At 37.1% G+C, this 72089-nt stretch overlaps 4 protein-coding genes across 4 annotated transcripts in view; 2 read left to right on the top strand and 2 right to left on the bottom strand.

The window, feature by feature from the left end:
- Window positions 1-9489, bottom strand: part of Smp_102430 (hypothetical protein) — a gene marked incomplete at both ends in the record, with an annotated part of 17344 nt that extends 7855 nt beyond the window's left edge. The window contains one exon of the mRNA XM_018795097.1: window positions 9470-9489. Coding sequence (XP_018649444.1) covers window positions 9470-9489 — 20 coding nt within the window. The remainder of the gene's footprint in view (window positions 1-9469) is intronic.
- A 14565-nt stretch (window positions 9490-24054) lies between these two features.
- Smp_179090 (hypothetical protein) lies at window positions 24055-26465 on the bottom strand (the record flags this gene model as incomplete). Its single annotated transcript, XM_018795096.1, has 2 exons — window positions 24055-24065; window positions 26168-26465. 2 exons carry the CDS (start codon window positions 26463-26465, stop codon window positions 24055-24057), a joined length of 309 nt encoding a protein of 102 aa, XP_018649443.1.
- A 21239-nt stretch (window positions 26466-47704) lies between these two features.
- Smp_144250 (hypothetical protein) lies at window positions 47705-53992 on the top strand (the record flags this gene model as incomplete). The annotated part of the gene is made up of 4 exons (XM_018795095.1): window positions 47705-47713; window positions 50733-50842; window positions 52897-53117; window positions 53853-53992. The coding sequence occupies 4 exons, from the start codon at window positions 47705-47707 to the stop codon at window positions 53990-53992; spliced, it is 480 nt and encodes a 159-aa protein (XP_018649442.1).
- A 15976-nt stretch (window positions 53993-69968) lies between these two features.
- The window catches only part of Smp_040510 (putative alpha-mannoside beta-1,6-n-acetylglucosaminyltransferase), a 43271-nt gene continuing 41150 nt past the window's right edge, over window positions 69969-72089 (top strand). The window contains exons 1-2 of the mRNA XM_018795094.1: window positions 69969-70111; window positions 72047-72089. The exon at window positions 72047-72089 is cut by the window's right edge and continues 57 nt beyond it. Coding sequence (XP_018649441.1) covers window positions 69998-70111; window positions 72047-72089 — 157 coding nt within the window. The 5' untranslated portion in view covers window positions 69969-69997. The remainder of the gene's footprint in view (window positions 70112-72046) is intronic.

Genomic DNA, 72089 nt, shown 5'->3' with positions numbered 1-72089 from the left:
ATCAAATACAGTTCAGTGAAGAAATTTATTTGTTTCTATGATGTCATTAGTTTAAACTGTAAAATCGTACTTTCTGTTGGTTTAACATATATAGTAGTTTACTGAAGAGTAGAAAAATGATTATGTATTGAAGTTTTCGTAAATTTCAACTGATAAAAAACGTTAAGTAAGTGTTTGAGAAGTTAAAGAATAATATTACAATGAAAATAAATTTTTAAATAGCAATTGTTCAGAATAGGAATTTGTGGAGATTGTAGTAATTTGTTAGTGGAATTCATGAGTCGATTTAAGCTAGATCACCATTACAAACCTGGAAGCACTGAAAACATGGTGGAATGTTGTGCAGTATCGTGGATTGGTCGAAGTTAGACATTAACAACGTTGGATACCGGCTCAGCCGTCTAGAGAAAAGGCGTTCGAATACAAGACTGAAATTCTCGAGTTCGATCCCCGTGTGCGGAATCACGGTTGTGTACTGTCAAGGAGTCCCATAATGGGAAGAAACGGGCGTCCATTGCTTTCAGATTTTTAATAGTAGTTTAGCCTAAATCGACTTATGAATTCGACGACTGTTCATTTAACGAATATGAAAAGCTGGATATATATATATATATATATATATATATATATATATGTAACATTGAAAATACAAACAAATTATAAACAAAAAGGGTATTCAATAAAACAATTCGAAATGATTATAATAAAGCAGTTGATAGCCAAGTAAAATATTGGGCAATATGATCAATATTTTAAACGTAATAAGAGATTTATTTCTAAAAAATGGACAATAATTCATTTAGTATTGTTTGTTTGAATCTACCCATCGATGTGTTAGGGCTGCAACTGGTCAGTCTTTAATTGGCATATGTGCATACTTTGCGTATCGCCTCGATATAGCCTTAATTCACAAGCATGGTAAGCAAAGATGGATAGTGGTTAGCATTGGAATCCAGGATGCGCGTTTCGTCCTATTTGGGACTCGTCAGCTGGATGTACCTGCATCTCAGAGTTGATGTTCACTCTGGGACTTGAACCCAGTGGCTATTAGGATTCAGTGGCCGAGTAGATAACGCAATGGCGTTTGAAGTGAAAGGTACTGGGTTCGATTCCCAGAGTGAATGTCAACTCTGGGATGCAGATACATCCAGCTGATGAGTCCCAAATAGGACGAAACGCGCGTCCTGGATTCCACTGCTAACCACTATCCATCTTTGCTTACAATGAACAATAATGTTTGATTATTTATCACTAATTGAATTATTTCAATATCAATTCAATTTTCGCCTAAATAATTTACACATTTAGTGTATAATTAATTCTCAATGAATTTTTATTTCAATTTGATAAAATGATCATAGGAATTGTACAATCCATTGATAAAAATTGATTTATTAATATAGCACTCACTTCACTAAGATAACGAAAAATTGAACATTCTGATCCATCTACTCCTAACTCAGCATAACATGAATGAGTTTGCCAACTTCTCCGTAACCACTAGGAAAACCGAATATTAGATAACATTCATTCAGTTATTAATTTTTATTATAAATGTTATATAAGATTATTGAAAACGATTAGTAGAAAGTAGAAAATTACATTTCTGACGTTTTGTGACTTCATGTAAGGTACCACTTATGAGAATAAATATTCTCATTCATTTACTACTCATTAAGATATTTAAAATATGCCATTATCTTTATTATTAATAATATGGTCAATACTCAAATAATCAGAATCATCAAAATCTTGGTAACTATACCTAAAAAATCTCACTAATAAGTTGAAAGCTCAGAGTCTAGGTTTTATTTATTTATTTAAACACATAAATATTGGGACAAAGTGCCACCAGATATGTATGCGCCTCACAACTCTCATTTGATATGTGTGAGGGCTGTGATACTGCCCAGGTGCCCAAACTGAAGCAGGTGGTTTCCTCAAGGGGTCACATTCAGAGCCTTTGAGGCAGTGGAGCATCGTGAGGAGATGCAGTCCCATAGTAGCCAGTGACTAACGATTGATTCATACGCCATTTGTTCCCTCAGGATACTGGAGCCCATGTGAACCAATGATTTGGAATCAGGGTTTTCCAACTCCCCTTGGTGAACTTTCCGTGTCCATCAACCCGCTTTTTGTCCTCTCAATTTCGTAAACAACACCCCCGCCATGGAAAGGCAGTGAGTAGGACTTCCCTGGCAGAGGCTATATACGCGTGGCCATGTGAGAGCATTTGGAGAGGGAGGGCGGACTCTCCCCACTCTCGGCCGTACCAAGTCATTTGGGGGCCTAGGTTTAACAATGGTTGGTTCAGATTAATAAGTAAATTATGATTTTGAACTGTTCAGTCAATTAGTCCAATTACAACTTCAAAAACATAGTTTGATGATATTGATAACAAATCATTGATCAATCAGTGTATTCAACTGAGTCTACGAGTTATTCTGAATTTCCTGGAGAGCTTCACCATAAAGAAACATAACTATAAAGCAATTAAAATGAATACAAAGTGAGCTATTTACATACTGTCGTTCTACATAGGCTAAATATGGTCGATAGCTGAGTGCGAATCATAGTATTTTTATCATGCACATAGAAGGAGGATAGGAGAACCGGGTTTGTGGTCATATTAAACTAATACTCAGTGCAGTAAAAAACTTGGTGACCTCGTAAATGTTCATGCATGAAGACTAGTTTGTACTGTGAAAGATAACTGGTTTTTCTAACTTTGATAAGTAACCTACTGATCGTTAGTATAAAGGTAAACAGATAAACTAAAGCTTCCACTGAATTATGGCGTAAACTTTAGAAAATGCTTTTTATCTAATAGGGCTATCGAGATCCACTGAAATAAAATAAAAATTCATGTAAAAAGCGTCTAGATAGAAGGGCAAGACGCTTATTACACCTTGAGTGTAGTAATGAAATACCATCATCACAAGGGGGGTTCTGTGGAGATTTTAGTAATTTTATAGTTAGGATCATGAGTCAACTGAAGCCTAGACCACCGTGGAAAACCTGGGAGCACTGGACGGCCGTTTCGTCCTATTGTGGGACTCCTCAGCAGTGCTCACTAGTGACTGGCTCCATGAGGTAATTCCTAGAGTTCTAGTGAGAAGTCGTGGCCAGTGGAGCTAATCCATGTCAGGTAGAGACAGGTATCTACCTCAGTACATTGGAAGTTGGTCGCGCGTTTTCGTGGATTGGTTGAGGTTAGACATTAACACCGTTGGATGCCAGCTCAGTGGTCTATCGGTTAAGGGCTCTGGCTCGAGACTGGTAGGTCCTGAGTTCGAATCTCGCGAGTGCGGGGTCGTGGATGCGCACTACTGGGGAGTCCCATAATAGGACGAAACGGCCGTCCAGTGCTCCCAGGTTTTCCACGGTGGTCTAGCTTCAATTGACTCATGATCTTAACTATAGAAATACCATCACTTGATACGTAGTTAACTAAATGATACATAGTGGAATGTAAAAAAAAACGTAGTTTCAGCAAAGATAAAAGGGAGGCTGTTATAACTTGTGGCTTTGTGCCCCTATTAATATACAACGCAATGACACTGGTTATTATGAATAAGATGATCTTCCAATAAAAAAAGTTACGTGTACTGCTTAAGATTACTAAGTAATAAATCATTTGAGGTTATCAACGACTTTCGTAAAGTTTCAACGAGCAACAAAAGAATGAAAAGTTAGTGGATCCATAAATTTTTCAACGAAATTAACAGAAGAATTGTCCTTGCCTTAGCGCTTTTCTTGAGGCAATAAACACCAAAAAAATCACATCAATTCTGTGTTCAGAAAAAGAGAGGTATCAGTTGTCGGTGTCATAGCAAATTGTAAGTTTTTTAATCGAAATATTCTAGATTTATCATTGCTATTATTATTATTAATACTGCACAATGAAGAGAAGCAGACCACTTATTACATTGCGTCGGGAATCGGAGACAGGCATGAGAAGAATGAATAGCACTTGGAAGTAACTGGAGAAGAGAGCGGAGGACAGAGTTGGTTGGGGAATTATGGTGGGTAGCCTTCGTTCCACTAGGGATAACAGGCGCATGTATTTGAGTAAATTCCGTATAATTTACTAGGACGTTAAAAACTAAGGTAAACTAATTACTTTGACTAATAATAATGTATTTCCGAGATAAGGATAGGCTACGAATAAATTGATAGAGTAATCAGAAAACAAACATGAGTAAAAATTTACTTCAATCTTGGACAAACATTCCGGATATCCCGTTAAATCTTTACGTTGAATGTCACACTGAGTCTGTCCATCATATCGATCTATAAAAATGAACAGGTAAAATAAAATAACAGTATGCTTTAATACATGATTTGCTTTTTTTCGTTAATTCCCAGATAATTAACCTTTCTAATAAAACCTGGATTCTACCTGTCATTTCCTCACAGAACTGTTAACCTCTAATAGGATTATCTATCGAAGACCTACTTGAACTTCTGGATGAGTCGGAACTAAATGAAAATGTACTTGTTATGACCCCTCATGTGTTCATAATAGTTCATAGTCCTACCTACTCTGATTTTTATCTGATAGACCTATCACTGATAAGAATATAAGGTTGAAAATCACACCAAATAGAAGCCGACTTCATCTAAGTAGTTGATTTTGTTTTAATACGATTTCTTACTGTAAAATAAGAGGTAAACTATTATTGGGAATCAGGAAAAACTACCCAACTTTCCAACAAATTGTTTATATATTAAACTCCTAAAACATCGAAATGTAAGCCGATAAACGAATTCTGTATGCTGAATGAATTGCCTATTCTAATTAGTCAGTCAAATTTTAATCGCTTACACGATAAATCTACATATTATCATGGGGTGATAATAAGTTACTGATAAACATTATGTCAAATAAAAAACAAACCGAAGTTTTAAACTGATAAAATTTAATTAATTGGTTACACTTTAGAACACATACCGTGTTTATTTAACTCTATACTATACGAGTCATCAAGACTCATGTTTTGAATATAATCTAAAGCCCTGGTGTGCTTCTGCAAAGGGTTATCATTATCGATCTGTAAAACATGAAAGTAAACATAAATAATATTTTTTACAACACAGCAAATCAAAGTTATCAGTATACATCTTTATATTGTCATTCTCTATTGACAGGTAAGTATCTGAAGTAGCAAACTGTAAGAATGGAAGGACACTATAGGAAACGAGTTTAGCAACTCTTCTAATATGAATGAAGATTGAAGATATGATAGCACTCATTAGCTGAAAATGTATTTTCCATAATGATATTAATTGTTGTAGGTGAGCTACTCGACGAGTAACCAGAATGTTAGGGAGGGTTTTAATATGACAGGATAAAAAGACAAAACTGCGTTTTTAACTCTTTGTGATTTTTGCTCAGTATCTCTTCCGTTTTTGATCCAGTATGATGATCACTTAGGGTCTTATTTATTTTATTTTCAGTATAGTATCTTGATCATTATAACAGCGATTTGCTTTAATGTGATATTTATTTAAAATAATATTCTTTGTATTAATTCAACGCAAAATTCGTTCAAAATGATAGGTAGCTTGGAGCTTTTTAGTAACTATACGGAATTCTCCTGTAAGTGATGATTGTTAAACAATCATTAAGTGTGAGTGGAATAAACATACTAAATACTTGTATTCATGTACAATTTCGATATATATATATATTGGAGGTCAAGTAGTTTTTTTCAGTGCCAAGTACCAATCACCTAAGATTCTGTGAACATTACAGAGAGAAAAACGAAAGATTAACAAATTGATTGTGTTTAAGTTTATGGGTCTTGACGGTCCATGTTTTTGCAACAAAATAGATATTTATTACAACTTCCCATATCAATAAAGGTTCATTAACTTTTGGACAGATTTGTGCGAATAATTTCTAATTCTATCGTTACACTGTCAAGTATTGACCTTAAAACGGAATTTGTTTCTGGTAGAAGTCAGCAGTACAAACTACATACATTTCCTAATCGGACTTTGGTAATTAGGTGATGAAATCAGGTGATTTATCCCCAGATATATTTTATAACTGATGTTTATTTTCCAGGTACAAACAGTCGTTGATTTTAAGTTTTCGAGTTTCATAATTACTTTTGTCACCTAATGACTAGAATATCTTGAAGTTGATATAAACTTTTGTTTGGATGCCTCAGTAACTAAATATATGTTCTTTATAAAATTATTAGGTTCAGAAACGTCAATAATTAACTAACACATCACAAATGAAACGTACCTTATATTTCACAAGATATTTATGATCATTACTTATCACCCAAAATGCTGTAAGTATAACAAAGCAGATAACAACGATGAACAAAACTCTATATTTTTTACGATTTTTTCCCACCGATTGGCCGTAGAAAAAGTGATTTGCCAGCACAAAATGAGACTTTTTCAGTAACTTAAAGATATAAAAGCACCCATAAATAAAAGTAGTAATTTGAAGTAAAATGTAAACTGCTTTTTTACCAGTAACAAATGAATAATTTGCAAAACTATTGAGCCATTTAACAGTAGTTAGTCAGTTTGAATGACCATATATTTTTAGCGCCTAAACAAACCCTCAAAACGGACAATTCTGCCGGTAGACGACATTGACGCTGACTTCATTAGTTTTACTGGACGCATCCTAGTTCGGTCAAGCATCTGCATCAGATCACCGTTGAGTACGCTGTGTTGACAATCCCTTGAAAAAACTAATCAGTTTGGCTTACATACTTCTCGACACATTGACTATCTTCTAAGCATGTCACCCAACTCTTTCACTCCTGACTTCCAGTCTAATCGGACTTGTGAACCTCGATTACAAAGCTGTTACAGACAATAGCGTTGTCAAGACCCGAATATCCGTGACGTTTTTACATCTTTCAAATAAATAAATGATTTCTAAAGTTTGAGCTGAAAATGCAAGAATTAATATATCTAAACATCAGGCAAGTTATACGCAGTGCTTTGCATTTAAAGAGACCTCTTACAACGTACGCTCAAATGATTAATCAGTGTATTTTAAGGAGCATGCCATTCGAAATAGTAAGATGCCGTTTCAAGCGAGAAACCGCTTTTTACGAATATTCTTGGCGTGGTAACTTATATCTATGTAATCTCCACTTACTCAGCAGTAAAATCTGGGATTAAAAAGACTAGTTACAAAATGACGTATGAAGAACTTTAAAATATTACTTTTAAAAAATAAGACTGCATATGCTAAAACTTTAATAATGGTATCGTCTTGAACAGCAACAATAGGCTATTTCCTAGATTACGGAGAAAAATAATTACCAGCGGGTAGAATGAGATTTATAAGATATATAAGGAAAACGAATTATTTATAACCCTAATGTGACTATCAAATATGTTTGAGCGACAGTTTACCACGATTAAAAATACATAAAACCTGTAAACATGGAAGCATAAGACGTTAATAAGTGTATAAATACTCTCCTTTTTAAAGATTAATAATTATTTTAACCGTCAGGTCACTAGATTACATACTGAAACTACTCTTATAAATACTTAGATACACAAATGTTTTGGTTATTTCTGAAAACCAGCCTATCATACTCAATGGGGAAACAGTCATGCAGAAGTCCAACAAAATATTTTTTCCAAAGAATCACTGTAAACCATAAATCATACTCTCGCCACTGGTTAATGCCAAGTGAATAATCTGAATTTAAGTGAATTGTCAGCTGTCCTGAAATAAAATTAAATCCTTTGCATAATCAGATTCGAGGATGTATTGTGTGTCAAACGTAGTGTGTTCACCTATAAATCAAGACACATATAACTGTGGTAAATAACTAACACATACATTGTACAATTAAATATCTTATGTTGTTTGTCGTTCAGTTATAGAAACGAAATACAACTTTGTACTGTGTACTTTGAATTCAGGCTCTTACGTGTGTTTTACCTAAGTTACAAACCAGCTGGGATTAGCAGTATTATAATGAACAAGATCACAGGCTGAGGACTGCTGGCCGTATTTATATATAAAATTAGAGAATCTCTTGGTAAAATATGAGAGCCATACACTGAATATTTCATTTGCGAATTTCCATCATTTGCTTGCACATTCCGTATTATTCTTCCGGTTCACGATTCCTTCTTACCTTCATCTCCATTCCCCTCAACTCGGGCTTTTCAGCATTCTGCTGCTAGGATTTCCACTTCCGATTGGTGGTAGATACTGCTAATGTCGACAGACACAAGTAGCATATACCACAGTATTTCGTCAGACTATTTTGAATCCACGGTGAAACAGGTTAGATAAATACGGGGAAAACAATTGCACTACCGCACATGAATAAGAAAGTCAAAAGCACTAGTAAAACTTAAAATAAAAGGTAGGGAGTTACATAATACCCAAGGCTTAAAATGGACAAGAAATCATTTGTGTAATTGACACCAATTTTATAACGAACTACCTTATATCTCTGAATGCTTATCAGGGGCACTTAGAGGATCACAGTAAGATATGTAAACCCACTCAGGCGAATAAAACTAATAGTCATTTACAGTCTGATCAATAACTTGTTGCTTTTATCCTTCGTGATGTTTCAAACTAAGTTAGAGAACGAAATATACTCAAGTAATCGGCGGCATTCACGACATATGCATGAAACATTTAGGTTATTGATGTATGATATCTACTCTGAACATCACAACTATCATCACTGTTGTTTATTCACTCGTTCCACTACACCATGGCACCTAGGTGAATCTCCACGTGTTGACTCATTGAAAAGTAAAGTGGTTAAATCTATCGACCTCAACCACCGAGATTAATGCATAACATTTAGGTCTCTTCCCCTCTAAATGAAAACCATAGTATACATCAGTGATGTGACACTATGATCAAGTATAAAAGTTATGAGCAATGATGTTCTCAGAGACTCCTAATTTTTATTTTACTACAGAAAACTGAAGCGTAATATTAACTCGTAATACCTAATGATTTCAGCGCCGAGAACTTATATCCTGCCGAACAGTGGAAAATAAGGGGTCGACGACAAAGATTAGTACAACAGTATATATTATGCGTAATGGGGCAAATAGTCAGACCAAAGCGAAAACAAAAATTTCATGCAAGGAAATAAGACTATAAATAATCAACTTGCACAAAAAACAAATTAAGTCCTGTAACGATTTGCCTGAATGTTTCTGAAATCTTGAAACAGGGTAATTACTACTCAAATATGTTTTTGTTGAAATTCATAATAAAATTCCGTTGAAATGGGCTTATTATTTGAAAACAAATTAACAAAGTAATTCCTTAAACTTGACGGACAGATTTAAAGTTACAGATAATGTACTATAAGAGGTGATGAAGCAATGTGAATAACAAACTCGCGAAAACATGCAAACTGTTCAAAATGAGCGCCTAAATGTAGCTATAAGAAGACATGTATGTGTGCTAAAGTAAAAGTAAAATGTAAAAGACTTTAAACAGGCAACAAACATACAGTGATGTAACATTAGAGTAGCCTTAAGTAATCAAGAGCGTAGCAACAACTATGAAAGTGAATAAACATTTTGACTTTAGTCCCAGACGGGAATGACCCAGGAGTCGGTCGCAGCGTATTTCCAATTTAGGTATGTTCTTTTAACTTGTTGATGGATCATCTCCTTTTTCATCATTTGTATGTACTTTTGTAACTGCATGACAATACTATCTTTGAGTTTACTCAAACAATAATTTATACACCTATTTGACTGTCACCTCAGTCTTCAGTAATAAGAGTAGGAAGTCAATCGACCCATATTAATCTCTTTCCAAATATATCAACGAAAGGTTCTGATATTACGTGTTCTGGAAGATAATTCCAGTAATTCACTACTCTGTGAGAGAAATGAAACTTCGGACGTAAACAGTTTGATCTCGGATTTTGAACTTTCTCAGAATGTGCTCTCAAATAATCAGTCTTAGATGGAAGGAAGAGATGGAACATATTACTACTAAGGTCGTCGTTCAGTATACGACAAGTCATTATTAGATCACTCCGTAATCTATGGTAAGATAACGGAAATAGGTTGAGGTGTCTCAGTCTGTCTTCCCAAGAAAGGTCGGAGAGATCTTTCTCGATTTCAGTCCCTCGTCATTGTATGCGTTCCTCCATATCCTCCTCATAATTGAAACAAGGACTCGCTGCTTGAATCCCATATTCCAGATGCGGTTGCACGAAAGTAGGGCATAATAATCTTAATGTTTCTTCATTCAAATACTGAAAAGACCTACGAATAGCCTACATTACCCTAAAGACTTTAGCAGCTGCAGCCTTACAGTTACTACTAGTTTTGAGATCGCTGCTTATTACGACTCCAAAATCTTTATAGTTTGTTAATTTAGGTAACGCAACTCCACGCATTGTGTAGTGATACGAATCATCATAGTTATTTAATTGCAGCACCACACTCTTGCTATGAATTACTTCTAATGAACATCCGTCTATCCATGCCACCAACTAATTGAGATCATGCTATATTATTATTCTGTCTGACATACTGTGAATGGGTCGCCAAATTGTTTTCATCGGCGAAGAGTAGAATGATTGAATTTGCTACAGTTGGTAATTCATTTACATACAGTAAAGGGAGAAGGAGACAGAGGACTGTACCTTGGAGAACTCCACCTTTTACAGGTTCCCACGCTGCGATAGCTTCATTTATTCTTACCCTCTGTTCTCCGTCATGTACATAATCGCTTATCCATTCCATGACCTAATAATGGATTCCAAATTTTTCCAATTTTAATATTGGTCCCGACTGGGAGACCTTATCAAAGGCCTGACCTAGATCGATGAAAATCACATCTACAGGAATATTTCCATCTTTTGCCGCAGCCCAATCTCCTCTTGCAATGAACAGATTTGCCCAACGTGATAGACCTTTCAGCAAACCATGTTGTTCCCTGGACAAAAGATTACGCCCTTCCATAGAGTTTATAACAGTCATCCGAATAATCTTTCCATTAGTTTTGCAAGTGCAGTGGTTAGACTAACGGATCTATAGTTACTAAATCTCTACTCTCCGCCTTATACACCGGACCAATTATTGCATCTTTACAGTCTCTTGACAGTCTGGACTGCCACGAAGACATATCATACAGTATAGCTATAGGTTCGGCAATCCATTTGGGCTTTCATAATCATGGGATGAATATCATCAGGACCGATAGACTTATCAGGTTTGAGATGCTGATGTAGTCTAAAGACAGCACATTTTTCAATAATCACAGGGATCATCAACAAGCCGACACTGTAACAATTAGTCGTTTGTCGTTCCCCATCACTGATAGAAAAAACTTGACTAAAATATCTCGATAAAGCTTCAGCTTTTTCGGTAACGGATTGTCTTGCACCAAAGGTGATGGAACTCTATCACTACTCTTAGTTCACTTTTTAGTTACGATAATAACCGTTTCGGACTATTCTTACGATCCCCGAACAACAAATTTTCATATGACCGCCTAGTCTTATTATCGCTTTAAAAGCATCCCCAATTTTAAGATAACTGGATCTGTACTGTTCTAAGCCAGGAGAGATGAACATATTCCAGAGCTTTTTCCTACGTCTAAAATGTTTCTTGACTTCTTTGGTTATCCATATTGGAGTGTTATCTGGTCTATGTTGTGCTAGGTATGGTATAAACAAAGACGTAATGAAATAAACTAACCTTTAAATATAGACCACGCTTCTTCAAGTGATGGGCTAGTATCTATTGACCAATCTGTCCTAGCAGCACACTCCTGAATGGCTGATATGTTAGCTCTCCATACATTTGGGCGAGGCTTAACCCGACCATATGTCATGTCACTAGCTCTAAACATGGATGACAAAACAACATGACCGCTATTCACTAACGGTGGAAGAATATTTAGGATGACAATATCCTCAGTCGCATGAGTGATTACCAAGTCCAACAGAGAAGAACCTTGGTTTACACCAAATCGTGTAGGTTTGGATACATGCTGTACTAATGTATCCTCCAATAGTGTTACCAGGACCCTACTATCAAAAGACTTTATAGATCCTACCACGACCATTTCAGTCCAACTAATGTCAGGTGCATTAAAGTCTTCTAATATCAAGCATCTGTTATTTGCACTCCATAGCCGAATGTACTCTAGAATAAAGTCATCAGCTAAGCTGATTGGGCTGCTGTAGATAACATCTAGTATAATAATTGTACAACATCAAACAGTCATCTCACAGCTAATGACTTCACAAGTTCGTAGACGGTGGAGCAGATAGTTATATTATTGGCTTTGTATAAGGGGACGCCACTCCCTTTCCTACATCTATATCTAACACTCCTTAGGTAGTGGTATCCGGATAATGCTGGGGTAATGTCGAAGTCATGGACTAACCAAGTTTCCGTCACAGCTACAATGAATGGCCTTAATATGTCCAGTGATGATCCTAGTTAGTGGAATTTATTTCTTAGACTACGAGCACTGGCATACAAAACTCCCAGGGAGAATGGCCTATCGACACAGGCCTCGGCAGCATTCACTTTCAAGACCTGACTATTCCAAAACACACTAATTGGAGATTATCATCACCATTTTGTCGACGGATTTCTAGTTCACCTAGTGCCGTCTTCCTTTTTATTCTACCTTCAAGAGACATATAAGGTCTTACTGGAATGTTGGTATAGTAGTGACCACGAGCGCTACTTAACAGAAGATTAAGTTGTTTCTCTGTTCCTTGGATTACGTTAAGTAGCCTGCATGGTTGGGGTTCAACATTCATCGATTCTTTTACCTATTCTTACGAATTTTTTAGCATGAACTCCTTTAGAGTTATGCGGTAAGATTATACGGATATATCCTCCGAGCTTTTCCAAACCTTGCGCGTGTATAATTTCGGGGTCCGACCCACCCTTTATACAATTTACACAACTGAACCTTAAATCAGTCGGTTTGTAGTGGCATTGTGCACTAACTACACAATCCTCGAAGCTGAACATGAGACAACTTGGAAAATAGTTATTCATCATCTAATGCGGGGAAAAGCCCAACGATGTCGAAAGCGGGAAGAAAAAATTCAAATAATTCAATTCATCGAATGGCATAGCTCAGTCTTGCAGACGTGGTCATTCATGTCCAATCTCCAGCTTAAATGTGTTCTCATGACAAATCTGCAATCTTAGGATCAGGTCTACTATTATAATAGTACTAATAACGAAGCAGTTCACTATTCCACAATTTTACTACGTACTCAGCCTGCAGCAAATTCCAAAATTTGACTACTCTTAGGGAGTAGAAGGTGTGACGGGAGTACGTTCTGCTATGTTGTGTCTCCAGTTTCTAGGGTGTCAACCCTAAGGTTTGTGTTTCAATGCTCTAAATGGGGTCGAGTAAAACTGTTGAGGATTATGTGGAAGCTTTGATTGTCGAACTGGTCAGCAATCTTTTTCAACGTTTCTAGTGCAAGATTTGCTCGAAAGGCATTTTCCCCGCAGTTAGCGTAAGGTTTCAGATCGTGGTGTACCAACACTCCTAGATCTTTTTCAAATTGGAGTTCCATTAAATGGGAGTTACTTAAGTTGTACTCATAGTTAGCAACATGTCTCAGGTGGACTAAGCAAGATCAAGGCTTCATCTCTCAATACAGCAGAGTGAACCACATCCGGTTGGGGTGAAATATCCTTGTCTAAATGCTGCACTTTCTGATGCACAAAACCAGGGCACATGTTAACTTCTGAGGGTCTGGTTGAGTCAAAGATCATGCTCTGGTTGATGTAGTTTATACGTGATGGTCGAAATGCTTGGAAATAGTGTTCTGCCAGAAGTTCAAGAGCATTAAGTGCTCTGGCGCGAGACTGATAGGTCCTGGGTTCGAAGCTCTCGAGGCGAGATCGTTGATGTGTACGGCTGAGGAGTCCCACAATAGGACGAAACGGCCGTCCAGTACTTCCAGGTTTTCTTTGGTGGTCTAGCTTCAATTGACACACGCTTTCAACTATGAAAGGGCCACGAAGACCCAACAGATTAGATACTCAGGTTTTGGTTTGTCAAAGATAGGGTGCATGACAGAATAAAACCTTAACAATAATGATAGTATATTCTCAATTAACAACACGTTACATGAGGCATGCCAGTTTACATGCAAGATCAAATTGTTACAAATGCTACAGGTTTGACTTTAATAAGTTACTCAATTAGATCTATATATTATAAAGCACATTTGTCTTAGAAACAAGGGATACATTTTCGTACACTAGAGTAATAATGTTAGTAAAACTGCATTGTTCAATATAAGAGTTCGTGCACTTTGTGGAAGTTGCGTTGCAACAAATAATTGTCCGAAAACAAATGCAAGCGAAGTTTGGAGCTTTTTACAACAAGTGTGATGCGGTTAGTGCATAACCAGTTAGCTAAACAGTAGACTTTGACGTATTATTCGGTGCTTTGTGATAGTGTTCCAGATAAATTTCAGGGGTTTTAATGATGGTGCAGGTTGAAGTCATATGTTCCATACATGTTTCGGTGGTATGCGTTTATTTGTTTGAAGATAGAGAGAGAAGAAGGGGAGGGCGAGAAGCAGAACAAACAGTGTTTATGTCTTGCGAAGTTAAGTAATATGTGATAAAATAGTTAAGGCATGACCATTTGGGATAATTCTCTTTTATTACACTAATACTTAAACAAGTATATTTCATCAAGTTCAAGAAAGCAAGCCGAAGCATGTGGTTGAATAGACAAAGCATTTTATGAAAAAATGTTGATCTGAATGGGCTGGATGTCTAGGATAATGTGTATTTTCAAAATGTAGTGAGGAAAACACAGTGTTCGAACATACGAGTGGCTTCTTTTTTCTGAAATAATTTCAGCTCGTTTTTGTTGTCATAACTGTTGTAAATTCATGATTGAGCTCCTTCTTAGCATAATTGTTCAGTTTCGTTTGTAATGGAATTTCTTGGTAGGAAATAAAGCCAATTCAAGGTTGTAGACATGAGGCAAAGGGGTATGTGGCATAGGAAAGTAACATCAATATCATTCATTTGTGGTATCTTACTAGACTATAGGGAGCTATAATTTAATAAAGTGTTCTGCCCCTCAGACACGGACGGATGGAGGTTATCTTTTAGAACTATGGTCTACTTGGTTATTAGTAATATTATGATGGTAGACCTGATCCTAAAATTGAATATTTGTCATGATTCGACTGCCTAATCTATAAGATCTTACGCGGGAGTAACATCATTGTCTACACTGATTTATCGTATCGTAAGAATCACTAATATAATGTTACCTTCTTCTGGAGAACACATTTAGTCTGGAGATAGAACAATATAAGCTGCACGTGATTGACCATCTCTGCAAGGTTGAGCCATGTCATTTGATGAATGGAATTGATTTTTCCTGCGTTCTCCATAGTTAACCTCCTCTTCGTGTCAGTTGTTGAACATAAGTCTTTTCAGCAATCATATGCTCGGCTTCAAAGGTCGTATGATTACATTTCAATGACATTACAAACTTTCCACTACTATGTTTGTTGATTGTAGCTGTAAATCAATAGCTCTGTAAGTGCTCGATACTGGATGCTGACCACGTTAGTTTTAATGGACTTGTTTAGCTGAAGGCGCTCGGTCATGCATCCGTATCAGATCACGGTTTGGAAAAGCGTGCGCAACTTGTCCTGCGATCACTAGCAAGATTGGTTCAGTCTCAATTCGATATATCGATGACCCATCAAATATATCTGTTAGATCCGTTTTGAAAGTGAAAATCCCTCCATGCATACATTTGTGATTTCTTCCTTGTGGTTTCTTTATTTGTATATATTGTTAACTTTTTTGATGCTAATTAAGTCTGTAACGTTTAATTTTCTTCGTTTTCTTATCGTTTTTATTGAGTCTCTATGTTCCTTACTGAACTGTATTTAGTTTGTTTTAATTGTTATTATTCTGGCGGCTGCCATATTAACTGCTCGCTCTTTGATTGTGCGGTTTGATTTTGACTGGGTTCGTGCATTTTTGGTTGTAATTTGGAGCACTTTCCCAGATATTGAAACACTTTGTGTTATAAAACAGCCGCTCAAACGGAATCTTACTTGATCTATCCAGAAAGGATAGAATAACACTCACCTTTTGGTGTTTTCGGTAATTTTCATATATTTCTTACCACTTTGCTATTCATTGTAATTTAGATTGAATATTTTGGTATCAATTGTCGGTTGAATAACTGGGTGATAATATTTGTTTAGGTAAATTTGTACATTTGTATATATGATGAAATTTAGAATCGTAATTACCCCCAAAACACCTTGTTCTGATTTCTATTGGGAGGTGCGCGTTTCTAATTTTACTCGTCAGTTATTCAACAAATCAAACCTAGTTGGAAACTAGGTTTGGATCTTACAATATCTTCCAACCTCCTCGCTTCTGACTTCTGACTTTACTGGGTGGGTACGATTCAATTGTAGAAGTTATTACTGGCAGATATTTATCAAACTATAATACCTGTGATATCTTCATGATCAGTAACGCCACACCCACTTTTTTTGTGACATTCAGCTCTCTTAGGTTTGTGGTATGTATGAATAATGCTTCAATCCGAGCCCCATATAGCACATCTTGTTGGAATGCACTACTAGTTCCATGGTACAAGCAAGTCAGCCAAAGTCTTTGTATTGTCGGTTACATATCCATTTAGTATATCACACTTTTTAAATTAGAGACAAATTTAGTCATCAGCTTTATCTGATGGTGGAGCCTATCTTCTGGTGTCATCGTGCATTGGTTCCTCACTTTTTGGACAGCCTGTATGTGCTGTTGTCACTAGTTCGTTTATATTCTACGCTGTAGTGTTTTTTGTATCTTAACATTCAAAGAGCGTGATTATTCATGATTGTACGTTGCTTGTAATTTTTAAAGATAATTTGTGGGACAGACAGTTTCGTAGAAGATGTAATTGTGTGCAGTAAGAAGTATCAAAGAATGTCCACATCAACTTTAGGGTGAGCTTTCCAGTCTACCTGGACACCTTGAGGCGTTAGACAATCTTACTCAGCGACAAATGAATCAGTCAAGATTGATAAACTCTTGAGTGTTCACTTGATGTCATATCAACCAAAATCATAGGTACAGGAATTCATCACTCCTCATTCCTGTTTTACCATCGTGGCGAAACAATGATCCCGACAGCAAAACAGCATCTAAGTCATCTACAGGTATTCTTAGTCATTATGATGAATTATAAGCTATTTGATATTTTCTAGTGGAAGTTTATGACCAAGAAACAAAAGCAGTACACTAAGACAGATAAACAGACAAAATGGACGGTATAAAAGGTTAGAATATACTCACACTAGCCTGCACGTGGAAAACTATAAAGACCGAATGGTTAGCTGAGGCAATACAACATTTAACTAATAATTTGGATAGAACTCAAAAACAAGGGTAATCTGTCAAACGTTTAGATTAGGGTCGATTATTTTGATCTATTCAGCCACAAAAGATACGGTTGATATTAAAGAAGAAACAAGGGAATAAGTCTGGAGGTTTTCTCACATATTCTTAGCAACACTTGTAAATAGATCCTGTAGGAGCCACGAACCACTTTCGCTTGTCTAAACCCGGGTGTCTAGGAATAGTACAGATGTTAATTTGAACTATTTCTTACTTAAAAACCATGTTAATCAAGGTATATGCACACGTAGTGTAACGACCGAGCTCCAATTACCTAGTGTGAACGGAAAACGTGATGCATAAAGCCAAGGTTTGTTCAGCTTTGCCAAACTATGTCTTTTAATATGGAGAATAAGGTTTATTTGAGTCACATGCTACCAATGTTTATATAAAAATCAGACGTTCATGTCTGATTTATACGATGCTATTGTTACAACAAATTATCAAACATGCGAAATCAAGCCCCTCACTCACTATACGGTCAAGCGATTTACCTTGTACAGGATAATTACTTACTTACTGCTCGTGGAGAAACATGGACCGCCCATCAGCATTCTCTACCCAACTCTGTACTGGGCTATCCTTTCGACTTGTTTCTAGTAGCTATTCATCCAATTCATGCCTGAAAACAAGTCCCGATGTAATGTGTTCTTCAGCCTTCATCTTTTGCGTTTCTTTTTAGGACTCCGGGTTAGGGTTTGTCTTACGACGCAGTTTGGTTACTTAATGAATGTATGTCCTATCCACTTCCAACGTCTTTTTATAATTTCCTCTTCAACTGGAATCTGGTTTGTTCTCTCTGGTGCGAGGCTATTGCTGACGGTATCCGGACAACGGATGTCGAGTATCTTGTGTAGACAATTGCTTAGAAATACTTGTACTGTTTTGATGATAGTTGTGGTAGTTCTTCAATTTTCAGCTCCATACAGCAGAACTGACTATCTTGACATTCGTATTGAAGATTCCAACTTTGGTGTTGGTTGACAGACAGTTGTTTTGAGTTCCATATGATGGTTAGTTGTAGGAATGTGGTCCTTGCTTTACCAATCCTTGCCTTCACGTCGGCATCAGATCCTCCTTGTTCATTGATGATGCCGCCTAAGAACGTGAAAAATACCTCTTCTCCATCAAGTGTGACTGGTTTGGTTGGCGATCTCTGTGTTACATTTGAGGATCTTGCTTTTCGCTTTGTATATGTTGAGGCCTACTGATACAGAGGCTGCTGCCACACTACTTGTCTTCACCTACATTTGTTGATGTGTATGGGATAGAAGAGGTAGATGATCTGTGAAGTGCATATCATCTAGTTGCATTCAACCTGTCCATTGTATTCTGTGCCTCCCGTCAGATGTAGAGGTCTTCATAATCCAGTCTATCGCCAGAAGAAAGAGAAAGGGTGGAGTAAGCAGCCTTGTCTGACACCGGTTTACATTTGGAATGCATCTGTTAGCTGTCCTCCATCCACCACTTTGCACTGTAGTCCGTCGTATGAATTCCGTATGATAAGGCTGACGATTTTCTCAGCTACTCACACCATGGTGTCGAAGAAGGCTCCATAAGGCTCTCCTATCCACACTTTCAAACGCCTTCTCATAGTCAATGAGATTGGTATATAATGACGAGTTCCATTCAATTGATTGTTCAACGATGATCCGTAGTGTCGCAATTAGGTCTGTGCATGACCGTTCCTTACGGAATCCAGCCTGTTGATCTCGAATTCGGTAGTCTACCGAGTCTTTCATCAGGTTCAGCAACACTCTGTTGAAAACGTTTCCTAGTACCGATAGTAGTGTGATTCCTCTGTAGTTCTCATAATTACACAGATTTCGTTTCTTTGGTATCGTGATGAGATGTCCTTCCTTTTCATGTGTCAGTGATGGCTGTTCTTCGATCGTTGGTGGGGTGACATCTATAGGAAGGTTTGTGTGTGTTGCTTTGATGTTCGGTGGATCCAATGGAACTAGTGTATTCAAGAGTTCTTCACAATGTTCCGTCCAGCCGTTCTTTTGTTCTTGAATATCAGTGATTGTCTTGCTCTCTTTGTGCTTGACTGGTCGCTCTGGTTTACAATATTTGCCCGCTAGTTTCTTCGTCGTGTCACATAGTTGTCTGATATTTCCTCCTTTTACAGCTTTATCCGCTGTCATTGCTGTGTCTTCCATATATTTCTACTTTTTGACTCTGATGATGTCCTCCTATCTTATGTTTGTTTCAGTTTGTTTAGTCTGTGCCTTGGTTTTTTGTGCAATTTTTCGACTGTTGCTAATTACTGTATACATGTTCTTCCCTTCCTGAGTCCTCCCCAGGTTTTCGATGGAGATCCATTCCTTATGATGATTCTTCTTGTAGCCCTGCACCTCCTGATACGTTGAAGCTATTGCTTGTTTAATTTCTCTCCAGTTGTTCTCTATGTTACTTTCTTATTATTTGTGTAGATGTCTCAGGGCCTGGAAACTACTGCACAGAGCCCATAGTAGTAGATAACATCTATTGAAATTCCCTCCTTCTTTATTTGCAAAGATATTATGTTGGTCCTTTTGAGTGATTATTGTGATATGAAAGCTAAATATATTCTAAGGATGCCAAAATTCAAACAATCAAAATAATATCTCAACGCACAACTTAGGTTTTGAAAATCAATCCGTCTAATTATTGAGCTGAAACCCAAAATATTAGCTACTTTCAAATAAGCACATTAAAACATTTTATCTGTTACGATGATTGGTTATTTTTTATTCCATCTGAAAAATACATCAGGTCCATGATAGTGAGTCTATTATTTGCTATTAAAATTCATCTGTATTACAAGAACCACATCTTTGATAATTTTGTCAAAAAGTTCGATACACTGATGTAAGTATGTACAAGCTATTTCGAATATTCCTTCATCTTTTTTTGGTAAGCGATTAGATTTTATTGTTGCCTTCCGTAAAACAACACCCATCTATATTTGAATTCTACTCTGATTAAATCAACAGTATAAATAACAGAAATAAAAACACTAATTTCTTCGAGAATTTGCATAACACAAGAATTCCTATTGTTTAGTACATCTATGATGATATGATCTACTTGGGTATTCATTTAGAATAGTGAAAAATGTAGCTAGTTCTTGTCAGTTCATGTTTTGGATAGGAATTGGATTAGAATATTTGGAGTTAGAGCACAATTTTGCTTTGATCACTAGATCATCTCGAATCTATCTATTTATACTAAATACACTACTCCATGCGTCTCTATCAATAACTGTTGGTATGACATTGTCTGATAAGATGTAAACCAGCAGAATAAATGTGTTTTCTTGTTTTTAAAATAAAATTATTGGTAAAATAAAGGATTTCTAGCATCACTTTTTCAAGTTCTTGCAAAGAACTGTTAACCATTTTTTTCTGTTCTTCATTGCTTCGTTCCGATGTTAAAATATGATCAAAATGCAGCTATGTAAGAGATGTAATTATAATTGTCATGTATGGCCTAAATGATCAAAAATCAACTAGGCATCATTATAATAAACATTTCAAACTATTCAATAACAAAGAAAACGTATTTGACTAATACATTCTATAGCAGAAGACAAGAGATCAAGGAAGAATATTATATGGAACAGAAAATTAATTCAGTTATTTTTGAGTTTGATGTGGATTACCTTCATACTATCCATATCATCCATACAGAAAAAGAGAAGAAAATACCGTCAGCATAAACTTAGTTATCGAAATCTCAGTTAGACACAAGAAATTTTCTTTTCGAACTAATAACCCGAAAAAAACGGCCACGTTAAGGGCAACGTACATCGTTTAGAGCATGTAAATTTAGGATTGTCAAACCAAATAGAATAAAATTATTTAATGTTAATATTGACTCATATAGAATGGCAACACCTGAATCTGCATATATGTTAAGTGAAAATTTAAGACCCGTGATCAGAATAAATGTGGGTCAGATAGGATGAGAGAGATATGATAGTGCAATTACATTTCAATCAAGTGGAAGACTAAATTGTGTGAAAAATTAGTAAAACGTAATAAGGAGAGATGAATGCGAAGTGAATGAATCATGTCTAGGAGAGATTAATAATGATGTTTAACCAATAATAATAATAATAATAATATACAAAGATTTGTGAATAAAGATAAGAGAGACAATTACATTTGACTACTAAAGGTCGTAAGTACATAGTCAAATTAGGTCATCCAATAGCTAAGATTACTGTTGATTAATTGACCTTGTGGTTGACCAAGGGAGGAGTAGGGGTTGGAGATATTTCTTCTTTGCGCATGGCTCCAGTTTCTTCATCCGGATGGCTACTACCTCAGCCGTTTGAAGGACTTTAAGCCTGGAAACCTTTGGCAAAAAGTTACTGACCCTATAAATAATCGAAAAGGATTGGTTTATACTGGCACTACGACCAGTTTGCATTAAATGGGTCAATATCGAGTTCCCTTTCTTCACCAGACTTTTACTTAGCCACGCTGGGAGGTGTTTGCGAGCACGAAAATGTAAATTCCTAGAACTTCGACCAATATAACTTGCTCCACATGAGCAGTTGAACTGATAAATAAAAAATGAGGTGGTCATTCTAGATAATTCATCTTTCTAGCCTCGACGTCACCATTGGGCGCGTAGAAAACACTAAACATAGTTCACCGGTGTTGAAAGATTTTTGTATTGTCTTGCGTAATCTCTGGGTTAGTATTTCACTAGTCACATCCCCTCTGAATTGTAGGCGCATGAACAGGGATTTCTTCTTGACCGTTTGAATTTCGCCTATTTTCACTTTCGTGATCATATATTTAATTATAAACTTTCTAGGGTAACCGTTCTCCTTAAGAGTATTTTGCAGGGTGTTTAGCTCATTTTCAACTATATCCGCAGAACATATAGTGAGTATTCGGTTACTAAGCGTTTTGGTCAAGTTTCGTTTGTACTATAGAGGTACAAAGCTAAAGAAATGCGTATACTGCCCAGTCCAAGTATTTTTTTCTGTTTAAGTGTCTCTTTAACGAACCAACCGCTCTCTTAGTTAAAAGAACGTCCAAAAAGGCTATTCGACCATCACTCTCTTCTTCAGATGTAAACTGAATGGCTGAATGCACTTCGTTAAACTGCCAGAGAACGTGTTTCTGTGATGTATTATCTTTACAGAGGATGAACGTGTCATCTATATATCTACAGTAAAATTTGAAGTTTTAAATAATCCTTTTCAGTGGACGATTTTCTAGTTTGACCAGAAAAATATCAGCCAGTATAGGGCCTAGAGGTGAACCCATTGTAGCGCCATCTGTTTGTCTATATACTTCTCCGTTGAACTTGAAACTCACCTTCATGGTGCAGTCGAGTAATAACTCTTGCACGACATTAACGATGTACTTTACCTTTAATCTGGCCATATTTTCGGATTATTAATTTCATTATGTAATTGTAAAACCTGAAGAGAATTTATCGAGAAGAACATTCTTCATTTAAATATTAGTCTTTCGATAGATATATGTTTAAGTTTAGTTGGTTGATAGTAAACACTAGTTTGATTTCATGTTAATTTTCGTTACATATTGGCTTCAAATGGGAAACCGTTGAATACAAAACAGATATATTGTTCTAGTTCTTTTAAACTCAGCAAAATTATACATTTATTAACTTAATATAAAGTGAATATCGGGATCCTTAGGTCTTACAACAAACATATATATATGCACTTAGTATTGTGTGTTTGAATCTTCCCATCGATGATTAGGACTGCAACTGATTAGTCTCTAATTGGCATGTGCGCATACTGTGCGTATTGCCTCTATATAGCCTAAATTCACAAGCATGGTAAGCAAAGATGGATAGTGGTTAGCAGTGGAATCCAGGACGCGCGTTTCGTCCTATTTGGGACTCATCAGCTGGATGTACTTGCATCTCAGAGTTGATGTTCACTCTGGGACTCAAACCCAGTACCTGTCGCTTCAAACGCCATCGCGTTATCCGCTCAGCTACTGAGTTTTGATAGCCACATACATACATATTCAAACTAGATCTGAATTGTTGCAACATGATTTTGACATTCTGTATGTTAACATTGATAAAGCATTTATTGACTGGTAATTTAACCCCTTTTTTATTGACATTAATAAAAATCATTTTACAAACGGTATCATTTATATTCACTCGTTGTTTACTTGTATCTCCCCATTATTATTTTCGACTGCAATTGATCAGTCTCTTGTTGGCATATGTGCATCCTATGCGGACTGCTTCGATATTGCCTGAAGTCACAAGCTTTATAAGCAAAGTAACATTTAAAAAATATACTGTCTTAATTAAAATACATGTAATTTGTACGGTAATATGAAATATGATATAAATTATAAATGAAATAAAACAATCATTATGAACAAAGATGGATAGTGGCTAGCAGTGGAATCCAGGACGGGCGTTTAGTCCTAACAATGGGAAGATACAAGTAAACAACATCAAGTGAAATAAAACAATATTAAACAATTTGTTTGATATAACTTTCCCAAGCAATTGAATAACGTGAAAATATTGTTGGTAATAAAGCATAAACATGCAACATTTGAACACAGACATGTTTTTCTTTAGAATAATAAATCATTCGACATTCTTCCGTCATGGAACACCTTTTTAAAAAGAAGTAAAAAAAAGAAATTTTATGATAATAGCTTTAATTGACTCATGATCTCGACTATATAAAATTACTAAAATCTTCACAAAACCCCTTCTGATCTATAATCACATGTTCACTAGTGACTGGCTCCATGAGATATTTCCTGGAGTTCTAGTGAGAAGCAGTAACCAAAGGAGTTCAACCAGGTCTGTTGTGAGATATCAACTCACTGAAGACATTGGTGAATGGTTGCTCAATTTCGTGGATCGGTTGAAGTTAAACATTAACACCATCCATTGGATGCCGGCTCGCTCAGTGGTCTAGAGGTTAAGCGCTCGCGCGCGAAACTGATATGTCTTGGGTTCGAATCTCACGAGGCGAGATCGTGGTTGAACACCTCTAAGTAGTCCCAAAATAGGACGAAACGGCCGTCCAATACTTCCAGGTTTTTCATGGTGGTCTAGCTTCAATTGAGTCATGATCTCAACTATATAAAATTTGTAAATTATTTTATTCAATCAATAATTTCTGTCACAGTTTCATATAGTATGGAGCAAGGAATACATGTTTCATCATAGATTAGAGTGTATTATCAGTATGTATCCATGGCTTTGTATGAGAGTAAGTGCACAGTCTACAGATCTCTATGTCAGCATCATATCGTTTGAGTAAAAACTATCCAGTGCTATGTAGTTTATTTTTATAGCTCTTTATTTATTGTTTGTTTGTATAGTAGGTTATCTTCAGACAGTATAAAGTTTTTTTGTAATACGCAAATAAACTATTTATAAGTAGAAATTTACTTAGTATTGTTTGTTTGGATCTTCCCATTGATGTTTTTAGGACTGCAACTGGTCAGTCTCTAATTGGCATATGTGCATACAGTGCGTATTGCCTCTATATAGCCTAAATTCACAAGCATGGTAAGCAAAGATGGATAGTGGTTAGCAGTGGAATCCAGGACGCGCGTTTCGTCCTATTTGGGACTCGTCAGCCGGATTGTTTAAGTAGTATAATAAGAAACAAACTTAAATGAAAATCTCACAAATAAAGTTGAATGGACATTCAATTAAATGTTAATTTTCCCTAACCAAGCATATATATAGATTCGTATCTATAATCTGTTTAATTTATTGATAAATAATTACTATAATATCGCACAAATTTCAAAATACAAAATTCATTCAAAAGTTCCCAATTGTATGTAATTTATGAATATAAACAATACCCAATATCATTTAAAGATCCCCATCATATTAAAAGACTAGTATTAGTCTTTCAATACCCAGTATCTTTTGATTAGCACAATGGATTAAATATTAAAAACGTTTGATGGAAGCTGGAAATCTTATTGTTATGAAGTGGATCAAATAGTTGATGTGAATTCTTACTGCTGACGGAAATTACCAAAAAACAACAAACAAAAAACATGATCGAATAATACATCCAGGATCAAAATATTCAGCGTAGTAATTCATTTGTAGTTATACAACTGTTTGAATGGTGTTACATTTTCAAAGACTACTATAAGGTCACTATTGATTGTTGTTATCTGTTGATTCACGCTTATTAGCAAGGTGGATTTTAAAAAAATTGGGAGATTTTCAAACTCTTGATTATACTTATTCTCATTGTTGAAATCATGAGTCAATTGAAGCTAGACCACCATGGAAAACCTGGACGCACTGGACGGCCGTTTCGTCCTACTATGGGACTCCTCAGCAAAATGAATCCACGATCCTGCAACTCGCGAGATTTGAACCCAGGACCTACCAGTCTCGCTCCAGAGCACTTAACCGATAGTACTTCCAGGTTTTCCATAGGTTGTTTAGTTGTCTAGCTTCAATTGACTCATGATTTCAACTATTAAAACATACTATTTATCTGTTGAAAAAATATAAGGATAATAATTATTATAAAGTGAAACAATCTCCTTCAATTCATTTTATATATTAATAATAATAATAATTAAAATTTACTTGTATAAACATTCATTTAAACTAGCCGCTCGAATTTGATTATAACAAGAATCAAATTTTGGATTGTTATTTAAATAATTAAAATTGAATAATTTTGTAAATGATTGATATTTAAATCTTGTCATCATTTGTATACCTTTTAATGATAATTCACATACAATAGAATAATTTTTTTTGATTGTTAATAAGTTGGATTGTAATTTAATTGTATTTGTAAAATGTAAAATACCAGATGGACTGACTAAGGATTGTTTATCTACTATTATAGTTGTATTATTATTATTATTACTGTTAGGGTTAGGGTTGGCATCACGTAATATCATTTTAGTATTTGATGTTTTAATTATTTCCGGTAATAAATACACAATACTTGTCCAAAATATTTTATTTGTATAATTTTTACCTGGTAACAATTGTGGATAATTTAAACCCATTAAAAAATATTTTTCATGAATTGTATTCAATTGATTACAGACATCATTAGCTTGACAAAAATTACGTAATATACCATCATCAATAATAATAAATGATTCATTTGTATATAAAATGAAATAGTTTATAGAATAAATAAAAATGATAATAAATAGTAACATTATATAAATAGATTAATATGTATATAAGAACTTTCTTTGAAAAAGCTTGGATCAGATTGTCAGACGAAAGGTTGGATTTACTTCAAGTTCACTTCGTTGAGATTTTACAAATATATCATTCTTCCTATTGTATGACTAATATGTAGGTTAGAACTTTTGGCATAAAGAAAAAACATCTTTGAATATTAGAAAAATCTCAATTAGATATTTATTGCTGTTAATGCAGTTACACTGTACGATATATATGACGTTTAAAGATCCCCGTTATATTAAAAGACTAATATTTGAACGAAGAATATTCTATTCAATGAATTCTCTCTTTAGGTTCTACAATTCATATATATTCAAATTAATAATCCGAAAAAAAATGGCCAGGTTAAAGGTAAAGTACATTGTTTAATGCATGTATATTTAGGATTGTCAAACCAAATAGAATAAAAGTGGTAATGTTGACTTGAATCTGTATATATGTTAAGTGAAGATTTAAGATCTATGATCAGAATATAAATATGGATCAGATAACGTGAGAGAGATATGACGGTAGTGCAATTACAATTCGATCAAGTGGAAGACTAAATTGTGTGAGAAATGAGTAAGACGTAATAAGGAGAGATGAATGCGAAGTGAATGAATCATGAATAGGGGAGATTAATAATGATATTTAATTTATATACTCTGTTTTTATTATTGTAAAATTAGTTTAAGCAATATGGAAATATATTTGGATAGAATATTGTTTTAAATATACAACCAATTTATTCTTCTTTACTTAAAAGGAAGATAGACAGAAGATTAAAATAAACATCAAAATGAATATTGAATTTCAATATGTCTGTCATTTCTTTAACATTAAATGATGGATTGAGAAATTTAAATGAACAACAATAGTGTGATTAAATTAATATTTTCCTTAAAGTATATAAGTCGGCCTATGCTCCATTGGGAGTAACAGGCGTAAGTAACTTAAGGTATGAGTGACAAGTTGTCCACATTCATTTATATATATGCTGAAATGTTTCATTAAACCAGGTAACTATAGCAAAGAGAACATCAGGTGTTTACCGTTCAGTTTTATATTTAGCAAACAAGTTATATAGACTAAAACAATTGTAATATTATTCATTTTCACATTTCTGATCTTTACACTTGAGATCACTGTTGTTCAGTAATTGTCATGATTATAAAGAAGATTGTAGTCATCATGTTAAACAATAAACATACCCTTAAATAAAGAAATAAAAATACATGAATGGCATGTAATAAGTGAAAATCAACAGGTGATGTTTCACTATCTGATATAAAATGTTACAATATAATAGTTATGATGATCATCTTTGTAGGATACACGCTATAGATGCGTTAAACAATAGATTATTTAGACCATGGAGAAATTTTTAACACTTACTGAGTCGGAGCTATGTATTAACTCCCTTATTCCTTACATTATTATCTTTTCTTGGTTTATTTAATCTGACTGTGCTATCACTTTTTGTGTTTCTTATTTTCCTTCTGATTCTTTAGTTGTGGTCTTGATATGACTAACTAAACGAATACCAAATGATGGGTCTGCAGATGAATCTATTGACCTCGTTTTTTTAACATAAAATCATTAGTTCAATACATTAATATTTAGTATAGTATATAGTATAGTAATGAACGAGATAAAAAATAGCCAAAAGTATGAACACATTATCATAATCTATAAAAATTTAAGTAAAAATATGATATGTAATGTTCCGAAAAGCTACAGACTCACAGTTTGCTGTTTGGTGTACCAAATTACGTCGGACTCGCCGTTAGAGATGCCACAAATATTCGGAGTTTGACAACACCTTAACGAGTAACACCTTTTATAATAGAAACGTACCAACTCAGTGAAATCAAAAGTCGGAAACGAAGAGGTTCTAAGATATGTTTGATACAATATCGATATATTGATTAGTGACTAATCTAAGTTGATTAGTGGTTGCAGGAGATGTGAATCACGGCTTACCCACTCGTGATCTGGTGCGGATGCGTGACCGAGCGCCTTCAGCTAAGTGAGTTCATTAAAACCTATGTGGTCAGCATCTATTGTCGATGACTCACACAGCCACTGATTTCGGGGATTTATTTACCTTTACAACATCCTATCATGTAATACCTAAGATTAAGAGGTGATCTGATATTGATTTATGGAGCACTAAGAAGTAATATATATACATATTCTGAAAATAATAATTACAGAATTCACACTAGTTAACAGGCATGATCAGTTTGATATAAATAGTAACATTAGATGTAGAGAACAAACATGTGATATAAGATTGCTTTCAGTTTGCTAGTTCAATAATTGTTAAGTAGTTTATTTATGACATGTATCACGACAATTCAATGCATCAGCGGGGAACTTTTAATTTATTCTTAAGTGGATAACCTGATGATCTATGAACAGTGTCTTTTAAGGCTATTTCTTGTGCAAAAACGAATTATTGATCATTATCTACAACTAGAGAAAGTAAGATGAAAACAGAGAGCACGGAACAACAAAGCAATGACTCCCAAAATATGTCGGTCAGGTTTACCACTGTTTATGTTAGATATTATTCAGATAAGTTAAGGTTGCTAGGGGCAGTGTTAAGGTACGGTGACAGCTGGTAAGTGGTTAAACATTTAAAGTTCCTATAATCTCACTTGTGGAGTAAGATACACTTACAAGCGCTAGAACATTTAATGCATTTTACGAGGAGCAGTATACATCAATGCAGCGAACAAACAATGAGGTAGATTTTATCGTACGGATAGATTGTGGAAGATTATTCCAGTCTAGAAATTTTACAGGTAAAGTAGTTCATATAGAGAGATGATTTAGAATATGTTTGTTTCGCTGGTGACAAGCAGTTACGTGTGTTGTAATGAGAAGTTCTGCACATTGAATTGCTTGGTTGGATGTAAAGGATAATTTATTATGTATTTTGAAGTAAGAGATAAGATCTAGCCTGAGTCTCCTCTCCCATAAGGGGTCGAGCCCAAGTTTATCACATCTAAAATTGTAAGTCAAGGCACAATCAGTTCAAAGAATACGAAGTGCAAATAGTCTCTGTACTGATTCTAGCCTTAATTTATCCCGTATGTCCTAACTACCAAGAATACACGTTCAGTATTCAAGGAGTGGTCGAACACAAACTTCAATGTTAAAAAAGGTTTCGTGTCATGTAACCTATAAGACGTTGAGACTTGGAAGTTTGTTTCAATATCTGTTCTGTAAACGACAGGTCGTAGGAGTACCTAAGTCTACTACTGTATGTGACTTAGATAACACTTCACCATTCATGGTAAGATCTAAATTGAATGATGTATCACCGAAGCATATCCATCCACATTTAGCTGTATTAAGCCCCAGCTGCCATTTTGAGCACCACTGTGCCACCTAGTTAAGCTCCATGCTGATGCAATTTTGAATATTGTTCAGCACATAAGGAGAAAATGAATACTCTACTTTAAGATCATCTGCGTTCAAAAGGGGCCTACCAGCACAAAAGCACTCACAAATATCGCTGATAAAAACTCAAAAGAGCAAGGTGCCTAAGACACTACCTTGTATTACACCACTTCTAACAGGGACAGCGTTCGACAATGAGGAGTTAATGTTAACTATTTGATGTCGGTTGCTGAGGAAGGAATCAAACCAAGCAAGCAAAGTGTTTGAGACCCCATGAGATGCGAATTTACCTATGAGAATTATCACAAGGGAGTTTTGTAGAGATTTTAGCAAATTTATATGGTTAAGGTCATGAGTCGATTGAAGCTAGACCACCATGGAAAACCTAGAAGCACTGGACACGGTTGAAGAAAGGAACCTAATTCTAGGTAACTCGCGTAAGCTGATTGGATCCGGAATATACGTCCGTGAGAATCTCAGCCTAGCTGAGACGAGCTGCAGAAGTGGAAATAAACGAGTGCAACCGAAACGGTGAGGGTAACCTCGTCCTTAAGGATTTTCAAATTGATTGCAAAGTGTTAGAAACCTCAATTGCACTCGCTTTATTCCATCATATTAGAAATCCAACCAGATATGATTTAAGAAACTCCTCTTCTTTTTTGAGTTTAGGCTTCACATACGGCGATGACGTCGGTCGGATGACTTTCCTCCCATCACTAGAGATAAGTGGCCATGCAGTCATATTATTCAAATTCATGGCTGAGATGGCTTGTCAAACAATTGCGCCGGCTCGTTTCAACGTATAGAAACTATCAACTCTGCAGCATCGGCCGAAAACTGGAAAATTGATTAAACGGCATCAGTAAGAGAGGCATGAACTCATTCCAGGTAGTTATACAATCCAGTAACTCAACCATACATGCTATGGACAGTATCAAAGTAGAAGAAACACGGCCATCTCTGGATGGGCTCGGATATTCAACGTTTACTAAGACAAAAGAAGAAATGTTATAATGTAGTCATCGGCCATGGCACAGCGAGTACAATGGAACGCTACAGATCGGTAAGAAACATGTGCATAATTAAAATCTGTGAATCTCAGAAGAAGTATGAAATGTAGTTTGCACAATGTGCACTAAACCAACGTAAGAGAATATTCTCATATATAAATTACGAAACAGTGATGCAGCATTAGATTCCCAACCTAATTGAGGAAAGGAATGGGTCTGAATTAATAGAGGACGATCAAGAAAAAGCAAAGGCTATAGCAAACTATTTCGGAAACGTTTTCACTCAAGAACCTCATCTAAACGAAAAACCAAACCCAACTACAAAGCCAACAAACTGTCTGCTCACTGTGGACTTTGATCAAAGCGATGTGCTTAAGACTATTAGCACCGTACATAAGGAAAAGTCAACAAACCCCGATGAATTACACACCGTAATCCTGAGACATATTGTACAATATATCACAGCCTCACTGACTGTGATATTCAATATGTCACTTGACCAAGGTGTGTTACCCACGGACTGGAAGGATGCAATCGTGACTCTCATACATAAAACAGGACCAAAACAACTTCCATCGAACTGCAGACCTGTCAGCCTCACCAGTGTAACAGTTAAAATACTGGAAAGAATAGTCAAAAATACCATAATGACATTTATGGAAACCAATAGCCTGCCAAACAGCGAACTGCATGGTTTTAGGAAGGGTTCATCTTGAACAACGAACCTCCTTATAGCAAAGGAGCACTGGAAAAAGGCTCTAGATGACGGAAAATCAGTGGATGCTGTCTACGTAGACTTCAGTAAGGCTTTTGATAGGTGTCAGCAAATAGACTGCTAATGAAGTTAGAAAATCTTGGTAATACCGGACCACTCTTAAAATGCCTTAAGGATTTCCTAGGAGGTCGTACACGGAAAGTAAAAATAAACTCCAAGTGCTCCACCTAGAGACCAGTACATAGTGGAGTACCTCAAGGTTCTGCCCTGGTTTTTTTCACTTTTTATACTGTATGTAAATGTTCTCTCAAGTATGGTAGAGTCCCCACTGTTATTATACGCTGACGATATAAAAATCTGGCGAGTAATAGCTGGAGACGTAGATGCATGTGCTCTTTAGGTAAACTTAAATAATGTGACTAACTGGTCTAAAGAGTGGCTAATGCTTATCAACGCGGCAATGTGTGTCCACATGAACTTTGGGGATACAAAAGAAAAAAGGTTGAGAACTGCGTTCAGTCTGAAGTCCCCTGTTTAAAGGGTGACTCGGATATCCTGAAAAAGGCACAAAGGGCAGCTACCCGTGCGATTCCAGAGCTCCGTGGTTTACCCTACAAAGAGCGGCTTGATAAGCTAGACCTCTTTACTCTGTCCCATAGTAGATTAAGAGGTGATCTTATTTTGATGTATAGAACACTGAGAAATGATTGTGGACCTAATGTATTCTCTCTTTTTGTTCCCACTAGATCGGTAAATCTCAAAGGATATTGCAACTGAGTAGAAAAGTCAAGAACGAATAAAATACCCGTGGCATAAAGGTTTTCATACCGAGTCATCAACTCTTGGAACCTGTTACCTGAAGCAGTGGTGTCCGCACCTTCAGTTAACTCATTCAACAGAAGACCGGACGCGCACAGAAGCATACCAGTAAAGGAATAACATTGGTCGTAGGCCTTTTGTCCTTACTACACAAATCTGAAATCTGATTCTGAAATGACCTGGATGACGAAAAATGGACCGCAGTAAGGACGAAAAAAAAAGGAAAAAAAGCTAAAGATAAAGCACACTTGGTTGACAAGTCATTGAGGACCTCACAGTCTGAGTCACTCAATGCACTATCGCACTCTGATAGAACGGCAAAACATCATCCTAGTGCGACTGAGAGGAATTTAATATCATCGAATATTATTGTGAGTAAATTGCCAGAGTCTAACGATCCACATCCTAAGGTTAGACACCCATGACTTAGAGAGGCTCGGAGAATATATCCGTAGCATATTACCAGATAACACTAAAGGTGTTCAGGTCAAAAAATTAGTTAGAATAGGTAAAAGGGCCGATGATAGTGTTCTACCCCGACTGTGTAGACTCCTTAAGGTAATCTTAGGGTCGGAGAAACAACGTAATCTTCTGTTAAGTAACGCTCGAAGTCACGACAACTCTGACATTCGAATTAGACCGGATGTGTCTCTTGAAGATAGAATAAAAAGGAAGACGGCACTAGCTGAACTAGAAACCCGTTGACAGAATGGTGAAGAAAATCTCCGATTGGTGGGTTTTCGAATAGTCAGGTCTTGGAAGCGAATGCTACCAAGGCCTGTGTGGATAGGTCGTTCTCCCTAGGAGTTTTATATGCCAACGCCCGTAGTCTAAGACATAAATTCTACGAGCTAGGAGCATTAGTGGACAAATTAAGGCCACTCATTGTAGCTGTGACGGAAAATTGGTTAGTCCATGACTTCGATTTCACCCCAGAATTATCCGGATATCATAGTTTAAGAAGTGATAGACATAGATGCAGGAAAGGAGGTGGCGTCCTTCTATACATAGCCAATAGTATAAATATCCGCTCCTCCGTTTGCGAATCCCATGATAGTGGAACTACTGAAGTCATTAGCTGTGAGCTCATTGTCGGATTTTGTACATTTGCACTCGGTGTCATCTATCGCAGCCCAATCTGCTTAGCTGATGACTTTATTTTAGAACACATTCGGCTATGGAGTGCAAATAACAGATGCTTGATATTAGGAGACTTTAATGCACCTGACATTAGTTGGACTGAGATGACCACGAAATGCTCTATAAACTCATTTGATAGCAGGCTCTTGGAGACAGTAATGGAACTTGCATTAGTACAACATGTATCCAAACCTACACGTTTTGGTGTAAACCAAGGTTCTTCTCTGTTGGACTTGGTAATTACCCATGAGACTGAAGATATTGCCAACCTAAATATTCTTCCCCCGTTAGTAAATAGCAATCACGCTGTTTTATCATTCACGTTTAGAGCTAGCGATATGATATACGATCAGATTAAGCCTTGCCCAAACATATGGAGAGCTAACATACCAGCCATTCAGGATTGTGCTACTAAGATAGATTGGTCGGTAGATACTAGCTCATCAGTTGACGAGGCGTGGTCTGTATTTAAAGGCAAGTTTAGTGCAGTCACGTCCCCGTTCATACCATACTTGGTACCACGTAGACCGAACAATAGTCCACCGTGGATAAATAAAGAAGTTAAGAAACTTCTTAGGCGTAGAAAAAAACACTGGAACATGTTCATCTCTACTGGCTTAGAACAGTACAGATCCACACTCAACCAAAGTGACAGTAGTCAAAAATATGATTACAAGAGCTCAAAAACTTGTCACTGAACCAAATGATATGAAAACGGAAATAAATTTAATTACATCTACCCTAATTATGAACAATTATCCAAAAGATTTTATTAAAAGAATAATTAAGATTGAAAGAAAAGATGACATTGTTAATACAAAAAGATTACAGAAAAAGGAATGGGTTAACACAGTGGTGATCCCATATCGGAAAGGAATTTCGGAAGATATTCGAAGAATCTTAAATAATCAAAATATAAGAGTATTTTTTCGAACAAACAATACTCTAAGATCAAAATTAGTAAGAATTAAAGATCCAATACATAAAGAAGAACAACAAAATTGTGTCTATGAAATCAAATGTAGTGACTGTAATGCAACGTATGTAGGTGAAACATCAAGACAACTGAATGTGAGGGTGAAGGAACACAAACAATGTTTGAAACATATTCCTAAATCCTCAGATGATGTAAGGAAATTGGAGAACAAATCAGCGATAGCATTACATTCGATAGAATCAGGTCATACAATTGATTTCGATGGCACAAGAATCCTTCAAAAAGCTTTTAATTCTTACAAGGAAAGACAAACAGCTGAAGCCTTATACATATGGGCTAATCCAAACAATATTAATAGGAGGGATGGAATACAATTAGCAGTGCCATGGCAGCTAATCATTAATAAGTAACAACCTGAACTCCTTAATGTTTTTTATCTAATTCGTATCATCTAAAATGACAACATTTTACACTCAATGATTCTAATCTGTTGTCTTATCGGAATTTGTTAAACAATTCATTGGAACATTAAATATGACACATACATACAGTCAAAAATTACGATCTTCAAATTTCACCTTTATATTTTATTTTTATTTTGTTTAATTATCTTCATGTTATACATACTGTGACAGATATGATTCATATCATATATATTACAAATTGTATGTTTCCTTATAAATTCACTGATAAGAGACAATATATAATGTGAATGTAATTTTCGCCTCTCACCTCTTACGTTTTTCTATACAATATATTATATGAACACTCATCACTTCACATCACAATATGTTATATGAACACTCATCACTTCACATCACATATCTCTTAAACATACCTAGTTTAGACTTTTTGTTAACATTGATTGGATGACCTATTCAGTGTATAATGAACTCGGAGAACCATGTACCTATTTATATTCGATAATTTTAATGTTTGATTATAATTCCTTGAAAAAGCTTGGACCAGATTGCCAGGCGAAACGTTGGATTTACTACAAATTCATTCGCTGAGATTTTACAAATATATTATTCCTATTTAATGTCTTACATCAACTCGGCGCTCAAATACTGTGAAACTATTCGTTCTAATTTAGACGAGAGTTCTTATATAAGTACAGATCTAGTTATTGTAAGATTAGAAATACTTGTAAAGCGTTAATTAGTAGGACCAGACGGTTATACGAAAAACAATTGCTTAGGGATCGCAAACATAGTCCAAAACGGTTATTCTCGTATATAAAGAGGCGAACTCAGAGAAGTGATGGAATACCATCACTTTTGATACAAGAAAATCCGTTAAGTTTGGCAAGAAATGATACCGAAAAAGCGGAAGCTTTTTCGGAATATTTCAGTAAAGTTTTTTCTACCAATAATGAGGAACGATCACCTATTCATTGTGATTGTGGCGACGTGTTGATGGACCCTGTAGTTATTAAGAAAGAAACTGTTTTAAGCCTACTTCAGCATCTCAAACCTGATAAGTCTAGTGGTCCTGATGATATTCATCCTCGGATTATGAAAGCCTTCTCAGATGTTATTGCTGAACCCTAAGCGATACTGTTTGATATGTCCCTGAGGCAGTCCAGATTGCTCAGAGACTGGAAAGACGCAATAATCAGTCCGGTGTACAAGGCTGGGAGTAGGGATTTAGTTAGTAACTATCGACCCGTCAGCTTAACTAGTGCAGTTGTAAAGCTAATGGAAAAAATTATTAGGATGGCTGTTATAAACTACGTGGAAAGATATGGTCTCTTGTCAAAGGAACAACATGGTTTTCGAAAAGGTCTATCATGTTTGACAAATCTTCTCATTGCAAGAGAAGATCGGGCTGAGGCAAAAGATCGCCATATTCCTGTAGATGTCACTTTCATAGATCTAAGTAAAGCCTTTGATAAGGTTTCCCATTCTGGTCTTAAATTAAGACTAGAAAGTTTTGGAATTCATTATGCAGTCATAGACTGGATAAGTGACTTTCTTCATGAAAGGAGACAAACGGTAAGAGTAAATGGGGCTCTCCCATCGTGGGAACTAGTAAAAAGTGGAGTCCCCCAAGGCACAATTTTCGGTCCTCTTCTCTTTTTACTTTATATAAATGAATTACCAGCTATAGCTAAGTCATCCGTCCTACTATTCGCCGATGACATTAAGATTTGGAGACCCATATATAGTATGTCAGACAGAATAGTTTTACAGGAAGATCTTAACTCATTAGTGGCATGGATGAATGGGTGGTCACTAGAAGTAAACCCTAATAAAAGTGTTGTGATGCAATTAAATAACTACGATGATTCGTATCACTACACAATATGTGGACTAGTATTGCCAAAAGTAAGAAACTATAAAGATTTAGGAGTCATACTAAGTAATGATCTCAAAACAACCAGTCACTGTAAGGCTGCTGCTGCAAAAGGCTATAGGGCATTATGGTCTATTCGTAGATCTTTCCGGTATCTGGATGGGGAAATGTTTAGATTGTAGCTGTAAATAATTCCCCAAAATCAATAGCTCATTAAGTGTTCGACATTGGATGCTGACCACGTTGTTTAAGTGGACTTGTTTAGCTGGAGGCTTTCGGTCATGCATCCGCACCAGATCACGTTGCAACACAGCGTGGGACACAGCTCCTACGTTCATTAGCCAGCTTATAGTAAAGGTTCCTCGATATACTGGTAACGTATCAAATATATCTTTCCTACCTCTCCTCGTCTGACTTCTGGTTTCTATTCGACTGGGAACGATCGATTATAGAAGATACTACTGGTTGCTAGTTGTAAAACTAGAATATCCGTGGTATCCTCAGTGGTGAAACCGACGTGATCTGGTACACCAAGCCAATATACTGTGAGTCTGTTCCATCTTGGAATATTATTATTCATTGTTATTGTTTATTTGAATTTTATATTTTGTGATATACTGTTTTTTTCGCGAAAATTTTTTTTCCCGCATATATTTTAATTAGACACTTTTCGTTATCTATATTATTATGACGGAACACTCACCCAAGGTTTTTAAGTTAAAGTCTATTCCCCCTATTTCGATTCAGTTAACGCCATTTTGGCCCGACAATATCGAGTCCTGGTTTTGCTACGCAGAAGCTGATTTTTGCATGCATGGAATCACGGACTTGCGCACACGATTCCTCGCGGTAGTTAAGGCGTTACCGCGCGAGTTTAACAGGTACGTAACACCTAGTATGTTTACTAGTGATGTTCCTGAACCTTAAGAAACTCTCAAATGTTCGATTCTAAAACGTGGAGACCTAACCGACCGACAACGGTTAGACCAACTCTTCCATAACATCGACTTGCAACATGGTTCTGCGACAGACATGTTGCTAAGAATGAGAGAGGTTATCGGCCAACGAACTTTCGATGATGGCCTATTTCGACAACTTTTCTTGTCTAAACTCCCTCAACAGGTGCAGGCAGTGCTTGTTTCATTTCAAAACAATGCCATAGATGAACTAGCTGCATCTGCCGATCGAATCTTGGAAATCACCAAATTTTCTAAGGCCGAGGTTTTTTCAGTCAAAGAAAAACCTCAAACGACCCCGAACGACATCACCGAACTATGTCACACACTTACACGATATCTTAGAGTTCGTAATGACCGTAGTCGGTCAAAAACCCCGCGTAGAAGTGTCTCACGTAGGCGATCTGGCTCTCGACCACGAGAGACAGACAATCCCGACTGGTGCTGGTATCATAACCAGTACGGTAAGTCTTCCAGAAATTGCAGGAAACCATGCAATTATCCGACCTCAAAATCGAGTGACACGAAAAGCAGTTCGGGAAACTTCCAAGCCGGCACGCGTTAACGGCAACCGTAGCCGGCGAACATAGCCGTCTGTTATACGTCACGGATGTGACTACGAAAGTTCGCTACCTCGTCAACACCGGCGCAGAAGTTAGCGTTCTTCCCGCGAACTCCAACGACAGACTTCACGAGTCTGTTTTAAGTTTACAGGCGGCAAACGGAAAGCCGATCGCTACATACGGTAAAAGGTACGTCTACCTTAACGTGGGTTTACGCAAACCCATACACTGGATTTTCGTTGTCGCAGATGTCTCTATGCCAATCATTGGTATAGATCTGTTACAATACCACAATCTACTCATCAACACACGCTCATGAAGGTTAATAGACGGAAACACTAAGTTACCTGTTTGCGTAACTCCTTGCTCTGGTTGCAGGTTATCCCCAGTCACGATTAAGCACACAATGGACCCCTTGTAGCAATCAGTACTCGACAAATACCCCGGGATATACCAATCGCAATCGAAATTACCTTGTGTAACCAGCAATGTTACACATCACATCTCGACTACAGAACCACCTGTATTCTCGAAAGCCCGAAGACTCGCTCCCGAGAAGCTTAGGTTAGCTAAAAACGAATTCGACCACATGATGGACCTAGGGATAATTCGACCATCGAATAGTCCATGGGCATCCCCATCGCACATGGTCCCTAAAAAGGACAGCAATGATTGACTGTCTTTTCGAAAATCGACTTGGTTAAAGCTTATAACCAAATACCGATGGCAACTGACGACATTCCGAAAACCGCCATCATCACTCCTTTCGGTCTTTACGAATTTCTACGAATGCCTTTTGGTTTAAGAAATGCGGCTCAAACCTCCCAAAGGTTTATAGACGACGTCTTCCGAGGTCTCAACTTCGTACATGCGTATGTTGATGACTGTCTAATAGCAAGTCCGGACAGAGAATCGCATCTCAAGCATCTGGACATTGTTTTCGATCGACTCCAATGGCATGGCATTACTGTCAACATTCAGAAATCGGAACCAACTCCTTAGACTTCTTAGAACACACCATTGATGCTCAAGGCATCCGACCCCTTAGGAGCAAAGTGGCGGCCATTCTGGATTACCCAGAACCGACCACGATCAAGCAGTTACGAACTTTTAACGGACTTGTAAGTTTCTACAGACGGTTCATACCCAAGTGCGCATCCCTTATGAAACCGTTAACCGATCAGCTTCGTGGAAATGCGAAATCAATTAGTTTAGACGACATAGCCCGTAAAGCATTCTCCACAGTTAAGGAACACATCGCAAAGGCAACCCTGCTTGCTCACCAGGACACTCAAGCGCCCATTAGTATCGCCATAGACGCATCCGACTCAGCAATCGGAGGAGTCTTACAACAATGGGTTAACAACTCGTGGCAACCTTTAGGATTTTTCTCGAGACGGTTGTTAGACGCGGAATCTAGGTACAGCACGTTCGGTAGGGAACTCCTAGCTATGTATTGTGCTGTACGGCATTTCCAACATTCCATCGAAGGAAGAGAATTCACGCTTTTTACCGATCACAAACCTCTTACCTTCTCTTTAAATTCATCTTCAGACAAGTACTCACCGCGAGAGTCTCAACAACTCGACTACATTTCGCAGTTTACTTCAAACATACAACACATTTCTGGAGCTAACAATGTAGTCGCAGACGCCTTGTCTCGAATAAGTTCCTTGAACAGTTTCCAAGGAATCGACCTTCTTAAACTCGCTCAGATTCAAAGAGAAGATATTGATCTTCAGCATGAGTTATCCTCGACAACTCTTAAACTAAGTATTAAGCAGATGGGAACAAGTAAGGAAACCTTACTCTGTGACACATCTACGGGTAGGGATCGTCCAATAGTACCAAAACATTATCGCCGCAACGTCTTCAATACGTTGCACAATCTTTCTCATCCAGGTGCTCGTGCAACAGTCAAACTTATAGCCGAACGCTTTTGCTGGCCTGGCATGAATAAAGACGTGAGGGAGTGGGCACGCTCCTGTGTTAGCTGTCAGAAAGCTAAGGTCGTAAGACACAACAAATGTCCCTTAGGCTCTTTCAAAACTCCTGACGCTCGTTTCGACCACGTCCATCTAGATTTGGTAGGACCCTTACCCGACTCGAACGGATACTCATATCTCTTAACATGCGTAGACCGTTTTACTCGATGGCCAGAAGCAGTACCGATTAAGGAAATTACTGCTGAAACCGTGGCCCGCGCTTTCGTCGAACGATGGGTAGCAAATTTCGGCTGCCCTTCAACCATCACTACAGACCGCGGACGCCAATTCGAATCTGGACTTTTCCGTTGTCTGACCTCACTATTAGGAATCACGCGCTTCCGAACGACCGCCTACCACCCACAAGCAAACGGGTTGGCAGAACGTTTTCATCGACAATTAAAAGCTTCATTATCAGCTTCAAACGTTTCACAGTGGACAGACGCTCTTCCACTCGTCTTGCTGGGTATCCGCAATGCAGTGAAAGCTGACATTGGATACACTGCATCTCAACTCGTTTACGGAACGACACTCCGACTCCCAGGAGAATTCGTGGATCCTTCAGCTTCTTCATTGAACATGGATCTAAACTCTTACACGAGTAGGCTTACAAACGCTATGCGTTCAGTTAAACCTGCTCACACTCGACCTCAATCAACTGATGTTTTCGTTCAACCTGACTTACGACATAGTACACACGTCTTCGTTCGTCGAGACTCACATCGACGACCCCTTGAATCAGCATACGAAGGACCCTTTAAAGTTCTTCAACGCGAACTTAAGTACTATGTAGTCGATAAGAACGGTACGAACGATAGCATCAGTATCGATCGCCTAAAAGCAGCGTACTTAGAAGGAAACCCTAGCTACGTCGATTTTCCTTCGGTACAAGCAAACGACACAGCTACTACACTCGTAGTACCCTACACGACAACCGACACACAACTTGATACTTCGTCAACGTCGATAGATAAACCTAAAACAACGCGTTCTGGAAGACGGGTAAGATTTCCAGAACATCTTAACGAATATTGCACGTAGGACATAAGCTTTATCTTGGATTACCATTTCATAGTTTATTATGAAAAATTTTTTTTAATATGCTCATTTTGTTTATTTATATAAAAAACAAAACATTTTTATTTTTTTTTGAGCGTATATATATTTTTTTTATATATAAAAAAAACCCCAAAAAAACCTTTTTTTTCCGATCGCTTTTACGCTGTTTGTAAGTGTATTAGTTTATTTTTTTCCGCTCATCTTGTGTCCTTACGCAAGTACGAGTGTATTTTCGACATGCACTCACACGTCTTATTTTTCCTCTTTTCCAGGACGGCTGGAAAGGAACGACGAAGTTTCGCAAGGAACCGAAATTTTCATTGTACTATATTTCTTTATTGCTATGTTGTACATTTTGGTCCCATAGTTTAAGGAAAGACGACCAGACGCTGCTAAACGAAGCAAGCTATCAGAAGAGTGTTTACCAACGACAAAGTCGTTGGGTTTAAACTTCTGGCTGGTCACGTCTTAGGGGCATCACTACCTCACTAGGGGGGGAGTGATCTGTAGCTGCAAATAATTCCCCAAAATCAATAGCTCATTAAGTGTTCGACATTGGATGCTGACCACGTTGTTTAAGTGGACTTGTTTAGCTGGAGGCTTTCGGTCATGCATCCGCACCAGATCACGTTGCAACACAGCGTGGGACACAGCTCCTACGTTCATTAGCCAGCTTATAGTAAAGGTTCCTCGATATACTGGTAACGTATCAAATATATCTTTCCTACCTCTCCTCGTCTGACTTCTGGTTTCTATTCGACTGGGAACGATCGATTATAAAAGATACTACTGGTTGCTAGTTGTAAAACTAGAATATCCGTGGTATCCTCAAGATTATTATACCCAACTTTCGTACGGCCACATTTGGAATATGGGATTGAAGCAGCGAGTCCTTGTTTCAAATATGAGGCGGATATGTTGGAACGAGTCCAACGCCGCGGGACAAAAATGGTAAAAGGCCTATCTAGCCTATCTTATGAAGACAGACTGAGACACCTCAACTTATTTCCGTTATCTTACCGGCGAATATGGGGTGATCTAATATTGGCATATCGTATCCTGAACGATAACCTTGGTACTAACATGTCCTATCTTTTCCTCCCGTCTAGGGCTGATCATTTGAGAGGACATTCAAAGAAAGTTCAAAAACCGAGATCAAATCGTCTACGTCTGGAGTTTCGTTTCTCGCACCGAATAGTGAATTACTGGAATTCTCTACCAGAACACGTAATATCAGCACCTTCTGTTGATATATTCAAGACGAGATTGGACCTCCACAGTGTAACAAACTGCAAGGATTAAAATAGGTCACTAGACCTCTTATCCTTATTACTGAAGACTGACCTTGTGCTTTTTCAAACTGAAGGTCGAAACTTGTTTCCTCTATACGTAATATAGATATCCATCTTTCAAGTGTACTTCAACTACGTAACTCCAATGTGAGTCTTGTATGTCTGTCTCACATTGCGATTTGATCATGAAAGATAGCTTCTGGATAAAGTTCAACATTCTGTTAAATTATCCCACTTTCCTGACCTTGTGGAATAGTTACAGAGAGTTTCCACCAACTTTGAAGAAGTTTGCTAAATTTATTTGACAAATCCCCAAAAGTTCTGATTATTTTAGGGAAAACCCTAAAATCTTCCCAAGGTTTCAGAGATATTTCCAGAATTTTATCTGTACGTAAACGTATTTCCCTTTTATTTGCAGTCCATTTCGCAGACTTCACGTAGTTCGAAAAATATTTGTTTATTGTTTCCCGCATAAACATAGTTTTCTAAAGTTTGGGGCAAACCACTAGGTTTCCCCGAATTCATGACAGTGTGACCAATCTGTAACTTTCAGAAATGGTGACGTCATCTCAATGTTTTATCTGGTTACTACGTTGGAACTGGAGAAACTACTTAATTAAGTTTTAAAGAAAATTCATTGGAATCACATTTTATTTGTGCATTCTCATTAAACAGTAATCTGGGGCTAGATGCGGTCAGTCCGCGAATAATAAAGCCTGGGTTCATGTGTTATGTATATGAGGCTAAAAAGTGTCCAGGCCTTAATTCCGAATGGCCACGCCTGATTGTTTGTGGAAAATAAGAGTCAATCGATATAAAAATAGGTTTGTTTGTAATCATCTATGTACAAAGAAAATTCTGGGGCTTTGTGAATCAGATTCAATAGATTTCCCCGAAATTGGTAGAAATATTGATGAAACCCCCAAATTTTTCTAAACCTTCCAGAGTTTCCTCTAAGTATGTGGAAATTTCCGGGTTTCCAGTCGCATTTCGCAGAAACTATGACTTATGAACCAACCGAACAGACTCACGTCAACGAACGTTGGATTTTTGCACCAAATTCATTATCCATTTGGCTAAATAACATTTTGGCATTATGGCTGATGCCAGTGCGTGATGAAAACACTAAGTCTGGTTGCTGGCCCTAACGTCCAATTTTAATTTCCACTCTTAATTCCTCATTAATTCATAACTCTCATTTAACCCTATTATGTAGGTGGGCATTTTATCATTGCTCAAAGGTCAACTATAAATTATAATCTCAACGAATAAACTTATAAACCACATATATTCCGTTTATTCATTCCTTTTTGTCCTTTGCTTTTAACTTCACTGCGATTTCCCACTGTGTACATAGTGTGGTGCGAGATCGTGTTTGTTTTCAATCTTGCTTCGCTTATCGAGATTCGATTGGTCAGTGGGAAAATTTGTACTCTGTAGGTTTAATGTCTTGGTTTTTGATTTCGAACTCAGCTTTCGTTATTTAGCGTACCTCTGTTTTTATGAAATTCGTTCGTTGTGTGAATACTGTTTACTACTCTTTTGTCGACGAGCGATCATAAGACCGGGTTTTCTGTTGATGGCTTATATGAATATTGCAAGCTAAATGTAGTTTCAAATATATTTCTATCAGACGCATTTCGTCACATTCATATCCGGTGGGTGTGAAAGCATATTTTAGCGCCTTAATAAACATTAATGATATCTCAAATTACTTAAGATTGGCTTAACAGTAAGTATCCACACCTGCTTCAGTTTGGGCACCTGGGCAGTATCATAGCCCCCACACAAATCAAATGAGATTTGTGAGGCGCATATGTATCTGGTGCCCCTTTGTAACAATATTTATGTGTTCAAATAAATAAAATAAGTATCCACAATTACATATACCCTAGTTTTCACATTATTAAAAATATGCCGAATTCTATCCAATAATATTCGCATACCTACCTATCGTAATCAGTCACATATAGCTCGTACAAGATGATAAAGCTGACTATTGTAAAGCAAACTTACACTTCTAGATCATTAGGTGACATAATCTCAGATGATAATTCTTCATTATTTGCTTCAATAGGGACCTTTTAGTAGTTTAGTGGGTCAGTTTCTATGCTCTACATTTATTATAACTAGTTGACTGTGTTATAACTTATTTGATTCTTTTTATTAACCGGCGAAATTCGTCCTCATAACTCTCCAGCTACATATAGCACATTAAATGATACATACTTGGGTTTGATTGAGTACTTAATGTTTAGAGTATTATTTTATCGAAGGTTTTTTGAAGTACTTCTCTACGTTCTAAAAAAATACAGTAATGTCACTCGATTAATTCATTTAAATATTATTACTATTACTTTTATCTTATGTTACTGTTTTCATAAGCTCATGATTACTCATACTTTTTATCAGTTTTAATTTTTCAGAACCTTCTTCCGTATATTGAAATCTTCCACTGCATGAACTTCGAGTATACAAATGAAGACCTTATATTGCGGTCAACTAATACTGCTTCGAAAGTAACAGCACTTTAAATTTTAGTTTACTATAGTTCGATAAAACTTTGGATTCCTTATGGACTCTCGCTTATGAATCCAATTACTTTCGTTACAAAATTGACACATCATTGAGTTCAGCAAAGAAAATTTGTTCTGGAAATGTAAATATCTTAATTTTAGTAAGTAAAGTCTGTTAACTATGTAACCCTAGCCTAATAATGATCGATTCAGCCAGCGGCGTAAACCACAACCATTTAAAAGTATTAATGATCAACTTTCGTCCGAATCCTTCAATTTCAATAGAGTCCCCAAACATGAATTCTTGTTAAATGTTTCTGAAAAGCATGCCACAGTAAGCATACCACTTTTTTACGTTTAGAAATCATGTTCTATACTGATAAATGTCAGTCCATTTTCATATTTACATTCTCTTTTGGTTCCGGAAGTAGAAAAATGCCACAATCAGGTATGGATGTATATTTTTTAACAGTTTTAGTTCCTTGGAAAAGACTCCTTTTACTCAGTAATCAAATGTTTTCTTTTGAGTAGCAACAGGTTAGTTTTACGTTCGTTCTTTTACTACTTAATTCAACTTGTCTGTAAAATCTATTTTAGCTATATTGTTAGAAAATAATATAATCATGGTCCTATCTTTGGAACTTCTAGACTTTCGTGTCAGCCTAGGGTGATTTTTTTTCCAGTTTTTTTTATATATTATGGTTTTTTTAAGGTTATAGGAAACGGATTACCTCATGCAAAAAAGCACATAAATTGATTAATTAACTATCTTAAGTGTTGTTTGTCTGGGCTGTCCACATCCATCATTGTTATTTGACTGTCATACATAGTCGCGCATTTTAGTAGTTGATCTCCTAATTATTGACTGAGAGTAAAGATAACTTGCAGTTTTATGAATACTTTGAACGACAACACAAGGATCCAATAAATTTCTCTACCTCTCTAAATGCGTAACTTTACTTCTGAACTAACGTACATTAGTCCATAACCTAACCACTGGGAGTGAACTTACTAAGTACGCTTACCATTTCAGTTGATTTGGAAGCCTCATAATCACTATCGTGTTAATGTTTTATAAAATCTCAACACGGATACAGAAACGTCAGTTGATTTTCACCACTCCGGACCATATTTACACTTCACATCCGTGTATTCCGTAATGCTTTAATACTGATGCACAGCTTAATAAAGTAAAAGGCATTCGTACAGCGCATGTAATTGAGCGTAGCTGTTCTCAACACTGCTCGCATTTAGTTAGACCACTAATTACGTAATCCTAAGGTTAAGCAGTGTTCTAAGTAAAAGTGGTGAGTCGATTGATCGGGCCATAAACATTCTTCAACCTAGTTAATCGGAATGTGTGGAACGTCTGCCTAACCAATCCCTATTCAGACGTGCACCCATTCTTTATTTCTATGTAACAAGTTCAGTGCTATTCTGTTTCGTTCTATCCATCTAATCTTGTTTTTCTACCCTCCTTATGATAATAACAACTATCAATAAGCTTAAGCTTCTCGAGCATTTTCCACAGTTTAGCAGTTGATCACTTACTTATAGATTAAAACACTGAATTCTCAAAAAGTAGGTCAAAGTTCAAATCTCAATCCACTCATTTTATATTTCAAACCTACAAAACCTGTAGTTTTAAGTCGCATAATATATACTTGTACTAGGTAAATTCGTTGACATTTCGCAATTCAGTTATGAAAATGTCATACCATACCTGCTTGCACAAATCTCCATATGCAGTTCTAATTTTTTTATACAACTCACCAACAAAGTATGTGTTTATTTAATTGGTTTTGAAACATTTTATGTTTGAAGACTATTAGGGCTGTCAGGCTGCCCAAACCGAAGTCTGCGAAGCAAGTTCAAAACCTATCACCTAATGGTTCAAACTGAGCCCTCAGTATGAAGTAACCACTGAATGTAGTACTTTGCTAATTCTGTTTTCGGAAATTAATTTCCTTCTGTACCATGTGTATGATATGGCAGTTTAAAACTTTGGTTGCAGAAAAAACTATACTTATATATTTCGCAGTTTAGATAATCGTGCAACATAGGCATAATAATCTGTCAGTTCAAGTTTCCACACTTAAGAAACAAAAAAAAACAAGAAAATTACCTCCCCTCCCAACAAGTATTTGTATATAACCTTAGTTTATTCTCACTAAATTTCATTGTAATGAACTGTTGTTTCATACTTGCAGTATGTTTATTCCAAAGCAATAGGACTAGTAATTCAGCTAATTTTATTAAGACTCTTAATTTTCAGATATTCGTGTGTGGGTTTCAATAGTCTATTGGCTCATGCTTCTGTAAATCACTTGCATTTTCACTTTTGGCAATCACCAGAATACTTACGAGCTATGTCCACAGTAAGTAAATCGATATTTTGTGCTCAAGTAAACTAAGCGTGAAATAACTTTTCCGCCTAGTGTCAACATTGACCACTAAATTTACACACTCTGGATGTTAACGTAGATTATCAGTGTGTCATGCTTAATTGTAAAAAAGATTTGCGGGATGTTTATTTTACTTGATCAAAAAATGTTAGTCAGTCAGCTACAAAGTAGGACGAGGCACATATATGCATCGGTCCAAGTTGCCATACCTCATTAGCACAAGATGAACACCGAACTCATAGAAGTAGTTAATTTAATGGTTATATATATATATATATATAGAAAGATTGTATATAAGGATATTGTACACGAAGAAGGATATGAAGCAATTTTAATCTCACGGTTTAAGGGAAGATAGAGCGTGTATACACTTACGCCATTGTGATCGATTCTGAGCCATGTCACAGTCTCCAACCATTGGTTACAATAGTCACGCGGACCCCGACCAAGTAGTATGCATCTGCCAACATGGCTCAGACTAGAAGTTAGTGACTTCAAGCACTGATGCCATGTTTTGGTTTGACCGCCCCTAACTCTCTTCTAACTATCCCCCATAATAGTCAACATTGCGCGTCGTAGTAATTGGTGCTCAGGCATACGTAATACGTGGCCCAACCATCTCAGTTGATGAACATTCATAACCTCATCAACTGATTTACCATCATTCCCTAATACCCTGTGTCTAACCTCACTATTGCTTACCCGGTGATCCCAGCAGATACGAGCAATATTTCTAAGATATCTGTGGTAAAATACTAGTAACATGATGTGCTTAACTGTCCCTCAAGTCACATAACGTTATCCATGTTTAGTATTTTTTTTGGTTTTTAATGAAAGATTATAACTATATCATTAGTGTAATCTGATTTGTTTGCGTCTAACATTCAGTATTTTTTATGGATATACAAATTAGTTGCTTGTAAAATGGGATTAACAGTAAATAATAACTTAAACTAAAAGTACTTTTCCAAAAACTTTTTAGATCGATTTTATCATCTAAACCAACTCGTGTCAACTAAAGCTATCTAAAACACCATAATCAGTCATTACATTTAATAGCCAACATATTTCAAATGCACCTGGACTGAAGTAAAAGTTTTAGAATTGAAAGTAAAACCTGATTGTGTTTGTCTGTTGAATTACTTTCGTTATGTTGACGAGTCATTTTCAAAGTGACGCATGACTTTTTTAAAACGTACCTAATACGGATACACAAATATATTTAAAAAATAGTTGCGTAGCTCAAAGTTGGAACGAAATCCTCTTAGACAATCATATAAATTTGTAGATCACGATTAAATTATCTTTCTTGAAAGAATCAGCCCCAGCAAACTGCCACAGTATATGTGTTAAGATGTTACGTAGCTGGAGTTAGTAGATAAGAAACCCTTTACCTAATTTTGTTGCTTTTTGGAACTTGTAAGCAAGGCGTACCTTTTTGGCACCCCTCTGCTAATTTCAACATATTTGTGAAGCTAAAAACTTACCACACAACTTAGGCTATCAGTCAGTGATTTAGCATATCCCACCTTCATTTGACCTAGCTGACTCTAACGTTCATACAGTTTAATTCTACTCTAGTTAACATTACAAATTTCATTAGTTCTTTATCAAGGCTCTACACAAATATATATGTTTTATAAGTGAGTAAGACGTCGGTGCCAACCAGATGGTTGTCAGTTTAACAAGATATAATCAGTTAGTTAAATAACGTTTGGAACATTAAGATTGAAACCAAAGTGAACTTTCATAATGAGTTAATTATTACAAACAGTTACGTAATTAAAATTGGATGTAAACACAAATGGTTTTTGTTATCTGTGAAATTGATGATGAGTTATTAGTAGGACGGGTTCAGTTAAAACTAGATATAATTCATAAGTAGGTTACGCAATATTAGACCTGAAAATTAGGATGTTAACGAAGTCGAAGCTCGGAAACTTTCCAAGGTAAAGAGAGAAAAGGTTTTGAAACATGTAATGGTATATACGTAAAAGACTAAGGTAGATTCAAAGATTGTATAGACTTTTTCTATATACAAAGGTTAGGTTTTTTGGTGTGTATTTCTATGACTTCTGCTATATGTAAGAGTCGGGTTTTGGAGCCATAGGGTAAGTTTGGTGAGATTTTATAAATAACTTCAAATGCTGAAGTTTTATCTATGTGATGGCCGGTATCGACAAGATGCGCCAAGATAGCGCTTATTACTTTCTTTGGTCTTTTGGTCAACCATGAAGTGTGATGTTCAGAAATATGAGCTTACATTTTTCTAGTTGTGGACTCACTATAACAGGCTCCGTAGGAGCAGTTGAAATTATAAATGTACATAAAAGCAGAGGGACGAGGAAATTTATCCTTATTTCGTTAAATCACTATTGATCGGCTGAAGAAAGTAGGACATAATGCCGTGTTGGATGTACGTTGTTAGGCTTTTTTGTATACGTCGAGCTACTATCTCGCTGAATATATCAACTTTGAATAGTAATTTCAAGAATATAGGCTTTTTTGGTACCACCGACGATTTTATTTTATGTTTACTTGGAGACATATGTTTCATTAAGAACTTTACTGGGTTTCCGTGCCTACGTAGTAAATCATGAATAATTCCTAGTTCCTCTCCAAGAATGTCATCAGGATAAATAATTTTGGCTCTGTGAACCAAACATTTGACTAAGTTTCTTCTGTCTTTTTATGTTTCGATGAATATATAAAATGATTTCCATATCCAGATGAACGAAATGGGATGGGTAACAGATTGAATTGTATGGACTAAAGTTCATTAATGTTGAGTCCCATTGTTGTTTTCAACAAGCAATATAACTAACTGCTTTCTGTTTTAATATTTCACACTTTGAACGGCTTATGTCTCTTTGATTTAGGTAAAAAATATGTAGTCTCTTCTTCGTTATTTTATAAATCACAGTGCGTCTTTCTCTTTCCAAAAATACATTTGTTTTGGAAACAAGTAAATCATTATTTTCGCTATATCTAGGATATTAAATTGAAATACGAAAATTCATTTTACTATGAATTGGTTAATCATCCCGTAGATAATTTTGTTCTTGAATTAACCGATTTAACAGGATTGGATCGATTTGTAAAGTAAGTTAGTTAGTTTCCCCCTCTTTTTTTAATTTGGTCATCATTCACGGAATCAACTTTGACTTTATATGTTTTTATCCTTACTTAGTTCAACCTGAATAAGGACATATTGACAAAACAAATTAAAGTATATTTTAAGTAGTTGGTGTTATATAGATAATAATGTGTACTCTTAGTAAGTCACATTAAATGCAGGGCAGTTTCCTGAATTCTATGGGAAACTGGATTATTGACAATTTTTTTTATTTAATTATTAGTCCAAATGTAGTAGGAATTTAAGTATATGTCAGTATGAGACTGTTTATATATGTCTCTTGGTATTCAACTTATGAGGTGGTGGAGATTAGTAGCTCGGGTGGATGGTTTTGATGGAGTTTTTTCTCTGAGCTAAATGGTTTGGTCGTGGAGCTTTCATCGTTCGACCAAACCATCGATCTCAGAGAGCGAAACTCCATCATTATTCAACTTATTTTATTCTGTGTAGCTGCAAATAATATTCCACACAAAAATTTGTCACTAACTTCAGTTCCACTGTATTACGCAAGTTCTTGTCTGTAATCATAGACGTTATCTTATTTCACGTAACTTCGCATTACTGCTGCAGTAAAGCGATGCTCTAGAGAAGTGACTTATGAAACCATTGTATCCTCTTCATAGTATAACTGTGTATTGGATTGGGAATCATTGTCATATGCTATTTTTAATCCATTGATAACTATTCACATATTTCGCTCACTTGTTGACTTGGAATACGCCGACGACATAGTTTTATTTGGTGAGGACGCTGACAAAATGCAGAGTCTTCTGACCACTATAAGCAACTATTCAGGCATGTTCGGCATGCGATTCTCTCCCTCGAAGTGCAAAATGTTACTTCAGGATTGGGTTGCATCGGCACCCGAACTAATGATAGGGAGTGAAGTAGTTGAGTGTGTTGATTGCTTCACTTATCTTGGGAGTTTCATCAGCCCTTGTGGTCTGGTATGTGACGAAATCTCAGCACGGATACAGAAGGCTCGTCTAGCTTTCGCCAACTTGCGTCATTTATGGAGTAGGCGAGATGTCCGTCTGGCAACAAAAGGATGGGTTTACTGTGCAGCAGTTCGGTCCGTCCTAAGTTATGGCAGCGAAACATGGCCGATAAGAGTAGAGGATATTCGTAGGCTACTAGCATTCGATCATAGGTGTCTTCAAAGCATTGCTCGTATATCCTGGGACCACCGGGTAAGCAATGCAGTTGTTAGGAAACGGGTACTAGGTAAGGATGGTAAGTCGATTGATGAAGTAGTGAAACTTCACATATTTCAATGAAGACACTGCAATTGTTGTAATTATCAATAGAGACAGTTAATTTGATAAAGTCGTCCACAATCTGCAATTCCCTTTAATTGCTGTACAAATAAACAACGTAACTCTATGTTATTTACTTGAATTGCTTAACACTGTTAACTGGTTGTACTAAAACTTATTATTTGGTACTTCGAAGCTAAAATATTATCCGTGGTCGCACGCTATACTTTCCAATCAGGAATGGTCGCATTTTGAGCAGCTATTGTGGTTTTCCTTGGGTCTAATATTAAATTATTAATGTAAGTACTAAGTTTTGTTAATAGTTCACATACGACTAGTATTTTACTGAGTTGGCGGTACTCCCGTACTGCAACAACTACAACTGCATAGAATTTTAACTAAAATAATAGTTTGAATATTATTCCATAGCATCTCATATATTTGTGTGATGAGGAGCAGATATAACGTATACCCTTTTCCGAAAATCAGTACTCATCGGCAATTAGCATGTTATTTTGATGCATCGATTTCAGAAACTATGTGACCGTTTTTGAAATCGAATGTAAATATTAATTGGTCACATGACGCCGTGAAGAAAGTCACGTAATCGACTGACCAGGTATACAGTCGGATACTCGTAACACTATGATTAGGCAGTTATCATGTGCGCTATGAAACGCTACTTAATGGTAACCTCTTTTTTATGTTTATAGACAACCCTTAAGTCTATTGATGATATCTTTCTGAAATGTATTTTATTCTAGCTATTTATGGATAGTAATCTCATCTTGTCAAGATCTACAAATTGCTCACAACGTATTCGTAGCACGTTCTAAATCTACTGGTTTTGTACGTGTTGTTGTCTGGCCGCGTTGCTCAGTTTTCGAAACAAAGAACCTATCTACAATTGACTCAGAACCCAGTTTTTATGTTGCTGTCGCCGAACTCGCCGGAATGATGGTTGTTGTTAATGAAGATGTTGCCTGTACGTTGAACTTTGATAAAGTAGAATCCATCTTGCGTAGTGAACGTTTACCTAGAAGCACCATCAACGCCCTCGAATGCAAAGTATTTGAGACTTTAAGTATCCAGCAAGCGTCACAAGAGCAGATTAACTTATTTTGAGAAGTATCTACAATCTTACTATTCTGAATCCACTCCAAATTTTGTTATAATGTAAACTTCAGGTTCGCAAAGTGAACGGGAATTCGTTACTTTGGGGTTATGTTGATTCTACCTGTCATTATTTCCACCGCATCCCCATTTTTTAATAATCAATATAACTTTCCTTCCTACAAATTGTACTTATTAGTCGAACTTCCTGTGACAGCTCCATTTCATGCTTATCATCTTTATTAACTGGATATAAGATTAACATAAACATAGTTTACATAGACTTAATTTATGTGCAGAGAAAGCGGTATTTCTTAATTACACAAGTCTTAGTAGTACATTCCAGATGCGAATTCCGTTCATACGACCAGGATACTAATATGCCTTCAAGTATGGGTGGCCAATATTACATTATCTATAGGACGAACACAGCTATTGGAAATACCAAGCGTGACAGAACAGTGAGGAAGAATGGCTTGACTGATTTGAAACTGTTTTCGTTGTTCTCTGAATATCTCGGTAGGAGTAGGAGGGAAAGGCGATACAAGTGCCACCGAAATATGGTTTAATCTCTGACTTAAGGGTACCTACGTAAATCGTCATTCAGGTGATTGGCCTCAACCTTTCTTTTATAATACACAATCTACCAAAGGTCCAAACCTTAAAAGCGGAATGAACAATTTTGTGAGAATCCTACTAAACATTTCGACAAAGAAAATGCCGTGCATCGCCGCCAGGATTTCATGATATTGTTGTTTCTCAACATTTGCTAGAGCCAAAGACTTTATTGAACAACACCCAAAACCAGCAACTACAATCACGCAAACGTAATTTCACTCCGTCGAACAATTTCCGAAGAGAACAATGGTATACGTTCAGAATGCGCATAAAGTGTGCACTAACCACCGCTTTCTTTAGGGTCTCAAATTGCTAGTGCAAATGCACAAAATCCCGTAAAACTAATATTGTGCAAGTTATTAAAAGAAAATAACAAGTCATTTTCTGGCGTCTAGAGTAAGGAACAGTACCCTCCATGACCCCGCGATGTCATATCGTCGTCACCGCCCTGGTTATTGACGTACCATACGCCAAAACTGCCAACTTTGTAAGAAAGCATCACCAACTTACTAGCAACAGTGTTCGTGCCAATAACGATTTCGGCAGGAGCTGCACGGCACATACCAGAGACAAATCGTCGAGTCTACTTAGACCGCTAAATAGTTGCAGTCAATAGACATTCTTACGGTGCCAAACTGGCTATCTATCTTAAGCGTCCTCAGGCGTTCACTGGGATCTTGCAAGCTGACTGTTCCACAAAGCAACAGAAGACTGAGGACAAGCTAACGAACAGGTCCGCTAGCTGTCATCACGGACAAGTTACCGTAGCTTTCTCAGTGAGGCATCAGGAGAGTGTTCTAGATGCACTCGTGAATGGACTAACAAGACTATTCGCAGTCAGCGCATGTCTCTTTGACAGTAAGAGGTTAGGTCGCTGTGAATTCAGCCATTTTGCAAGATGCATTTAAAGTAACATCCTACGTAAACTAATGACTGAAAGTCAATACATGACTGCCGAGCGCTGTCCTTAAAATAGAAGACAGACCACCATATATATTTCTGGCAGTGTTCCAAGACTTTTACATTAATGTCGAGCGTTTGATTAAGCAACACATTAACGAAGTATGGCCAGGGTACCAAAGGCACAATCCCGATATGATTAAGTTAAGAAAACAGACGTATTTTTAGAGAATATATTTGGAAGTCATGTGAGAAAACCTAAACCACAAGAGGCAGCATCCACATTGTCTTCCGTTGACCCTTATTAGTAGCCATCATATACCTAGGAACAGAAGGCACGTATTAATCACTCATAATATGACATTCATGGGCATATAAAAGTGGATACTTGATTCAGATAAGCCTCAGCCGCTCCTCGATATAATCACTGTGATGACTTACCGAAGCATGTATACTGGTTCCGTTTAGCATCTCTAGAAAAAAAGAAAGTACTTAAACAATAATCAGTGTAACTATGACCAAGAGGAACACAAGCACTTCAAGGTATCCAAAACGGAACCTGAAGTAAACTAACCAAGGCACGATCATCAGTTTAAACTTACCGAGTCCCCATCGTCAACCCTCAGCAATGTGACTAGATTCTTAGATCTGTCATTCGACAAGTAGAAACAGACATTTTTGGGTGTCCCGACACATCTGGAAAAAAACAAAGAGGGACTGTATGAAAGATCAGAGTAACTATGACAGAGGTGGCACACAAGTGACTAAGTGCAACCAGAACGGTCGACCGAAGTCAGGATAACCAGACATTAATTAACATCATGAAATCAAACCAACCTTAAAACCATGTCTATACACTACCACCACGACCGTCTGTCTGAGCAAACGGGGTGTCGCGCTCTACATTATACGTGAAGTATTCAAACAAAGTTTATAAAAAGTGGCAATAATTTATCCTCATTCATTTTCCATCAAAATGAGTCGTTGCAGGCCAACAAAAACAAACTTCAAATGCTAGTTAGACGTGAAAAGTTTTGGAATCCATTATAAGATCATAGACTGGAGAAGCGACTTTCTCAATGAAAGGACTCAAATGGTTCATATCGCTGTAGACGGAGTAGAATAGGCTTTCGCTTAACAGGCTTCCGTGTCTAGTAGCAGTGAATCACCAATACCTCCAGGCAAGAACCTAGGTATTTTACGACAACAAAGGGAAAAAAGAAATTGGTAAATCATAAGATGTTATCCTTGGTCCTTGAGAATAGGCTAAGTTTTCTCTCAAAAGACTCCCGAGAAGTCGCTTGGACTAGCTCAGTCGGAAGTGAATGCCAGCAGTTGACTACTCTCAAGGAGTAGAAGTGTCAACAGTCAGTATTGCTGTGTTGTGTCTCTAGTTTTTGGGTTTTATCCGTAAGCTTAAGTAGGTGTTTAAGGGGTTGTGCAGAAGTATTTAGGATGCTGTAAGCCATTAAAAGGTCACTCCTAAGAGACCTGTACTCTAACGGATAAAGGTTAAGTGATTGGAGGCGCTCTTCATAAGGTTTGAATTTGAGTCCCCGAACTGATTTCGTGGCTCGACGTTGGATACGTTCCAGAGTGTCCTTATCCTTTTGGAGCGAGTGAGGAAATACTGTTTCCGTACTCTGAATGGGGACGAATAAAACTGTCGAAGATTATGTGGAAAGTTCTACCATCAAACTGGCCCAAAATGCGCTTCAATATTACAAACGCAAGGTTTGCTTGAAGGACGTTTTTGTCAGTTAGCGTACGACTTCAAGTCGTAAGGTACCAACACTCCTAAATCTTTTTCGACTTGGGATACTTCTAGAGAGGAGTTTCCCAAGTTGTAACTATAGTCTGCAGCATCTCTCAGATGGACTACTTTACACTTTGAAGTGTTGAAGGTATGTCCGTTGTCGTCTGCCCAACTTTGAAGTCGAGTCAGATCCTCCTGAAGTGCCAATATATCCTCTTGGTTGAGTATCTCTCTCCAAAGTTTCACATCATCAGAAAAATATAATAAGTCAGATGAAATTTGTTGTAGAAGATCGTTAATGTAAATCAAGAAGAGAAGAGGTTCTAATATTGATCCCTGGGGGACCCCATTAGGACATTTTTCGTGCCTATAGGTAACCCTCGTGCTATTGATAGAAGAAACCAGAGAAGTAGTGAATAGGTCTTTATTTCGATCTTCGCGCAGTCACAGTGGAGCGTGGGATTATCTGTTCAGACAAACAAAGGCTCTCAACATTCCATATAAGATAGTAGGGAATATAACGCTTACAAAAGGTAAGGAAGTGAATGAATACTTGAACAATACTGTTTTAGCATATGCTTGGTTGTTTGGGGTCAACTCTTAACCAACCAACCTGAGCTGTTACACATTCCATAGCCTGAGCGAAAGTGTAGTTAACAATAACCTTAAAATGTCGACTTTCTAGATATGAAGCGAGCCAGTAAATCAGAGGTGGTTTGATACCCAACCGTCTACGCTTATTGATAAGACACATATGGTTGACCCTATCAAAAGCTTTCGAGAAATCGAGGTGAATAACGTCAACCTTACCCTTACGATCGAGGATGCTTGTCCATCTGTCCACTAAGGTCATCAGGTTGGCTATACAAGAGTGACCCTTCCTGAAACCATGCTGTTGGGGTGAGAACTATAGGGATAATAAGTATTAATGTATACCATCACACATCAGGGACTCCATAATTTTTGAGGGTATAGGGAGAAGTGCCACTGTTTGGTAACTTGAAGGTTCTCTGCATTGACCTCCTTTGAAAATTGGTGTGATGTGAGCCAGCTTTCAAATTTCCGATAGTTCGACTCTGCTTAGCGAGTGTGAGAACATCACGCTAAGCAATGCTGCCAGGATTGAAGCTGCTTCCCTCAGCATAGCAGAGGAATTGGAGCTGTTTCGGCGTGGGAACTTGTAAAAGGTAGATTTCCCAAAGGCACAATCCTCAGTCCCCTTCTCCTTTTACTTTATATAAATGAATTACCAACTGTAGCAAAGTCAATCGTTCTACTCTTTGCCGATACATAGTTTGTCAGATAAAATAACATTACAGGATGATCTCGGTTCATTGCCGGCGTGGATAAGTGGATAGTCACTAGAAGTGAATTCTAACAAGAGTGTGGTGATGCAATAAATCAACTATGATGAGCAGTATCACTACACAATATGTGGAGTTGTGTTACGCGAATTAATAAACTATAAAGATCTAGGAGTCATAATAAGCAGCAATCTCGAAACTACTAGTAACTGTAAGGCTGCTGCTGCAAAACTCTTTAAGGTATTATGGGTTATTCGTTGATCTTCTCAGTATTTGAATGAAGAAATATTTATATTATTACACCCGACTTTCATGAGACTACATTTGGAATATGGGATTCAAGCAGCGAGTCCTTGTTTCAATTATGAGACGGATATACTGGAATGAGTTCAACGACGAGGAAATGAAATGGCGGAAGGTCTCTCTCTCACCTTTCTTATGAAGACAGACTGAGACACCTCAACCTATTTCCTTTATCTTACCATAGATTACGGAGTGATCTAATATTGGCTTATCGTATACTGAACGATGACCTTGGCATTAATTTGTAGTTGGCGGTTGACTATGATCACTACTACAGTAAGCTACGTGCCAGTTACTAAGTTATATCCCTCCGTAGGCTAAATATTAGAAGGCAATGATGTTTGTAGTAAGATGTATCTGTTGGCGATCTCATGGTATCGAAATAATACCGGGATCGTGCCAGAGTTTACTAGCGGAACCACTGAGCGTACGCGAGTCCGTACCAGGTCACAAAGCAACGGAGCAGAGTGTTTTTCGGTTCACTTAAACAAACAGGTACAATGAAACAATCACTGGTAAAATTAGTTATAATAATCGTCTCCGTTATACCAATCGTGTTCTTTTCATAAAAGTAGGTCACTACAAAGGTATCCTATCTTTTCCTTCCATCTAGTGCTGATCATTGATGAGAGGACATTCTGAGAAAGTGCAAAAATCGACATCAAACCGTCTACGTCTGGAGTTTTGCTTCTCTTACCGATCGGTGAATTACTGGAATCCTCTACCAGAACACGTGATATCAGCACCTTATGTTGATATATTCAGAACGAGATTGGACCTCCACTGTGTTACAAGCTGCGAGGATTAATGTAGGTCGATAGACCATCTAATCAAGACTGAAGTTCTTGGTTTACGAAAAATGCAGTCTTTAGGCTGATTCTCTATGAACTCGTGCAAGTCTCTAAACTATAATCCATTTGTGAGATTATTAAACTTTGTGAACAGACTTTAATTATTCAGACAGCATGTAACTACTGGTTGAACTTCACCATTTCTAGATTTAATTCTCCTCCTCTTTTCCTTTACTACATGCACCTCTTTTATTTACGGTCTTGTCAACCCTACACTTGCCGTCCCTTTCTGTCTATTCATATTCTTATTCTACCTAATCTCTGCTTCTTTGCTCGTACTACTCGCCTTCTATTATCGGCTATGTAGTGCTATAAATAGGCACTCTTTTCCTTCTCCCAACATGTTACTCCTTGCCGATATCAAATGGGATAAGTGACTTGGAAGACATCTGGACCTATTCCCTTCAAAGTATAGTTTTTAAAATAGACAAGAGCCTTTATCTAAATTTTATCTGATTCAAACCTGAATATTGCATTTTTCAGACTATCACAACAATTAAATCCTAATACATAACTTTATGTTGAACTTTTGTATTTTATACAAAATTGACATAGTTAGCATGAAAATGTGATAGTCACTGAGTAAAAGGGGATTTTGAGCGATTTGATGTATTATGATAACGTCTTCGTTCGTGTGGTATCAAGCTCCCCATTTCTAGAGTCACCTAGATTTGGCAGATACTGGAAACAAGAATTACTTAGGCCGTTATGGAGCAGTGCGAAAATGAGTCCATAAAAAGTGAACCTCATTTATGCTTCATGCCTCTTGGTAGACCACCGTTATGATACTGAATAAAGTATTTTTTTATGTGATCCACATATATGTCAAAGCACTTTCAATTGATTGACTTTTGTTGTATCTAAATAACAGATGTTCTAGTGTCAGGATAAACTTCACATTTTCCCAGGCTATGGAATGTTCTAGCGGGGTCCCCCAAGACTCAATATTAAGACCTATTCCTTTCTTGATATATATATAAATGATCTTCCACAGCAGGTCATATTTACTACTTTCCGCTGATGATGTGAAATAGTCGAGGGCCTTCTTGAATATCCGGCGTACCTGTTTCTGACATCTAAATATTTCAACAAGTTATCTGTTTTTATTATGTTTTAACACCTCATTAGGTCTATTACTCGCATAACCTATGCATGCACCTTTATGAAAAGCTTACGTCCTTTCGCTGAAAAAATTACAAAAAAGTACAAAAGGAGACATCGTGGTGGTTGGCAATATGCATCAAAGAGAATGAATATTAATCAAATGTCGACTCTCGAGCTGCTAAATTCTAACTGCTGATCACTAAGTAACAAGGTGGATTATCTTTCATTCCTACTAAGTCAAAACATGTGTCGTAATTGTGGTGTTATCACAATTCAAGAATTTAGGTTAACTGATTTACAAGACGATTCGTGGAATCACTGCGTGATTTTGATATTTACCGTCAGGATCGGCCAAGCAATAATGAAAGGTGCGTCGGCGGTGCAGCTACGTTTGTAAATATGAACTGGTGTCGATCTATTTTTGAATATTTCAAGTTTCCAAATGACTTTATTGACTGTCTAACTTTAAGATGCCGCCCAAAACACCTGAATAGATGCAGACATGTTTAGGTTCCCAAAATCTGTATGACTCCAAACTGCACATTATCTGTGCTGCCTGTTTTCGCTGATGAATTTACTGAATTCGCTGTTACTGCCTCCAGTGATTCACTTCCAGTTGTATGTGGTGATTTTAATTCATGTTAGTGTAGCTTCCTTAGATCACTAGGTAATCAAAATGTTGTAGATTTTCCCACTCTTTTGGATGCTCACTTAGACTTCGTTTTCTTCAATGATGTGGGTACATGTGTGACTCATAAACGTGCCCCATTGTCGAGTTCGGATCATTGTATAATTCGTGTTGTACCTAAGGTATATGGAAAACATGGAAAGAGTACACACTTACACCAGACCAAAAGATTCATATATAGGAATTACTTAGGGGAAAATATTCAAAATCTGAAAAACATGATTCGTAGGACTAAGTGGGAATTATTTACATATGACTCTCTGGAAAACACCACTGATGTCATAACTTGTTATCTTGAATTCTGTTTTGATATTTGCTATCCCACTGAAATCACTTTTGTAGGCTTTGATTGGCTTACATCTCCACAACTAAAATGACTACGGAGAGTAAGAGAAAGAATGTGCAAGGAGAAAAACACGATTGAAGTTCGTAAGCTAAACGGTCTGTTAAACCTAGAGATTAGACGTCTCAACTCTATGTTTACTCAGAAAATATTATCTTGTAAAAACTCTCAAAGTATATGGAAACGCTTTAAAGAACTAACAAGTGACAGACAGATTAGAAGTGATAACCAGTTAAATGTTTGTGACTTAAGTAAGTCTTTCGTACTTCAGTCATCTGATGTCATGCTCCCTATATCCACAGGTTTGGAGAATAATTGTGTTCCTAGTTTCACTGAAACTGATATTCAAAAATGTCTTCAGTCACTTAATTCATCCTAATGCTTAGGACCTGATGGTATCCTCAATCTCCTTTTTAAAGAATATGCTGACGTTCTATGTTATCCACTCACGAGTATCTCGAACAGATCCTTCCCAACTAATTTCATACCGAAAATGTGGAGAAAGATAAAGATAATCTCTATATCTAAGAAAGTATCTGGCGATAAAAATGTGAAGTTTGGACCCATAGCAATAACATCATCTTACCTCGCAACAATGGAGAAATTATTAATACTCCCACTTCAACCTGCAATGAAAGAGCACATCGATCCACATCGGTCTGCTTACAAATGCAAAAGAAGCACCTTAGATGGAGTTGCGGTTCTGCATCACAATATAGTTTTCGGCTTGGAAAAGGTTAAGATGTCTGTTTGATGTGCTTTTCTGAAATATAATTCTGCTTTTGATTCTATCCCAAGACAACTTTTTCTTAACGAGTTAATCAGCGTCAACACTAACAGCTGGATAAATAACTCGCTATGCTCCTATTTCCCTGAGAGAGAACAGTACACTGGGTTTGGAGGAAAGTGTTCATCGTCTCTTCTGTCTCATGAAGGTGTGCCACAAGTAGCTGTTCTTTCACCTCCCCTTTTCTGTTTTTTTATGCATGATCTGCCATCTTCCACGGAAAACACTTTTGTGAAATATGCGGACGATCTCACTGTATGTATGCCGATTTCTACCTCTTTGCATCCCATAGAAATGAAAGAGTTTTTGTTTCGTATCTAATGGTGGTTTGTTGTTAGTGGTCCCATACTTAATCCGTCTAAATGTTAGGCTGTTAACTTTAACCCGAGATATGAACAACATGTAAACACTATTTGAGGATCCTATAATGCTTGTGTCGTTGGATAAACAGTGTCGAAGGTCAATTATCTTGGTGTTACCTTTTCCTCTGATCTCTCTCTTGGTCTTCTCATGTTTTACTGTAATCGAAGAAAGTTTTCCGTCTGACTTACTACATGAAGAGGCTGCATGCTTTTGGGATTACTCACAATTTACTCTTACAATTTGTCGATTCCTGCATATTACATACTATTCTTCACTGTTCTCCATCATTTTTTCCCGAGCTTTTGGGAAAAGACTTTGCTGTACTGAGGAGAGTGCTGAAGGTAGTTAGCAAGGTGTGTGGTGAATCTTTTGAGGTCATTATTAATATGGTTGTGGATAGACTCCTGTCAGGTGTTATCAGATACTAACCGTCCCCTTTATTTATATCTTTCCCCTTTTATATCCTATGGTAGAACGAGACGTCAATAGATTAAAATCTTTGCACGCAAGTGAAGGTATAGAAGTCCTATAATACCTTACCTAGTAAATGAACTCAGTGACGAACTGGTTGTTAGAGTGAACCTGGTAAATAACCTGTATTCTTAAACATGTCTATAATTTGAAAAGTTGTGCACATTCAGGTATTTTTTTTACTCTTTTCCTTTCATTTTTTAGTTTTCGGTTTTGTTAAAAAGAAAGTTGTTGAAATACTTCGTGCTGAGAATTCTATATTGTGCCAAAATATAATATTGAATAAAGTTATTAATTAATAATAAATAAATTCAGGAGGGTAGTAAGCAGTCAAGGGGATAAACTGGTAGTTCAGGAGGGTCTGACTCCAATTCAAAGTTGGGCAGAAAACAATGAGCTTATCTTTAAAACTCCAAAGTGTAAAGAAGTCCATCTGAGACATGTTGCAGACTACAACTACAACTTAGGTAATTCCCTTCTAGAGATATTACAAGTTGAAAAAGATCTAGGAATGTTGGTACTGTAGCAGTAAATAATTCCCCAAAATCAATAGCTCATTAAGTGTTCGACATTGGATGCTGACCACGTTGTTTAAGTGGACTTGTTTAGCTGAAGGCTTTCGGTCATACATCCGCACCAGATCACGTTGCAACACGGCGTGGGACACAGCTCCTACGTTACAATAGCCAGTTAAGAACGAAGTCTCTCGATATATTGGTAACGAATCAAATATATCTTTCCTGTCTCTCCTCGTCTGACTTCTGGTTTCTATGCGACTGGGAACGATCGATTATAGAAGATACTACTGGTTGCTAGTTGCAAAACTAGAATATCTGTTGTATCATCAGTACCCTCCGATTTGAAGCCTTACGCTGATTACGACAAAAATGCCGTTCGAGCAAACCTTACACTAGAAACTTTGACAAACATTGTTGGCCAGTTTGACGGTAAAAGTTTCCACATAGTCCTCAACAGTTTTATTCGACCCCAATTAGAGTATTGAAACATAGTATTTCCTCTCACACTCCAAAAGGGTAGGGATACAATGGAACACAACCAACAACGAGTTATAAAATCAGTTCTGTAATTCAAATTCAATCTTCATGGAGAGCGCCTCAACTTACCAAATCTTTCCTCACTAGATAATAGGCGTCTTACGGTGACTTTCTAATGGCTGATAGCACCCTAAACACTACTGAGCATCCTTTTAAATACTACTTGAGCTCAGTTCTAATACAAACCTTAGGGTTAACACCAAGAAACTGGAGACACAACATAACAGAACGGCACAACTGCTACTCTTTATAAGCAGTCAAATTCTGGAACTTGTTGCAGGCTGAGTTGATTCAAGAGACTTGTAAGGAGTCATTTAAGAGGAAACCCCACGTATTCCCAAGGACTAAGGACAATATCTTACTATGATTTACCAACATTTCTTTCTCCTCCTTTATCGTTAATATACCTAGTTCCCTACTTCGAACGACAGGTGATCCACTGGTACTGGATACGGAAACACATTAAGCGGAAGCCTCTTCTATTCCGTCCACAACCATTTGAACCATTTGAACATAGGCATTTTGTATTTACCGTTGTCTAAGAAGTGGTTTATTATGTTTTCGTCGCGTATCCTATAATAATCTTCTCCTCTATTCATTTTTATGATAAAAACAAGATGCAATACAATGTATTTTAAACATGAAGTACAGAACAAAACACAGAGCTTGGCAGCTCTCAATTTACATTAACTTTATCACAAGGACGTTTCGTCTGATCATTTGGTTGTTGTGCGCTACAGTTGGGTTATTCGGGTTATAAGGATAAGAAACATGTCGGTTAATTGTTTTCCTCGTTTTTATCTTACTCTACGCCGCTTAGTCACTAAAAATTCAAGGTCCGTGGTAAATTAGAAAATCCTTAGTAGGAAAGCGAAGTATTCAAGGATCATCACAATGGTTTTCAGGGTCGCATCACCAGGTCGAGTGTTTAGATTTTTGTCTGTCGGTCGTCAACAATTGTAAGAAGTTGAAAAATATTAATATATAATTGTAGGCAACAAGGAATGTTTAAAGTTGACTTAACTGTAGCTTTTCTTCCTCAATCTCCCTATTTTGGTGTTTTTGTGTCATTTCCCCAAAGTTTACCGAAAAATGGACAAATTTTTCCCCAAAATAGGAAGATTCGGTCACCATTTAGTTTTTTATTAATAATTATGTCCACTTTATATCCGTTAAAAGTGATCATGCAGTTTTAAGCTTTGACTTCCATATAACTGTCGATCACGAGTACGCTTCAGCTCAATCCAGACCTAACGTCTGGAAAGCAAACATACCAGACATCATGAAATCAGCATCATCAGTAGATTGGAAAATAGACCCAGAGTCATCAATCGAAACGGCTTGGGACGTATTCCGTAATTTATACTTAAAAGTTACCGCCCCCCACATCCCTTGGACTACACCTAAGAGACCGAGAAACTCCCCACCGTGGTTCAGTAGGGAGGTTCGCATCCTTCTCCGTAAAAGAAGGAAAATGTGGGACAGATTTAGGCTACTGGGGACAGACGAGGCAAAATCTCAGTATCAAAAGGCTCGAAATACCTGTGCCTCAACCCTCCGTAAGGCCAGAAAGCTGTACGAAGAGAAAATCGTTAGGGAATCCATAGAATGCCCTAAACGCTTGTATTCGTATATAAACCAAAGGACAAAAAGAAGAAATGTTCCTTCACTATGGGGAGACAGTACTGCCACATCACTAGTGGAGGACGACTTTGGCAAAGCTCAAGTATTCTCTAAATACTTTAGCAATGTATACACCATAGAAACACCCTTCTCACCAGTCCATGAAAATCCCCCCACACAAACACTGGACAGCGTAACCATTAAAGAACTCGATGTCTTTGGTCTGCTAGTTAAGCTTGACATAGGTAAATCTACTGGACCCGATGAACTGCATCCTAGGTTACTAAAGGGATTGGCTAACTTTGTTGCGAACCCTTTAAGTGTATGTTTTAATCTATCCGTAACCCAGGGTCGTCTACCAAAAGACTGGAAGAACGCCATAGTAAGTCCAGTCTTCAAAACAGGTACAAAACATAAGCCTGAGAATTACCGACCAATTAGCCTAACTAGTGTGGTTGTTAAAATCTTAGAAAAGATTATTCGGAAGGAGCTGTTAAAGTATCTCGATGAAAACCGGATCCTCTCCAAAAAACAGAATAGTTTTAGAACAGGTTACTCTTGTCTCACAAACTTATTAGTCGCTCGTGAAAGCTGGTGCGCTCTTAAGGACCAAAAATTACCTATAGACGTAGCTTACATCGATTTCAGCAAAGCTTTCGACAAAGTTCCGCATAACCGGCTATTATATAAGCTAAGGAATGTCGGGATTGGAGGCAATCTATTGATGTGGATAAAAGACTTCCTATTTGGGCGTCAACAAAGAGTAAGGGTGAACTCCAAGTTGTCTAGCTGGGAAACTGTGCTTAGTGGAGTCCCCCAGGGTACAGTTTTGGGGCCAGTGTTATTCCTCCTGTACGTAAATGATCTCCCTCGTCTACTATCGTCATCGGTCTTACTCTATGCTGATGATGTCAAGATATGGAGAGCGATACAAAGCAAGGGCGATAGCTTAGAACTTCAAAATGACCTGGAGAGATTATCTGAATGGTCCCAAACCTGGCAATTGCCGATAAACACTTCCAAGTGTATTGTGATGCATATTGGCCACCAGGGTACAGATACACGATGAATAACACTGAGTTACCTATTGTTCAGGCACACAATGACTTAGGCGTCATCGTTAGTCAAGACTTAAAGACTACCGCACACTGCCGTGCAATAGCCGCCAAAGGTTTTAGGACTTTATGGTCCATACGCAGGGCTTTTAGACATCTTGACGCTAAAACGTTTCTGACTTTGTATACAGTGTTCGTACGCCCTAAACTTGAGTACTGCATACAAGCAGCTAGCCCCTGCCTAAAAAAAGGCAGTGAACTCTTGGAAAGGGTTCAGAGAACAGCAACTAGGCTGATTCCCGGAATAGCGAAGCTCCCGTATGGTACTAGACTGACCAAGCTAAACCTATTCCCGCTGTCATATAGAAGAATCAGAGGCGACTTGATTACAGTTTTCAAATTGCTTAATGACAAATTTGCACCTGATATGCCCTCATTTTTCTTGTCTTCCAAAACAGAAAATCTACGAGGACACTCCAAAAAAGTTCACAAGCCCCGAACGAATTACTTGTCAGCTGACTACCGACTTTCCCATCGAATAATCAACGAGTGGAATTCATTACCTCAGCACGTGGTTGAGGCTCCATCCGTCGACTCCTTCAAAAGAAAGTTGGATCAGCTGAGAGACCATCATTGCCAGGACTAACACAGGCCATCAAGCCTCCTGTCCTTCCCAAACTGAAACTGAAACTAATGTTCTTTCAAACAAATACGTAAGGCCGTCCGATCTCAGTTTTTGAAGGGAAACGCCAAATGAGGAAAATTTTGTCTACTCGATTCCTAAATCTAGTTGTTTGTTTCAACTTTTTCATCACGTCCACTCAACTTCTCACTAGCTTTCTGTTCATATCAATTCATTTCTGAAAGGACAGAAGTCTATGTAGCCTGTGTTAGTCCTGGCAATAGTAGTCTCAGTTAATCCAACTTTTTATTGAAAGCGTCGACACATGAAATCTCAGTCGCGTGTTATTATTACTGTTGATGGTTTTATTCAATATTAAGAGGTAATGAATTCCATTCGTTGATCGTTCGATGGGAAAGTCGATAGCTGACAACTAATTTGTTCTGTGCCTGTGAGCGTCTTTAGTGTCCCCGTAAATACTCTGTTTTGGAAGACAAGAAAAGTGAAAGCATATCAGATGCAAATTTATCACCAAGTAATTTAGAAACTGACTAATGTGCATCATAATGCACTTGGAAACATTCATCAGGGACTGCCAAGTTTTAGGTAATTCAGATAATTTCTTCAAGTCATTTTGAAGCTCGAAACTACCACCTTTACTTTTTATCGCTTTCTATATCTTGACAGCAACAAATAACAAAATCGATGGTAACAGGAAACTAAAAAGGTCATTTACATATAGGAGGAACAAAACTAGTCCCAAAACTATACCCTAAGGCACTCTGCCGAGCATAGTTTCTCAGCTAGACAACTTTGAGTTCACTCGTACTCTTCGTTGGAACCAAACTAGGAAGTCTGTTATCCACATTAATAGATTGCCTCCAACCCTGACATTTCTTAACTTATATAACAGTCGGTTGTGAGGAACTCTGTCAAAAGCTTTGTTGAAATCAATGTAGGCTACATCTATAGGTAACTTCTGGTCTCTAAGAGAGAACCAACTTTCACGAGCAAAAAATAAGTTAGTGAGACATAAATAACCTGTTCTAAAGTCATGCTGCTTTTCGGAAAGAATCTGGTTTTCGTCGATACAAATAACTTCCGAATTATATTTTCTAAAATTTTAATAGCCATTCTGATTAAGCTTACAGGTCGATAGTTATCAGGTTTGCGTCTTGCAACTGTTTTGAAGATAATACTTACTATAGCATTCTTCCAGTCTTTTTGGTAAACGACTCTGGGTTACAGGTAGATTAAAACATATGCTTAAGGGATTCGCAACAAAATTTGCTAATTCCTTTAGTAACCTAGGACGCATTTCATCTAGTCTCATGGATTTGCCTATATCAAGCTTATTTAGCAGACCACATACATCGGGTTCTTTGATGGTCACAATGTCCAGTGTATGTGTGTGTGGGTTTCTTCTGAACAAAATGGCAGGTCATCTCTACTGTATATATATTGCTAAAGTAATTTGTGAATACCTGAGCTTTACCATGGTCGTCCTCCACTAGTGATGCAGCACTACTGTCTCCCCATAATGCTGGAATATTTCCACTTCTTTTGGTCCTTTAGTTTATGTGTGAGTGTGAGCGTTTAGGGTAATCTATAGACTCCATAACAAGTTTTTCTTTGTACAACCTTCTAGACTTGCTGAGGACCAAGACATTTACTAACACTAGTTGACACCACTAATTACTCTTATCTGCTTTCTCTCGTTGATTTCTTGTCGTGTTAATATAGTGTGGTGATTTCAACGCGAGGATCATTACCAGAAAACTTTATAGGACTGGCTTCTGTTGGTTCCTCACGACTTCCTGGTTGGAGTCCTAAAGATGGTGCAGCATAGTGGCTAGGGACGTTATCAGACATGACTTAGAATAGAAGCCAGTGGCGATCATGCCGTTACTTTCTCTTACTTTTTTCATAAAAAATGAACGGAACTTCTTTGACTGGAAAAATTCTTCCGGGTTATTTTTGTTAACTGAACTGTCTCTCCCATTATTATTGTTCCACTTTCATATACTAATTTCTGTTCGTTGTTTTTTTATTATATCCGCTTTGCATTCTCTATCTCTTCCCAACCTCATTGTTATGGTGTGGCGCATATGTATTTGGTGCCCCCTTGTACCAATGTTTATGTGTTCAAATAAAATGCTTACAGTATAAATAAAATCCTACCTTTAATTATGGAATGAAATATAGGTCACTTTGAGCAATCCGTCAACAATTAATGTCTCCATGGGTCTAACATTGAAGTTTTAACACAGTTTTATAAAAAAATAAAACTGTTCCAAAGTCTAACATTGGACCATTAAAATTTTAATAAAACGTTTATCCTTTTTACGAGCTTATTTAACAACGCTATCTTTTAATTATCAAAGCATACAAATACATTCCTCCCCTTTAATGTCTCAAAGCACACTAGTTTAGTAACTTGACTTTTAAGAATCTAGTCTGATATTTAAGTGAAAAAAATCAGTCTCTCAGTGACTTTTGATTTGTGTTTCCTACTAGTCATATACCTAATAGACTGTTGGTCATATTTTGTTAAATAATTTTATATTTTATTTTCCTAAGAGTAATAAATAGTCACTCATTGCTTTATGATTATTAGCTGGCGTTTGTTTTAGTAAATGGACTCCCCTCATATAAATCCAGTAGATTACCCGCATTCACTATTGCTATAGCATGAAGGCCAACATACATCATCAACGCGTTTAGCTGTAACTAAGTCTGTACGATTGATTTCGTATGTGTTGAAATTTTTAGTGAACTAGTTAGGTAAGGATATCTTTTGCGTATTCACCCTATGACTTCAACATGCTTTTTTGTTCACACGTTACAGCTATGAACTTACAGCATTTTCATTCCATTATAGAAAACCAATTTTATTTTGCAGTTAGTCGATGAAACGGTATTTAAAAAAAGCTCGAGTTCTATGCATCGTTTTCTTTGTCGTTATTCTATTTGGATTATGTTGGGTGGTAAATAACGGTAATCACTCTCTTGTGAAATATCGGGTACGTTTTATTTGTGTTATGTTAAGTATGTTTTGAAACTTAAGGATTGTGTTGAATTTATCATATTATTGACGGACTAAAATAACTGTGTATACTTGTTATATAAGATTTTCATGGAGAGCTGTGGCTCAACGGCCGTTTTTTTAAAATGATTCGTTCACATTCAGTTTCATAAACTAAACACTCATAATAAAAAGTTTACAATCTGTAATTGTAGCGAAGAAACCACTCGAAACCGCCATTGTTTATTATGAAAACCAAAATATTTAGATCCCAGAATAACTCCCACTCAACATTGGAAACTATGCCAAAACACATTGCTAAACCTGTGTAGCATATATATTACTTACTTACGCCTGTTACTCCCAATGGAGCATAGGCGGACAACCAGCATTCTCCAACCCACTCTGTCCTGGGCCTTCCTTTCTAGTTTATCCAGTTGTTGTTCATTCTTCTCACATCTGTTTCCATTTCTCGGCGTAATGTGTTCTTTGGTCTTCCTCTTCTCCTTTGGCCTTCAGGATTCCATGTGAGGGCTTGTCTTGTGATGCAGTTGGATGCTTTCCTTAATGTGTCCTATCCACTTCCAGCGCTTCTTCCTGATTTCTTCCTCTGAAATCTGGTTTGTTGTCTCCCACAGTAGCTTGTTGCTGATAGTGTCTGGCCAACGGATCCGAAGTATCTTGCGTAGACGACTGTTAACAAACACCTGTATCTTCTGGATAATGGCTTTCGTAGTTATCCAAGTTTCTGCCCCATAAAGTAGAACTGTCTTGACATTTGTATTGAAAATTCTGATCTTGGTGTTGGTTGACAATTGTTTTGAGTCCCAGATGTTCTTCAGTTGTAGTGAATATGCTGCTCTTGCTTTGCCGATCCTTTCCCTCACCTCTGCATCAGATCCACCGTGTTCATCAATGATGCTCCCCAGATATGTAAAGGTTTCCATATCCTATAATTCGATTGGTGCATGTTGTATTGTATCGGAGATTCTTGTTTTTCCCTTTGTTTATATTGAGACCTACTGCTGCTACACTGGTCGTTTTCTGAATTTGTTGTTGCGTGTGTGATAGATCATCCGCGAAGTCTAGATCATCCAGCTGCATCCTGCCTGTCCACTGTATCCCGTGCTTCTCTCCATATATTGATGTCTTCATGATCCAGTCGATCACCAGGAGAAAGAGAAAGGGTGAGAGTAAGCAACGTTGCCTGACACCGGTTTTTATTTCGAACGAGTCAGGGAGCTGTCCTCTATGGACGACTCTGCAGTCTAATCCATCACAGGAATTCCGTATGATATCGACTATCTTCTCAGGAATGCCGTAGTGTCGAAGATTCTTCAATAAACAAGGGCCTAGATTCTAAATCTTATTCTAGCACGCTATATCAATTCACCACCAATATTGTACTTGTACTTGCTAGATGCCTATTTTATTATATTTTATTGTGCGTCTGTGGTATAAAACTGACTTATGGACATCCCAAAATCAGTTAATAATTAGCAAATTGCCCACCTAATAGAAGATCGATTCATCACATGTAGGAGACGAAAAATTTCAATTGGTTGGATATAATCCTAATTGAGTATTATTTACTTAGAAGTATATCGGATAGTCAAAATAGTTTTAGAGAATAAATTTGCCAAAAACACATCTGTGACCACACGTACACAAGAAGAGCGACAGACAGACTTCTGCAGACATCTCTAATGTTCTTGCTGAAAATGTTTTGTTCATTGAGACATACTATCCTACTTACTGTTTAATCATGTTTGAAGTTGTGGACGAGCCTTTAAATTGTTCTTTTGCTTTTAGAATATGATTCTCATCATGTATATTTATCAATAGAAAGTAACAACATACAAAAATTTACGTATAGTTTTGATTGGTTATATTCTAAAAAGACATTGACATTATATGCTTTGATATTTTATAGGCTGATATTATTAACCTCTCCCGAAAGTATGTCAAAGCTTTGG

Source organism: Schistosoma mansoni, chromosome 1 (assembly GCF_000237925.1).
Source record: "Schistosoma mansoni strain Puerto Rico chromosome 1, complete genome".
Lineage (NCBI taxonomy): Eukaryota > Metazoa > Platyhelminthes > Trematoda > Strigeidida > Schistosomatidae > Schistosoma > Schistosoma mansoni.
This window is presented reverse-complemented; position numbering and strand designations above follow the sequence as displayed.